The sequence below is a fragment of the Lotus japonicus genome, chromosome 4, assembly GCF_012489685.1.
Source record: "Lotus japonicus ecotype B-129 chromosome 4, LjGifu_v1.2".
Taxonomy (NCBI): Eukaryota; Viridiplantae; Streptophyta; class Magnoliopsida; order Fabales; family Fabaceae; genus Lotus; species Lotus japonicus.
Genome location: NC_080044.1, coordinates 63,645,211 through 63,717,299, shown reverse-complemented (window position 1 = coordinate 63,717,299; position 72,089 = coordinate 63,645,211). Strand labels below are relative to the sequence as shown.

Here is a 72,089-nt window from a genome sequence, read left to right as displayed (position 1 = left end):
GTGGGCTTCAATCAATTGCACTATTTTGTTTTAATAAAAACGGGCTAATCCATGATCTAGAGAAGTGCATATGTAAGCCAACTTAATCAGTTAAGTGATCTATTTATTTGGGCTTGGATATCTGTATTGATTAGTGTGGACTACAGTGTAGGCCTTAACCTATAGGCCCGTGATGGGAAGGGACTAGGGTTAAATATATGTTGGCTAGGTCCCCTCTGTAATCACTAATCTAATCTGGCTCCACAGCTTGCCCCATTGATGGCTGTGAAAGGGAGTGTGAGATACAGAGGAAGCTCTAGCCACTTTAGTCATTTGACTGTCACAAAATCCGGTGATGAAAACAAGAGCCCTTATTCCGTTCATAATTTGTCAGGTACGCAATCTGTCTCATTCTATTTTGGTGTTCTATAATCATATATTGATTTCTATTTATGCTTACATGCCCTAGTCCAAAATAAAGAAAACTGCGTGTTTTAATTGGGGATTTGAACAGAACTTGTAAATTACACTTAACTTACTCTAAGAACAAGGGCTCAAAAGTGTCTGATAATTAATTTTGTAGAAATATAATTGGAAATTGAATCTATTATAAAAATACATATATACAAAAAATATTTAAATAAATATTTATTTATATAAAAATAATTAGTTAAAAGTATTTACTGGACATGTACTTTAGAAGTTAAAGATGAAAGAAGAGCATAATTATTTGAAACTTGGTACTCTTTTTATGGCCAGTCTGAAACTTGGTACTTTAAGGTTTGGTACCGTCAATGTGTTGTATGTAATTAAAGTAAAGTCACATACAACTCAGTCCAGTACTCAAACTGTATGTAATTATGAGTGTGGTGGGGTTTAAATTTTAACACTCTGTTTAGTGTGAAGTGAATATAAGGGCATGAGAACCCTACCCATGTGGATATGGTCCTGGTGGCCGAGGGACTAAGTTAAATATCTTTGTGCCCCCCTAAATGGAAATCCGGATGGGTTGAAGTATATAGAAAAGGAAAATGCAACTTGAGATTTTTCTTAAAAAAATGATTGAGGACATTGACCTATTATAAAGGAGAAAGGAAGAGAAGAAAAATAAAAATGTAAAAAAAATGTAAAATTAGGAGAGATATAAAGAAAAGTGTTCTTAAGGTGTCTAAGCATTTGGATTATCACTATTTTTTTACATACCAAGAGTTGTTTAATTTGGATTCCAAAAAGAAAAGAGTTGTTTAATTTGGTTTTTTTTGTCAAAGTTGCAATATCATTAATCAAACGCCAAAGCCCAGGCCCCGGGCCCAACGAACACATCTCTGTACAAGGCTTTAAGATAGGCAGATACACACTAGCCTGCAAGATGAAACTAAAAGTGGAGCAACACGACAACCACAAACTAGACTAACCTAGTTACACAGTTCAAGAGCCCCCATATTAACGGTAGCAACTAAGCCAAAACAAAGGTGCCCACTAGGGTGGACCATTTATATTTTGGTCTACCGGTGCACCAGAGTTAAATACCATTGGATTTGGAATCTAGGAATATTCTTTAGGATGAGTGGCTAGGATTCATTTAGACATGAAAAGGTAAACAAGTAAACTTCATCCAAAGCCATTCTCAAAGTTCTGATCTCAAAATTTAACTTGCGCCTGCTTCTGTATCCAACATTCTCAAAGCATAAGCTACCGCACATTCAATTTGAGAGAAATGTTGCAGCTCAAGGACCTTAAGAGTTCTGATATGCTCCTGGTATTGAGACACTAGTGGCTTCAAATGCTGCAACACTTGGACCTTTTCCTCATAATTAGAATACTGTGAGCTTTGGTATTTAAAAGCATTTTTAAAGGAATTTTTATCCTAGATCAACACTTCAATTTGTTCCTTTAGCATCAAATTTTCCTTCTGAAGAACATCAGCTGCCTCAGCCCTTGCTCGTGCAGTGACTTAAAAACCCAGAAACAAAAATAAGAGAGAAGAAAGATTGAATCTTCAAGACCCAGATCTTAAGAAAAACCCAATCTTTATCTTGGGAGCTGCGATTCAGGCATGCAACAAAGCATATTTGAAGTGATCTTCATTGTAGGGCTCCACTTGTGAAGGAAAAATTGAAGCTTTCTTCCCCATCCCTGTGAAATTAAGATAAAATGATGGTGAAGCAAGTTGAGGATGATGGTTAGTCGAACGCAATGGTGGATGGCGGTGTTGTGTGCGGTTGCTTGATGCTGCCAAAAGAGGAGGGGGAAGATGGGTCCTTTTTCTTCGTCCTTGTGTGGTATGAACGAATTGAAATCCAAAGGAAGTTAGAAGCTCCAAGCTGCTGCTTATGCTTGTGTCTGTGTTATATTGGTTACATAATTCATTTCTGTTTTCCTCACAAATCAACAAATTTTGGGGATTATTCAGAGTGTTGAGGGATGTAGGACTAGGAAGGAAGGGGAGAGTGGGAGGGAGAAGGAGAGGAAGAGGTAAAGTCTAAAATAGCCTTAGTGCAATGTCTAAAATATCCCTGGTGCACCGGTGGACCAAAACAAAATATACTTGGCTGCTAGCTATAAACAAAAAGGGAGAAAAGCTCATAGTCCTATACTAAATTGTTATCAAGAGAACTTGTCTCTTTGTAATTGTCTCGCAAGCTCTGGCGGAGGGTGCCAAACCCAGTCCCTCTGCAGGTTTTTATGCTGAGCAAGTAGTGCTACTTGCAAAGTAGTACAATTCCCTCTTTTAAGGTTATCATTCATTGCAATTGCATTCTTGCAAAGTTTCCAGAGAAAAACTTGAATTTTGCGAGGGAGCTTGGATCCCCAAATTCTCTTCCAGAGATTGCTTGCTGGTGATGAAGAGGTAGTAGCTCTGAATTGGACAAGGTCTTCTAGCATCTTAGCTTGTGTATAACCTGACTTGACAGAGTAATCCCTATTTTTCACAAAAGGCCAAACCATCTCATCTTCCTTGTTTGTCCAACTAAGGGGAGTTTGGAGAATCTTCCCCAGGTTTGTAGAAGGGCCAATTTCCAAAATCTTCTGTGTGTTCCAATTCCTGCTCATCGGATCAATGATGCTCTTTACTTTCACTCCTGAGCTGTAACTTTCATCTCCTAACACCTCGCCCGAGCTTACCCATCTGTGCTTCCATAGATCATTTTTTTCTCGATTCCCCACATTCCAATTTGCATTGTTGAGGAGGAAATCTCTACCTGCCAACAAGCTTGACCAGACCCAAGAGGATTGCCTGGGGAAATTAGCCTGAGTAAAGTCTGAGCTTGGAAAGTAAATACTCTTTAAGATTCTACCCCAAAGAGTATCTCTGTCCTTCAGTAACCTCCAAGACTACTTTTCTAAAAGGGATTGGTTGGGGGCTTCGAAGTCCTTAAAACCCAAGCCGCCATCAATCTTCCTCTGAGTGATCACTTCCCATTTGCGCCAATGTATGCCCCTTTCTTTGTCACCCCTCCACCAGAAGTTAGCAATTCTTCTACTCAAATCTTTTGCAAAAACCTTTTGGAAATTTGATGATTGACATAGCATACATCGACAAGGCTTGCAAAACCGCTTTAATCAAAATTTCTTTCCCAGCTTGATTCAAGAGTCTCCCTTTCCAACTCTGAATTTTGTTCAGCAACTTGTATTTGATCCATCCTAGGGAGCTAATTTTTTATCGACCCCACTCGGCTGGTAAACCAAGATAAGAACCTGGAGAATCCCATACCTCAACATGGAGAATGTCCGCAAGTGTCTTCCGTTTTCTAGGATCCATAGCTTTGCCACTTAGCAATCCAGATTTGGGAGTATTGATTCTTTGTCCAGAAGCTTTTGAGAATTGGTCAAGAATCTTTTGCATTTGATACAATTCTCCTTCCTCCGCCTTTGCAAATAAGATTGCATCATCTGCAAAAAATAAGTGCGTTAGTGGTGGTGCTATTCTGGGATAGAACATCCACGACCAAAATGAAAAGGTAGGGTGACAGTGGGTCGCCCTGCCATAGCCCTCTCTAAGGTTGAAGCTCACTGCCAGTGGACCCATTTAGTTTGTATCTATAGGTGACACCTCGGACCAGAATCATCACTAAACCAACCCAAGCTTCATCAAACCCATAAGCAATTAAGGCCCGTTCAATGAAGTTCCACTCAAGCCTATCATAGGCCTTATGGTATATGTTTATCTACAAGACTTTTTTAAGATTACTTAAGCCCACAATTAAAGTTACCCTTAAAGTTTTAGTTTCTTTTTTCTATTTAAAAGTGAACCTTTAGAGTTAATCATTACCTAAGTTCAAAAAAAATTTTCATTACCCATTACTGTTGTTAAAAGTGATTATTTAAATCCTTAAATTAAGAGTTTAATTGTTATGAATTTTTTTTGAAGAAACATTTGATATTCACCACACCCAAATTGAGATTATGATAAAAATCAAGTTAAAAAATCATTGTAACTAATGATATCTGTACATTTTTTGTACATACACTTTAACTACACGTGTTATTACATTATCAGCTTAGGCTCTAAAAATATAAAACTTTATCATAATTCTTTTCTAGTTCTAGACTTCAATAAAATCTATTCTTTTATACATAGACTATGACAATTAGTAATTAGTAATATGAATGATTGCTTTATGAGAAAAAAATGATGTATCGATGTTGTAAAGTTTTTTTACACCGTCATTCAATCAGATTTCAAGAATGTGTCATGTTAATTAATGAAATTAAATAAAAAGAGAGATTTTCTCATATCCTTAAAATCTGATTGGTTGAAGGTGTAAAAAAAAACTTTACACCGTCAGTGCATAGAAATTAAACTCTTGCTTTATTATTGACGGCGGCATAAGCCGTCGATATTTACTTTTTTTTTAAATTACTCATGAGATCGATAACTTTCAATCTTGCTGACACACTATAAATATCCTGGACAAAATCACGGCCATCTTATCAACGACAATAGTATTAGTTAACCTATAAATAGACATTCGCAAAACCTCTTACTCACTCTTCCTTCTTCTTATTTTCTTCATATTCGTATAAATTATGAATAGTGAAAGTTTTAATGACTGTAAAATACTAATTTTATTACGAACACAAAATGTCACTTTATGAACAAAACTTTCATGAATATAACAGTTTAATTCACAACATAAAGAGACTTTTTGTACAAACGAAATTTATTAGTAACTACTGACAGAAATAGTCGAGTGTAAGTTATCGATGGTAAAAATAGTCTTAGTTATCGACGATCTTAACTGTCGGTAATTACTGGCGAAGCCAATACCTACCGTTTTTGAGCTTCGATAAATTAATATTACCGACAGATTTATCATATTTTTTCTTATGGCAGTCAATATTCAGCATTTTCTTATAGAGATATGAGAATGATTTTTTATAAAAATAATATAAATAAATCGTAATTGTTAAATCTGATAATGAATTGTTAACATTGAAAGGTAAATATTAAATCATGTTATAATATTTTTAAGTAGTATGTGAATATTTAATTTTTTATTTTAACCATTGGTGATTATATAGGGCCATGATGTATTAATTTACCATTTACATAAAAAAATTATTGTTATATGATACATCCTCTTAATCATACAACTTAATTAACCACCTTAATATAGGAGGGTTTTCCCCCTAGAGGGAAGGAGGTCACTTTTGTATAATTTTGTGGGTAGACTAGAGTGGTTCATAATTACTTAACTAAATCAGGTACCCTCTCATAAAGGAGTCTTGCACAATACTTACTAACATAATCACACATTTGAGATGTCAAAATTTATGTATCACTCAAATGACCCTATTGATTGGCAAAACATGGTCCTATTGTTTGCCCTGGTTGATGCTGGCAATGGCACCACCATTACCCAACCCATATATGAAGTTCAGTTCACCACTCATGGCCCCCAATAATATCAACATGTTCCCTCTTTCAAAATCTAGCTACAACAACTACTAATACACACATTTTCCTTCCCCCTCTCTCTCTAGCTAATTTCTACAACACTTAATCCAATTACTGCACTTAAATACCTTCATCAACCATTTTGAATTATGCGCTCCTCCATAACAAGCCATGATGATGATTCTCAATCGAGTAGTGAGTAGTGACTCCACCTAATAATGGCAGGTAATGCAATTCAATTGAACGTCACCTTCATCACCCTCTTCACTTCCATTTTTCTCGGATGTGAAATTTAACGAGTGCACTGATGATGTATACACACACTCTGCCACTAGCCAGAGGAATAAAAGACAAAGCCAAAAACAGAGGAATCAGTTCTCTTTCTCTCAGCTCCAACGACCATGCAACCAAGTCAAGCACAAACATTAATTGAAGAGTAATAACTATTTGAATGAACGGTTTTAGGTGAGTTTCTTTAATACACTTTGTACTATCACAACTTTCGCCGACACTCTGTGAGACTTCACTTTCTCCCTCTATATCTTGATCCTCTGTTCCTTCTGTACTTCTCCATCACTGTATTCTTCTCATGTCTTGCAAGCAACAACATTATCCTCCTCAAGTCCCAACAACCGTAACAGCATAATACCATGGTTCATTCAAAGAAGTTCAGAGGTGTCAGACAGCGCCATTGGGGTTCATGGGTATCAGAAATTCGACACCCCCTTTTGTATGTTTCTTCATCAGTGCACTATTTCTTACTATTATTACATTTCTCAATCAAATCACTCCAATTAACACAACATACACAGTTTCTAATTATTGTTAAGGTTTTGTCTTTTTCTCTATTAATTAGATTGTGAATGTTTGATTAATTAGCTTAATCGTGAAATAGGAAGAGAAGGGTGTGGCTAGGCACATTTGAAACAGCAGAGAAAGCAGCACGAGCATATGATCAAGCTGCAATTCTGATGAGTGGGCGAAATGCCAAAACCAATTTCCCAATTACTCAGACTCCAGAAGGTGATCCGAAGAGCATTACCAGTGAGGAAACCCCCTCATCCACTTCCAAAGATCTGGAAGAAATTTTACATGCCAAGCTTCGAAAATGCAGCAAGGCACCTTCCCCTTCCATGACATGTTTGAGGCTTGACACCGAGAACTCCCACATCGGAGTGTGGCAGAAGCGTGCAGGGCGGCGCTCTGATTCGAATTGGGTCATGACGGTTCAGCTCGGAAAAACCGTCACCAATAATGGTGACGGTCTTCCTCTACTTTCTCCTGATCAATCTCTGATCTCACCAGCCCTAACACGAAATGAGGAACTGTTGAGGCCAGAGATTGATGAGGAGGAGAGAATGGCACTGCAAATGATAGAGGAGCTTCTCAATAACAGGAACTGTCCTAGCCCATCATCATTCAACACCACACAACAACAACAAGGGGATCATGATCATGATGACAGCTTTTTTCTTTGAAGGGTCTTCTTTCCTTATATAACTATGGTATTCAGTATTCACGTGCTAATCTTCATCTACATCAAGGTCAGAAAAGGAAATTGCAGTTATATTTAGACTTACCTATAATAAGTACTGGGCTGCAATCATTGTTTGTATCTACCTTGAATGATTTCTAATTTACTATAAGTCATTATATTATAGGTGTAGATATATATAATTATATATATACGTAATGTATATTCATACATAGCCCAATGTAGGGCGGCTTTGAAAGGAAACGGATAAGGAAAATAAGATGTGTGTATACATATTATTATCAAAGTGATTTATAGTAAGTGCACTTACCTTCTGCTTGTTTTAGAATCATAATTTACCTGTTTTGTGTATTTCCAGTACTTGTTTGCCATTTCTTGTTATTTTCGGCGGCTCAATCTTGTTTGGTTCATTTTGGGTATCTACGTCTTATACGGTTATACCATATAATACAACTAATTTGATATATTTAGTTTCACACATTTTTCCTCTAAAATAATAATACTTAAATAGTATATATGTATATATATAGATATTCAACATATATTTCAGTTTTCTCTTTGTTATTTCTTTTAGGCTTAATCCTCATATTAGTCCCTGTCTTTGTGTCGCCGTCTGAACCAGGTCCCCTACCGGAAAAATTTGTGGATTAAATCCCTCTCTTTTAAAAACGTATGGAGTCAGTCCTCGCCGGAGCTCGAAGCTCCGGTGAGTGATGAAATGGCACGCTGACTGGGTTTATGAAGCTGACGTGGAATTAAAAAAAATTAAAAATTAAAATTACACATCATAAAATTAAAAAAATTAATTTAATTAAAAACCTAAATTACCTCAAATTAATCAATTAAACTTATTAATTAAAAATTATTGATTTTAAAAAATCCTAAATCCTAAAACTAACCCAGAATATGAAATCAACCCAAATTAGGGTTCCATCCACTCACCTTTCTTCTTCTTCTCTTTACCTTTCTTCCCCAATTTCCTTCATCCTCTCTTCTTCTTCACCACCCCAACCCGACAAACCCCAATAGCCACCACCAACAAGAAATTCCCTTCATCTGCTTTCGTTTCCTGCACTGGACAAGGGCTTTCCCTCTCAGTCTTGGCTCTACCTTCCTTGCCTCTGCTCGCGAGCTCCTTCTAGCCATGACCTTGGCCGCGAACGCTCGACGAGGTATACAGAGCTGATGTCGCAGGAAATGAGGAGGCGAGAGAATCGTAGTTCGGAGGGGACGATGCAGCGGCTGGGGGACTCCGACCGGATCTGGTGGATGGCGGGAGGTGATGTTGTTTTTCTTCTGGTGCGTTTGTTGGCTGTTTTGAATTTTCTGCACTGGTGCTGCTCTATCTGTCTGTTTCCTGATGTGCCATGTCTCTATTGTGGGATTTTGTCATTTGCTCTCCCTAGGTGTATAACAGATCTGGTTGTGAGGTGCATTTCGTTTTGGGTCTGCCTTAGTGTCGTTGTAGGGAACAGATCTGGGTTTTCCACTTCTGGGTTCTTTTCTTTTGTGTTATGGGATTTTTCTTCTCATCTTCATTTCCATCCATCTTAATCTTTTTTTTTTGAAATTAAAGATACATGGGAAGTATGATATGGCAATGCAATTGCATCAAAGGTAGAACTTGACAGTAAAGTAAATGAAATACTCCCATTCCAAATTAAGAGGCACCGTAATTTAGATAAACAAAAATGATAAATTGCAACTAATGTAATCAAAGCAATATATCTTAATCCTGGAATCACCGGTTGGTTAAAAAAATATGAATTGTAATTAGACATGAAGATGAAGATGAAAGATTCAGGTTCAGAAAACTTGAAGATCTTCATGAAGATGAAGATAATTGAAAAATAATGGATGATGAAGATGATTAAAAAAGGTTTTGTTCTGGGTTGATTGGAAATTTGGGGGGGGGGGGGGGGGGGAATTGCCGAATTGGGGCTAATTTTGGGGGATTTGTTTTTATTAATCAAATTAGGTTACTTGGTATTATTATTATTTTTAATTTAATTTAATTTTAGGTTGTGTAATTTTTTTTTTAATGCCACATCAGCTTCATTAACCCAATCAGCGTGCCATTTCATCACTCGTCGGAGCTCGGAGCTCCGGCGAGGACTGACTCCATACGTTTTTAAAAGAGAGGGATTTAATCCACAATTTTTTCCGGTCAGGGACCTGGTTTAGACGGCGACACAAAGACAGGGATTAATATGAGGATTAAGCCTTTCTTTTATCATATATATATATATATGTGTTGGACAGCAAGAGATCGAATATATAGAACATCGGAGATCATCACATTGGGCTAGTAGGAACACACCACTAGTGGATTGAACACCACATCTTTCACCCAAAATCCTAAGGTATTGGGTGTATGCGATCTCTCACTCATAAAATGTATGACACACCTTTAATCATTCAATGTGGAACTTCTTACTCACACATAACATCCCTACAATATAACATTAATTACTTCAATCTTTTCGTATTTTCTCCTCACATGTCTGCTAAATGTATGTACTATGCAAATGTTCAGGACGGATCTACATCGGCATGGGGCATTTGCCGGCACCATTACATATTCTCTTAGCAGTAGTAGTAGTATACTATATACTAGGGTTAATCGTCTACTTGGCCCCTGTCTTTGTCTCGCCGTCTGAAATTAGTCCCTCCCCGGAAAATTTGCAAATCTGGGTCCTCTCGTTTGCAATAAGTCTGGGGCAGGTCCTCGCCGGAGCCCGGAGCTCCGGCGAGTGATGATTTGGCTTGCTGACTGGGTTAAGTATGCTGACGTGTCAAGGAAAAAAATAAAAAAATAAAAAATAAATACAAATCAGTTTTAATTAATTAATATTTCCTAATTAACCCTAACAACTAACTAATCCCAATCAAGGTCCAAATACTAATCTCTATTAATAAATCTAACCTGATCTACTAAAAAATCAATTTTCCCCCCAAATAAAATAAAAAAACCTAAATCAATTTGGGATTTCTCCCTGAAAACTCATATCCCAGAAAATCAGAAACCCATAACCATGCTCTTCCTCCATCCCTATTTCTTCCTCCCTTTCTCAGATCTGCTAGTACCTTCCCAGTTCTGTTGCTGCATAATTTGGAGGAGGTGGAAGCTCTTGGGGTGGCGGCGCTGGTTGTCTTGGGTGCGCATGATGGCGGACATGAGCGATTTCTTTGAGGGTGAGGTTGCGGGGGGTGGGAGTGGAATTGAGGTTGCAGGGGGTCGGTGTTGGGGTTGGGGTTGCAGGTGGATGGGGGTGAGGTCGCAGGTTGGGGAGGGGTTGGGGTGTTGATGTCGCTGGGCTTAGGGTTGGTGTTTGTGTAGGTGGGGTTACAGGGTTAAGGGTGGTGGTGGGGAGTGGGTGGTTTGGGTTTCGATTGGGGTGAGGTTGGGGTTAAGGGTGGCGGTGGGGAGTGGGTGGGTATGGTGGCGGTGGGGTTGAGGTTAATGGTGGCGGTGACGTGTGGTGGAGCAGGGGAATACGTGCGGTGGGGTTGAGGTTCATTTGGGGTGTTTTCATCTTCTGGGTTTGGTGCAGAAGTGATTTCTGCAATTCTCCTTCGGTTGTAGATTCTTGTTCAGTGAGAGTGAGAGAGAGACATTTTGCCAGAAAGAAAAGGGGAGAAGGAGAGATTTGCAGAGAAGGTGTGTGGAGGAAGAAAGGAAGAGACAGAGGTTGAAGGATGAAGATGATGGGATGGAGATGATGAAGATGATGAACTGAGATGTGAATTTGGGTTTTTTTGGGTTTAACTTCAGCGCATGTTTTTCTTTTGATTTGTGTTTTTAATTTAATTTAATTTTTATTAATTAAACTAGGGTTAGTTTTGTTAATTGATTTTACTTTTTTAATTAAATTTAAATTTCTGACTTGTTATTTAATTTTATTATTTTATTATTTTTTTAATCCACGTCAGCATACTTAACCCAGTCAGCAAGCCAAATCATCACTCGCCGGAGCTCCGGGCTCCGGCGAGGACCTGCCCCAGACTTATTGCAAACGAGAGGACCCAGATTTGCAAATTTTCCGGGGAGGGACTAATTTCAGACGGTGAGACAAAGACAGGGGCCAAGTAGACGATTAACCCTATATACTATTATAATTCTGATGGTGAACAATGTTTGCGCCCACAATTTTCTTTGTTACTTGTAGTGTAATAAACTTTAAATGATTTAGTTTTCATAGATTACTATAGATATGATCAAATAAATCATATATATATATATATATATATATATATATATATATATATGAGTAAACAATTATCATCTTTGATTTAACTTTTGGGGTAGAGTTATAATTTACTTATTCTAAGATGATATTAAAGTCTATCCTAAATCTGTTTAGTGAAGACCACGTGTATATGAGTCATTTATAGATGTGTTTATTCATATGCATATTTCAAGCTCGAAATGAATATTTTTGGTGTGAGGGTTTGCATTGAGAAGCCTCACATCGACTAGAGATATAAGATAACCTTTATATATAAGAAGACAATCTTCAACTCTTAAACTAGTTTTTGCATTGAGTTAGACCTCCAAAATTCTATTTCTCTGTAAAAAAAATAATTATGATGTACATTTGAACTTTTGAAAGTAATGTGTTATACTTTAGAATTTAAAATTTATATGTATATTTTGCTCCCACAGCTCTACCGCCGAGTGAATGGCTGAGAGTTCTGCAAGGAAGACATTTTGATGGATAAAGCTCCCCAAATTCCTGCTAAAGCCCTGAAGCCACCGACCCTCTTAGTCACGCATGACTCCTCCTTTAGTACTTTTAATCTAAAATATAAGTCACTTTACAATATTTATGAAACATTTATTTAAAAAAATCTATAAACATTAATTATTTTTTTCATATTTACCTTTACACTACTTATTAAGTACTCAACATTCAAAGAACTTTTATGTGTTCTCTCGAATGATAGCTCATGTGGTAAAAACTAAGAGACATATGGGTTGGGTGAGGGGGTCCAGGATTAATTTTTGGAGGGTACAATTTATCTTTCCGATGTAAAAAAAAATAAAAGAACTTCTTTGTTTTCCAAAGTTTTGCTTGATTTCCAAAATAATTATCATTTCCACATAGTAAAACATATAATATGAAGAGAAAATTTTAAATATAGATACTTTGGAAAAATTATTTAAAAATCTGCAAATATATTACTACTATTAATGAAATTTAACTATTTTCTTAAAGTGACCCCTAATATGTTCAACTTTTAGAGCGGTGCAATTTACACCACTTGCTTTAACCTGTTATAATAAGTCCACTTAGGGCTGCACATGGGTTGGGTTGGATGGATTTTGTGAATTTTCACCTATGAACCCGAACCAACTCAATCCGACAATCTTCGGGTTGGTTTGGATGGATTGATTGGATCGCTATTTTAAAATAAAAATAAATCTAGAATATTAAAAATATTAGAAAACAAGTAATCCAAGTCTTTAACGTGCAATTACATTATAAGTTCATAACTACCGTCTATACACATCTATACAACAATACATAACTAAACAAATACTTTAAGTATTTTAATATGACACGTAATTACAAACAAATTAGTCTCCAAGTCTCTTAAAAATCACTCTAGTAGTAGAAATCCAAGTCTCTAAAAATTACATACCCTACTAGTAGGTTAGATAAAAACTAAAATTATTAAAAATATATATTAAATAATATATTATTATTATATGATTCGATTTTGGATTAGGTTGGATGGATTATTATGGAATCTGAAATCCGATCCAAAGATGATTGAATCGTAATAAAATTCATCCGATGGACCCGTTTCCCCAATACAACCCGCATTTTTATCATTGGATCGAACTGGATTGGATGGTATCATTGGGTTGACCCGGCTCATGTGCACCCCTAAGTCCACACATCTTTTTAAAAAAAGTTAACATATAATAAATTTTTAATGATATTGTTTTAAAATAAAAAGATACGTTGACCTCCTATAATTGATCAAAATAAGAGGTGTAAAATTGCACCCTCTAAAAGAGAACTTTTCTTAATTATAAAAATTAAATAAAAGTGACTACAATAAGAGAGGAATAATTAACATAATAATGATATACATAATGGCTCGCATAGCCATCTCCACCTGACCCTAAATTGACACTTGATCATTGTCCACCCTAGTGGCACCCAATTATTTCAAGTTGCAACCAACCACCGACTAATTTCAAACATCCGTACATTATTCAGTTTATTTTTACAGTTTGTTTGTCATTTTCTGTTTCCGCTGGACGTGATAGATGATGGTATTGGTAGGAATGAAGTCATTTTCCAGGAAACTGATCATCATATCATGCGCATTAGATTTTTGTAGTATTTCGATAAAAAAGGCAAGGACAGTTTATAATAATACTATAATTCGAAATGATAATGTAGAATTTGGATACTGATTAACTGGATGGAAATTGATTGTGAGACAAACTGCAAATTTGACTCATCTCTTAGATTGTCAACATATGAAGTTTCTAAATATTTATCAATGTATGAAGTTTTCAAATGTTATTTAGAAAGGGAAGAGGTGTCAAAGTGACATTTTTGGTCTTTGAGTGTGATAATTTCACTTTATCCCTCAACAAATTAAAATCACTTTTATGTGTACACATTTTTTTTAAAACAACCTCTACACATTTACTCCAATGAGAATTGTTTTGACTGGACTTCCATAGTTCAGTTCAGTCGATCTATTGTCAGGCCACCATTAGAACAACCCATAGCGTCTTTCGTTGACCTGGACGGATGGAATCAGCTCGACTTAATGACCATGGATGACTTGACTCATATCCGAGACTCAGAAAATACTCCGCAACAGATTACTACTTATGGATATTTGCAATGATGGATTTCTACATGAAAGGGTATGGGGTCAAATGTCCTCACAAACATTTTGATGTCTCCTTAATACAATGTGTGTGTTGTTTGTATTATTTGTTTTACAAAATTTTGTTTTCTTACTACTATATGTACTATTTGCCCCGGCTCCACTACTTATTTATATGTATGTGTGTATATATATTATTTCTACTACTCAAAATTTCTAGATCCATCACTGAATATTTATATGGAGGTTTCATATATCAATCTCCAACTTATTGAAGATATTTATAGGAGAAGGGTCTAAAAATTTCATACGCGACAAAGAATCTTAATTTTTACAATGACTATCCAATAAAGCAAAAGAATTGATTTCGACTCATATTTGATAAACTACTTGGTAGGAAGCAGCAAAGCTAAAGCTCTTCCCAAACAAATGGCTACAGGGTAAACTTGATCCTAAGATTCAAAACCATTTGAAAATGCTCTTCTCTAGACTCTAGTTGAACCTGCAAGTCTGAGTTCCATTATCTTAAGCCCATCAACATTATTTTTTGAAAATGCGAAGAATGGGAAGCAAAGGCAATGTGACTATGTGAGTGTGTGACTATGTGACCATCCATCCTTCGTGATTTGTCTATCCTCCTTAAGGCAATGTTTTGGTCCTGTTTACGGTGATTTTTGGTAAACAAATATCCTCTTAGTTCGACTAAAGGAAGTTTAGATTCAGGGTCCTTTTGAAAAAACGCTTTGCCAAAGTGTTGTGTGTGCGTGAGTGTTTTTCGACAACAACGAACGATTCAAATAGAACTGGATTTCATTAAGCGCAGGTCAATTACAAAGAAGTCACGTAAATCAAAATAACACGAAAGGTACAAGAAATGTAAATTTCGACAGGAAACTGCATAAAGAAACTGGAAATTGACAAGTTAATATAAGAAAACTAAGATGCTGGTTCTGCAACATACTCCTCCATCATCACGCCTTGCTCCTTGAGTCTCATTGATGCGGACATTTAAAGCTTTTTGGTGAATTTTCAGAGTTTGAGTTGGGAACCCTTTTTCTGATGCTGCTTCTTCTATTTATAGTGCTCTCCTTTTCTCCACGTACTTGGCGGTTTTTCTTCAATGTGTAAGGGCTTAGTGGGTTTGAATTTTGGCGCCTCACCCCACGTTCAGCCGGAGATTCTGAGCACGTGACTTAATTGCCACGTGGGTGGTCTTGAGTCGTGGGTAACCGTTGCAATTCGTGGCATCGTGGGTACACGCACGTGCTCGTAATTGCCCATCACTCGGTAACTGCCTCTTACGTTAAGATGATCGAAGTTCCTTCATCTGCTGGGTTTGTCGAGATATGGCTCTTACTAACTTGCCTTTGAGGGACACGACGTGCTGAGTCGCAAGTTTTGTCATAGTCCTTTCTGTCGAGCAACCACCTTTCCAACATGATGTCGAGAATCGTAGTGCTCATAATTTTAGCTTAACAGTTGCCCCCCAAAAATGTTGGTTGTCGACTGCTTTGGCTGGAAGACACCAAGCGTTTTTGATCGCGTCCGTTCAAACTCATCGATTCAAATGATTTGCATCCTTGACCGTTCGATTCTTAAGTCCAATCAGTGGCCATAACGTCTGATGACTCTCCACTAGCTGACAGTTATAGCCTTTTTAGGGCCATAATTTCGTCTATGTCAAAAAGCTGGGCAATGACATGATTTAATTAATAAAATATCACTTGGACTCCAAATTTCATAAATTGAGGCATAATGCAGCTTGGGTTCCGTTTGCATTTCTGCTTATAGATACCCCATTGACATTCTTTCTGAAGCTTTACGCTCTTCACAACCTAAAGCTTGCAGCTTTCCTCTTCCTGAGTTCTCCCTTCGTCTTCCTCAACTTTCTTCAGAACAACCATCATTTCCTTCAATGGCTTCCAATCCTGAGCAAACCACCCCTGAGCAGACCCTTCCGTTGGCCACCGAGCTCAAGCTGGATGAATCCAAGCGTGTGGCAATCCCAGAACCCCCCAATGAAGCAGAGAAGAGAGCTATCTGGAAATCCCAGGTACTCATTCCTTTCTCTGTTAATGGTACTTTACGCGCCATTTTGGGTCCTTTAAAAGTAGTAAAACATGATAGGCCCAATAGTCTTCCTGAGGATCATGAGTCATTTCACCCTAGTGTTAGGGGAGAGGAGCTTATTTTGGCTTTCCAACCTTCTTATCGCATGCCATTTCTGAGTGACCCAAAGAGGGCTTTTCGTTCAGCTCCCCCTAACCCTTCTGCCAATGACAAAGCATATCTCAAATGGTTAGATAGGGTTGAGGAACACAAGAGACAGCACTGGAAAAACGTTGGGATTCTCGATTTGATTCAGCTGTCGAGGTCCCAAATTTCGTACAACCCTGCAATGATATTGAGTGCGCTTTACTTTTGGGAGAGGTCCACTAATTGCCTTCACGTTCCCTTTGGCATGATTACCCCAACCCTCTTGGATGTTGCTGCCATCACCGGATTGTGGCCTATTGACGATGATTATCACTCCGTGCCTGCGGCCATCAAACCCATCGCGATCCCTACTGATAACATCTCGTTTGGCCGGTTTATCAAGGACCATTATGTCGAGAGTGGTGAGGTGTCTGATGCTGAACATGTCGCGTTCCTATTGTATTGGCTTTCAGCTTATGCTTTCTGTACCAAGTCTTTGCGCATACCTGCCAAACTTTTGCCTTTAGCCAACTTGCTCCACGAAGGTCAACAACTTGCCATGGCCAGGCTTGTTCTTGGTAACCTTTATCAAATGCTGAATGAAGCTGTCGAGGATATTCGGAATACCAAAACTGTTTCTCTAAATGCAGCTGGACCTCTCTGGTTATTTCAGCTTTGGTTGAACGCAGTTTTCGAATCTCTATTGCCAGCACGGGATGATCCTCCAGCTGTTTCTAACACCAGGATTGATGCCCACAGGCTCGAGATCCTGACCCCAGCTTATGATGCGTCGAGCTTTGAGGCCGATTTCAGAAAGTATTTTACTATGTTTCTTGAGTTGAAACATTATCGTTCCAGTTTTTCCCCTTATAGCAAGGCTGTTTGTGGCCCTTTCTGGCTGAGAAATTCTTATCCTAGCGTGAGTGACCCTACGTTTCCCAAGGAACATCATGTTATGCTCTGGAGGACCATCCTTTCGCCTAGGGTTTTAACTGTAGTCTTTGCTAGCAGTGACTATACCCTGTGTGGTTACAATCCTCAACTAGTTTCTCGACAGTTTGGGCTTAGCCAGGCTCTGCCCAACACCTTGTTCGACAAGAGCCTCGTTCTATACCCTGGGGCTATCAAGAAGGCTTCTGCTTTCGACACTACTGTCCATTTCTATAACAAGAAACTCCTCAACATGAGCCCCTTCAACTTTGCTCCTTCGTACTATGCTACTAATGCCTTCAAAGCCTGGTGGTCTAAGTATTGGGCCCAGATTTCGAAGCCGCTCGTAGATTGTCTTCAATGCATGACAGATGCTTTTCTTTTGCAGAAGCAAGATCTCAAGAAGACCAAAGGTATGCACCTGGCAGAAATTCGATCCTTTCAAGAGTTCTTTGGTGTGGTATATTATCCAACTCTTCGCCTTCGAGATACAGTTGCGAAAGCAGCTCAAGTATTAAGGCAAAAGTGGGAAGCTAAAGCCAAAAAATCCAAGTTAGTTATTCCTCCCGATGAGGAAGGTCTATCTTTTGTTATTCGAAAAACTGGCTTTAGGTTCCCATTTTTGCCTACGAGTAGGTTTGCATTGGCCTTTCCACCGGTCTTGCCCAAATGGGTTGACCATGTAAATATAAATGTGTTGGCCAATCAAGCTCTTCCTCCTCGAAAGCGAGTGACTTGGACCAAGTACCACTTATGGAACTTTCCGTATCATGTGCCCGTCGAAATCTTCAACCACATATCGTGAACATGCGTATTGGTCAAGGTACTATTTCGACTTGGCCTTGCCTTTGCCGTTTTACTTCTTAACTTTTCTTTCCATTTGCAGCTGAAGTCATTACCAAGCCGGCTCCTCGAATTACTTCCCCGGTGGCTCATTCTTCTAAAGACAAGCCAGTCGTGATTGTGGATGATGATGATGATGATGAGGATGATAATGTCAGTCTTGCTGACAAGCTCAAGGTACTTTCCTCATGGCTTTTCCTTTTCTTTTCAATTTCCTTGGAATATTGACTAATATATTCTTCGACAGGGTAGAAAGAGGAAACCTAAGCCTGCTGCTTCGGCTAGCCAAAAGAGAGCCAAGGGGGCTGGTATTTCCACAACCAGTGGGGCTTCTAAGTTGGCATCTGACGCTCAACCAGAAATCGACGGCAAAGAAGGTGGCGGCGACGCTGCTATTCAGGTGTGTTCCTTATTTTCAAGAGTACCTTGCGACATTCTAATCTGTGATCCCTCAGTTAAATCGAGGTTTACCCCCTTTTTTTTTAGGCTGATGTCCATGAGCATTCTACTTCCAATCCTCCGTCTCGTGAAAATTCTCCTGTTCCCAATCCTCCAAAGACCCAAGTTGAGGGCGTCGAGAAGCCTCCTAAGGCTGCGTCCTCTGTTAAAAGGACCTCGACATCTGAGGGAAAGAAGAAGGTTAGGAGCAAGTCTGGTCACAAATCCCCCCATCGTTCCAAGAGCTCCACCAACTCGAGCCCTTCCAAAGGGTCTTCTCACCAGGTAATCATCCATCTTTATAACTTCTTTGCGTTCTGGTGGTTCCTTGGATGTGCGTCTAGAGGCCTGGGCTGATTTTCCTAGTTTTCTCTTGTAGGAAACTCAAGGTGCAACTTCTCCCATCCGCGAAACAGAAACTCTTCCTGATAAAGATGCTAACCCCATGCCTCCTCCAAAGTCGACTGCCACTGTGCAACTCTCGCCTCAAGCCAAGGGTGACTCTTCATCTCACGTGTCTAGTGAGAAGCTTGATACTTTATTTGAGGAAGATCCACTGGCGGCTTTGGATGGCTTTCTCGATGGCACCTTGGAATGAGATTCTCCACCCCGTCAAGCTGATGTTACTGCTGAGACTGCTCAATCCAGTGGAATTGCCAATCTTCAGCAGATTGAGGAGAGCATGGGTCGGCTGAAGGCTATCGTTTTCGACAGTGGCTTCCTCGACCAGATTCGAGCTGACTCTCAAACGAGTCATGCTGCTAAGGAATTGCTTGTCTTCCTGCTGGGTCAAAAGCTTGATTCTCATCAGGCTGCTGCTCTGGCCAACCTTCAATCTTTCTTGATGGATGCTTTAGCCACTTTTCATCAAGCCAAGGACGTTGACCAAGCTGTTAGCCTTAAGGAAGCAAAAGTCTCTTCTGGTAAAGCTCAGGTTGCAGCGATGAAAGAGGACTTCAAGAAATTTACTGCTAGGAAGGTTTTGATTGCAGATGAAATTTCTGATGTCGACACTAAACTTGAGGAGCTGCATCGAGAGATTGCTAAGTTGGAGAAGAAACGAGCTGATTTGGTCGAAGAAGGCCCTACTGTGAGGACTCAGTTGGATGCGCTTACCAAGGAATCCAAAGCTCTGATCATCTCGACAAAAGAGGTTATCAAGGATTTGGAGGTTGACCAGGCTGTGAAGAAGGATCTCGACGCTAGGATTGCTACTTTTGCTGACCGCTTGAACTCTTTTAAATTTCTGCTTTAAGATTTCCTTTTGTCAATGTGTAATGATGGCACTATTCTAACCATGGCCTTCGATGCCAATTTGCATGTAATTTTCGACAATGTTTTTTGGCACGTAGGCCATATAATTTGACATTTAATTTGCCAAGTCTTTTCAGTTTCCACTATGCATTTATTCTGACGGCTATTTACTATTGTTGCGCCGTTTAAACTCCATCGCACCCTTTATGTAGTCGTCGTTTGGTTTTTAGGAAATGGGCCAATTTATTGCAGTCTTATACCACGTTTTCTTGATTCAATGGAAGTCTTTGTCCATTAAAGCCAAAGTTATTTACGATGGTAGTGGTAATTCACGTGGCCTGTAACCATAAGATGAAGGGTTGGCAACTGATTGCCATTAATTAATGCAATCCTTTGTTGTTACACTATAAATAGAGCATTCTTTGTTACCTTTCCTCAGTAACTTCTTCAAACTCCCTCTTATTCTCTCCTAGTAACTCCCCCAGAATTTCTTCTTGTTTCTACAAACTTCCTCAGCCATGGCTAGCCGTCATATCCTTAATCAAATCCGAAATTTAGCCTTTGATCAAGACTTGTTTAGGGAGTTACATTCTTCCCTCTCCTTGGCTGAAGAGCTTACTGGGCTCATCAACCAGCTTCTGCAGCGGAATATCATTGCCTCTGTGAGAACTCCTCTCCTGGAGTTCCTGGACCTTCTGCATGAAGCAGTGCCTCTGTATGAAGAACACCGGGAATTCACTGCTCGAGTGTTCTTTGCTGAACACCAAATTGATGAGAAGATGGAGGAATTTGACGAGTTGAGGGCTGCTTTGAATCAAGTGGACCCTGAGGGGAGTGTGGGAGCTCTGAAAGCCTTGGTTGACAAGCTTTCCATTACCGCTCGTGAGGAGCTGGATCTTCGACAGGAGAAATCGCGACTGGAATCTCAACAAGAAGATGTTCTGAGGCGCATGGAGCCTCTAAGGGCTAGATACAATAGTTATAGGGTTAACCCTCCCTTTTAGCGTTTTTGCCATATTTGTAATGCTTCATTTCGATTAATAAAACATTTGACTTTTGGCAATTTATTTCTTTTATTCCTTACTCGATGTTTATTTCATGCAACATTGGCTTATACGCTTTTAAGTATTTGCCATTTATTGTCATTTGTCGATTTCGACCCCCTAATTCCTTAATCCAGTAAGCGTTATTTAAAAACACTTTCTCGACTGTGAAAGGGCCTTCCCAGTTTGGAGCCCATTTTCCGTAACGTTTGTCTTTTTTATCGACTGGTAAAATAACCTTCCATACGTAATCACCAGGCATAAAAGATTTACCTCTAACCTTTTTATTGTAAGCTCTAGCAATGCGATCCTTTTGCCTGGTTAGGGTATCTAATGCCAATAATCTTTCTTCGTCGAGATTGATTAATTCATCAAGCATCATATTCCAATAGTCTTCACTTGGAATTTCTTCTTGCTTTTGGATTCTACATGACTGTAAATACACTTCTGCTGGCAGCACCGCTTCTTGGCCGTACGCTAGTCGAAATGGTGTTGTCCCGGTAGCTTCCTTAGGCGAATTCCTGTAAGCCCAAAGCACTTGGCCCAATGTTTGATGCCAGCTTTTAGGTTTTCGACCAACATGTTTCTTAATTAAAGAGATCAATGTTTTGTTGGCCGCTTCTACTTGGCCATTTGCCTGAGCATAATAAGGAGTCGAGGTTAGGAGCTTTATACCCCAAGATTCTGCGAATGACGCCACTTTTTTACCTACAAATACTGTGCCTTGGTCTGTAGTGAGTGACTCAGGTAACCCAAAACGGTACACTATGTGATTCTGAATGAAATCGATCACTGCGTCCTGAGTAACATTTTGTAAAGGAACTGCCTCTACCCACTTGGTAAAATAGTCTATGGCCACTATTATGTACTTATGTTGCCTAGAAGAAGATGGGTTAATCTCGCCACTTAGGTCTAAAGCCTATCCCCTGAATGGCCATGGTTTAATGATTGAGTGTAATTCACTTGCTGGCACATGTTGTATCCCTGCGTGTCTCTGGCAATCTTGGCATCCCTTGGCATACTCCATGCAATCCTTCATGATAGTAGGCCAATACATCCCTTGTTGAAATAGGATCCACTTCATCTTGATTCCTGCCTGGTGGGCACCATATAACCCATCGTGAACAGCCGAGATCGCTATGAACGCGTCGTCTTTACTTAAACACTTCAGTAGTGTTCCGTCGACATGCTTCTTGAATAGCTCATTTCCCATAACGACATAGTTCATCGCCCTATACTTTGTTTTCCTATCTGTGGTGCCCACAGGATTTTGCAAGTAATCGACAATTGACTTTCTCCAATCATTAGGTGCCATATTGTTAATGACCAGGATGTCGAGGTCGGAGGGGTTTAGTTTTTCTTTGACCTCGATAAGCTCTTTCAGCATAAGTTTATCGACCACGTATCCTGACGCGATTTGTGCCAATTCATTGGCCTCTTGATTATCTACCCTGGAAATATGGCCTATTCCAGCTTCGTCGAATTTGGCCAACAAATTATTCGCTTTCGTGTAGTATCTAGCTAGATTTTCACTAACGCATTTGTATTCCTTGGTAAGTTGCTTTATCACCAACTCAGAATCTCCTTTTATGACAACATTCTTTGCCCCAAGGGCTATCAAGATTTTGAGGCCTGATATTAACGCCTCATATTCAGCCTCATTGTTCGAGCAGTTACTCTTAATCCTAAACTTGAATTTCGTGGGGATGCCCCTTGGGGATACTATGAACATCCCGATTCCAGTTCCATTTTTATGGCTGGAACCGTCGAAAAATAGTTTCCAAGGTTGGATGCCCACATAAGTTACGATTTCTTTAGGCAAGGTGTGATCTGCCAAGAAATCGGCAATTGCCTGCCCCTTAATTGCTTTTAGTGGAGCATAAGTTAGTGAATATTCGGTTAGGGCCAAAGCCCATTTACCAATTCGACTGTGCAAGATAGGTTTGGATAACATGTGCTTTATTATATCATAATGAGAAAAAACCATTACATCGATTGGCTTTATATAATATTTCAGCTTTAGACAAGAGAAGTACAAGCATAAACACAATTTCTCGATCATAGTATATCGAGTTTCTGCGTCATTCAACACCCTACTTAAATAAAAATGGCTCTTTCTTTGCCACCTTCATCTTCTTGAGCCAACATGCTTCCAATGGTTTCATCTGTGGCGGAGATATACAGCTTCATTGGCCTCCCTCCTATGGGTGGTGCCATCACAGGTGGGTTGGACAAGTACTCTTTGAGCTCATCAAATGCTTTTTGATGTTCTGCTTCCCAGCGGAACACATCTTCTTTTTTAAGTCGAAGAAGGGAGGAAAATGATTTAGTCTTCTCGCTGAGGTTGGCAATGAATCTCCTCAGGAAGTTAATCTTTCCCAGTAACGATTGCAGTTGTTTCTTGCTGGTTGGTGGACTTGTGTCGAGAATGGCTTTGGCCTTGTTTTTGTTGATCTCGATGCCCTTTTTATGCACCACAAAACCCAAAAAATCACCTGCAATAACACCGAAGGCACATTTAAGGGGGTTCATCTTTAAGCCATATTTCCTCATCCTCTCAAAGAATTTCCTTAGATGGGATAAATGGTCATCCCTTGATGGGGATTTCACCACAATATCATCAATGTAAACCTGCATGAAAGTTTCAATAAAATCATGAAAAATGGTATTCATTACCCTTTGGTAGGTCGCGCCAGCGTTTTTCAGCCCAAATGGCATGACCACCCACTCATATGTCCCCAAGGCACCAGGACATCGAAAAGCTGTCTTCGACACATCTTCTTCTGCTATGAAGATTTGGTTGTAGCCTGAATAACCATCCAACAAGCTTAAGTATTCGTGGCCAGCAGCTGAATCCACCATCATCTCGGCAATGGGCATGTGGTACTCGTCTTTTGGAGTGGCAGCATTAAGATATCGAAAGTCAATGCAAACCCTCATCTTTCCATTCTTCTTGATTACTGGGACCACGTTGGCTAACCAATCCACATATCGAGCTGTCCTGATAAATTTGCACCTGAGGAGCCTTTCGATTTCATCTTTGATTTTTACCAACACATCTGGATGGAACCTCCTATGTAATTGCTTGACTGGTTTCTTATCTTCTTTGATGGGTAACTGCAATTCTACCAGTTCTCGACTCAGTCCTGGCATTTCATCATAATCCCAAGCGAAACAGTCTCTGAATTCTTTGAGTAATTTCACCATGCTATCCTTTAACTCTGGGTCAATAAGAGCACTGATGTATGTTGGCTTCTTTTCTGAGCCATCACCCAAGTTCACTTCTTCCAAAGGGTCCTGTGCTTCCATTTTCTTGGAAATGTCGATCGATGGCTTCTCGAAACCCAATGGGCTATCATCGTAGATGCAATCCAGCCTTAAATTACGGAGATCTTCAAATTCTTTGACACTCTGCTCGTCTTCTTCCAAGTGCGTGTTATCCTTATTCGTTGTTGCCTCCTCCTGAGATGTCATTTTGACAGGCAGAATTGAGACACTAGCTTCATCAATAGCCATTTCTTTGGCCATTCTTTCGGCCTCTAAGGCCGTTCTTATTTTGTTTTCGGCTGCGTAAGCCGAAATTCGAGCTATGCTCGAATTAATCATCTTTATCACTGGTTTGCCACTCAGTAGTGGCATCTTTTTCTTCATCGCTGTGTCATCCACTCATGGCATCAGGTTTGCATGCTTCATTGAGGTTTAGCCCGCGGATGGGATCTAATGTCACTGAGTACTCTGAGTATGGGTTGAAGTATTGATTAGCCACTGTGTCCAAAGGAGCTATGGTGGCTAGGCTCTTCTCAAAATTCTTCTTACCAACGTAACCTGTCTCTGCTAAGTAGTAGCTTTGATCTGCTTGTACATTTTCGACGACCCCATCAGCCTTCCAAATAGATATACGTTGGTGCAAAGTCGAGGGAACTGCCCCCACGCCATGAATCCATTCTCTTCCCAGCAGCAAATTGTAATTGGCCTTTGAAGGAACCACAATGAAGAAAGTGGAGCGGGCTACCGTTCCTACGGTTACATTCAGCATGATTGCCCCCAGAGAAGAACCTGTCTTTCCTTCATAATCAGAAAGTACCATATCATGTGGGATTAGGTCTGCTTTAGTTTTACCCAGCTTTTTGAGCATAAACCCAGGCATCAAGTTGATTGCAGCTCCTCCGTCGACAAGGACCTTATTAACTCCTTTCTCCTCGACTTTGGCCCAAACAAATAACGGTTTCAAATGGCCCTTCATCTGCTCGGTTGGCCTTTGGAAAATAGCTCTCTCATCCTCGACAGATCCTCTCTGCATCACATAATAACACAAGGGGTTGTCATCTGGTTCTTCCTCGACATAGTAATCCTCTTCACTTTCTGTAACCTCTGATATTCTGTCGAATTCAGCAGGCATGATAGACACTATGCAGATGATGTTGAGGTCTTCTCCATCGCTGTCATCGAAGTCTTCGAGCATATCTTCATCCTCATCTTCGACAGCATCTTTCCCCTTTTCCTTGGCCGGGTTTGGTGGTGCAGTTGTTCCTTGTTTAATGGCGTGGTCCAACTGATTGATAATCAACGCCACACTAGGTTCATTGCGAGGGTTGTCTTCTGGCCTTATGTCCCATAGTGAACGGAACTTACCACCTTTTTCCCTTCAGCTTTCCTTTTCCTCAGAAAACGTCTGAACTGAGTTCTGGTCATTTGCTCAGGAGCATAGTAGTTCCCAGAGCCATAGGAGTAGCTTCGCGACACACGGGAATTGTTGATGTAAGAGGATCCTTGGCCCAAGTCGATTTTCTGCCACTTTTGGTGTTGTTTTGGCCTTGGTGGCGCTGGCCTGAACCATTGATTTTTTGGCAACCCGGCATCAGGGACGTAAGTCTTGTCTTTACTCCTCGACTTCTGGCCTTTATTGCCATCGAGTTCCTGGCCTCTCTCAACCCACTCCTCATGGGGATATTTCAACCTCCTAGACACATGCATTTTGTTCTGGTAATGCCTCTTCATCTCAGAATCTTGGTAGGCTTTGGTTGCAGATTTGTCGAAAACGGCGCTGCATCGAGGGCACAGCATGACTTCTTTCTCTCCATCTTTGCTCCGGGACAGAAACTCAACAAGAGTTTCTCCGGCCTTGGGGTAAACCTCTTCTAAGCTCACCTCTTTCTCGACCTCTGGTTCTTCAATAGCAATGTTTTCCTCCTTTGCCTCTCCAAGTGTCAGGCCCAGATCTAACTTTTCAGAAATGTCGACCATGCCAATGTAGAAAGGTTCCACATAGTTGGCCTCGGCTACCTGCAACGGATCAGAGTCGATCTTCATTCGGCTTTTGGCTTTTTCATCATACTTGAGTCTTCCTGAATCCAATGCCCCCTGCACAAGATCCCTGAAACGAACACACTGTGAGGTCCAATGACCAAAAAAGTTGTGATATTTGCAATATTTCTTCCCTTTCCTTTGTTCAGGAGAAGGAAGTTTTTGGTCTTTAGGGACCACAAGCAAACCATCAGATACAAGTATATCATAAATTGCATCACATTTGGTCACATCAAAAGTATAAGTTTTTACTGCAGGAATGGTATTCTTGGGACTTTCTTCCCCAAGTTTGTTTTCATATGGTTTCAATGCTTTACACACATAAGGATCGCCTGGCTGGAGCTCAGCCAGATTAACATCATTTATGTCAACATCTGTAGGGACTTCTCGATAGACACATGGACTTTGACACACTGGGTCCGTATCTATGTACGCTACTTTTTCCTTCTTTGGCCACTTAGTGGTCTTAGCCCTTTCCTCAGACTTTTCAGCCTTTAATAATTTGATGTTCCTCACTCTGTCTGCGAGTAGGGACATATCTCGAATATATTGAGTATCGATTTTCTTCCTAATAGAATACTCTAGACCACCAGCAGCTAAGACAACTAGCTCGTGTTCAGGGACATGAGTGAAACATCGAGATTTAAGCATCCTAAACCTGTTTAGATAATCATCAAGGGACTTTGCTGGCTTTCTTTTGACACTAGCCAAATCTTTCAAACTCACTTTGCACTCTCCCCTAAAGAATTGTTCATGGAAAATTCTTTCCAACTGGGCCCATGTATGGACTGACCTAGGAGCGAGGGTGGTGAACCAGGTAAATGCATTCTTAGTTAAAGAACTCGGGAAGTACTTCATTTTCAAATTTTCATTGATGGCTAAATCCCCTGCTTCGATTTGGTACCTGGCTATGTGTTCTACAGTAGACTCCCCTGAATCCCCGGAGAACTTAGTGAATTTGGGGACCTTCCAGCCTCGAGGAAGCTCTGATTCGAGAACTTCCTCTGTAAAGGCCGACACAAAATGGGGTCTATTCGCGAAACCCACGTTGAAGCCATGTTGGTTCAACAATTGTTCCACTACAGCAGCAACATTTTGTTGCCCCCCAGCGTTCTGGTGTCGAATTCTTTCTAGCACACCATCAGCGTGTTCTTCCCTGTTTACCATATACACATTTTGCAATGGTGGCTGCACTGCCTCGTTTCCCCCAAACAAAGGGTTTGCCCCCATATCTTGGCGTTGTGGCACTTGATAGCGCACAGGGGCAGGGACATGGTTAGGCAATGGGATTTGGTTAATCCCTGGTGCTGGTTGAATTTCGACTGGTGCCCCCAGGGCTGTAGCCAAACGATCCATTTGACGTGCCAAATGTTGATTATTGGCATTATTGTTTTGGAGCACAGGGTTAATTATTTCGCCTATCTGACGAGATAGCATGTTAACCATTTCATGGTTACTATCATCGGCTTGCTGCCTAATGGCTTGAAGTGAACCGGTGTTCATACCTGTAGACAAATAAATTTGTGAACTAGACCCAGGGATAGGGCCAGGAGGACTAACTCGACTACTCCCTAAGTTCAACATTGTTCCATTTGCCCCAAAGGGGGGTATGCTGAATGGGGGAACATTCTCAGGGAACGTCGAATACGTGCCTTGTATGCCTTGCATCACAGATATAGGCATACCATAAGGCATGTCTCCTCTTGTAACCGTTGGAACAAGTTGTGCCTGCACTGATGTAGATACAGGCATTTCTGCCACTGCAGAAATTGCCACGTTCTAGGTTGGCATGGTGGTGCCAGGCCCCATCCCAGTAGACACTTCTTCATTACCGCTACTTCCCCCGGGACTGCCCTGATTTCCCACGTTAGACCCTTGGGGGGAAGTTCTTCCTCGATTGCTTGCCATACTCACAGTCTTACCACTTCTCAAGTGCATATAAAACGTAAATCACAAGTAAAGCAAGTAACAAATACCAGGTAACATGCAATACACCAAACACACAAAACGCTTCTGTAAAACTTAGTTTTCACAAAAACGGTCCCACTGGGCGTGCCAATTTGTTTACGGTGATTTTTGGTAAACAAATATCCTCTTAGTTCGACTAAAGGTTTGCCAAAGTGTTGTGTGTGCGTGAGTGTTTTTCAACAACAACGAACGATTCAAATAGAACTGGATTTCATTAAGCGCGGGTCAATTACAAAGAAGTCACGTAAATCAAAATAACACGAAAGCTACAAGAAATGTAAATTTCGACAGGAAACTGCATAAAGAAACTGGAAATTGACAAGCTTAATATAAGAAAACTAAGATGCTGGTTCTGCAACATACTCCTCCATCATCACGCCTTGCTCCTTGAGTCTCATTGATGCGGACATTTAGAGCTTTTTGGTGAATTTTCAGAGTTTGAGTTGGGAACCCTTTTTCTGATGCTGCTTCTTCTATTTATAGTGCTCTCCTTTTCTCCACGTACTTGGCGGTTTTTCTTCAATGTGTAAGGGCTTAGTGGGTTTGAATTTTGGCGCCTCACCCCACGTTCAGCCGGAGATTCTGAGCACGTGACTTAATTGCCACGTGGGTGGTCTTTAGTCGTGGGTAACCGTTGCCATTCGTGGCATCGTGGGTACACGCACGTGCTCGTAATTGCCCATCACTCGGTAGCTGCCTCTTACGTTAAGATGATCGAAATTCCTTCATCTGCTGGGTTTGTCGAGATATGGCTCTTACTAACTTGCCTTTGAGGGACACGACGTGCTGAGTCGCAAGTTTTGTCATAGTCACTTCTGTCGAGCAACCACCTTTCCAACATGATGTCGAGAATCGTAGTGCTCATAATTTTAGCTTAACAGGTCCTTTGGGCTTTTAATGAAATAGATACAACATTTTCATTCACAAAACTGATACGGGTATTCAAAGCCCCAGTTTCAAGTGATGATAGGCCTCAATGGGCCTCATTTTTTCTTTTTTTTTTTGGTGCAAAAAAAAAACTTCGGGTATTAATGTTTGGACACCCTAAAATTATTATTTACATCCTCGATATTCTTTATTTAAATTCCTGTAATAACCTTAAGTTAAAAAATTTAACCTTTTAAAAGGATGAAATTCGGGAAGTAAAAAAATAGCATCTGAAACTTAAACTTCCCAACTTGAACTTTTGAAAGAAAAAAAATTTATGTTTTCAGAAGTAAAAAAGCTAATTTTGGGAACTTAAACTTCCAAATGTATAAAAAAATTTATTTATTAATAGAATATTATCCACGCTAGGCAAAATCCTCATATTGCAAGAAGGGTGAAAGTGAGGAAGAAAAAAGAACTCATATTAATTTCTGTTTTAAACTAATTAATTAATGTTGAAGGAAATGACAAGATATATAAGATATACATGAAGTAGCAAAAGTTTGGGCCACCCACTTTAAATTAAAGGGCAGCTAGACTCCCAGCAGGAATAAAGAGAGTTGGAAGTGAATGTGCCAAAGTTATGCTAATTTTCTGCTTAGAGTTGAGGGATATGCCAAACCCATATGCGTATAAGTTTTGTTAGCACTTGGCATCAGATTTAACTCTTTCTCTAACTCCTATCTATTCCATTCAGTTCTTTCGTTTTTGAAGACAAACTATCAATTAATGATTCTAAGTTTATGATACGTGCCTATCATTGGGGGTTGATTTTGTAAATAGGTCGGAGCTAGCGAAATTTTATGTTCTGTTATATTTTTAAGATAAAGCGGAACATAATATAAATAATATAAATGGAGTTTAATTTCTATGCACTGACGATGTAAAGTTTTTCTACACTGTCAACTAATCAGATTTTAAGTTGTGAGAAAATCTGTTTTTTAATTTAATTTCATTGATTGACGTGACACATCCTTAAAATCTAATTAATTGACGGTGTAATAAAAACAAAAACACCGTCAATGCATCATCATTTTTTTCATATAAATTTAATTAAACAATACTTCATTTTGGTCATGTGAAAAGGTGTGAAACTAAGAAAACAAAATACTTATTGAAAAAATTACACAAATCAAAATACCTCTAATTTACATTTAAAACTTTGTTGTTGTATAATAATGGAAAAAATATATACTCATAAAAAATATCTTAATAAAATAACGTGTCTTTGTTCTAGAAAAATTATTAATTGTTGGTAGAGTTTATAGTATGTTAAAATGGTCAGCCCCTACCGCTTAGTGCGCTAACCGTGTGGCGAGGGATTAGTCTCATGGTTGTCGTCTGTGGGGATATCTTGGTCAAGACAAAAAAATATCAATATTTTAAATTTTAGTATGTTATAAGTGTCCCTATTTTATAATTAGGTAGAAAATGGAAATTACAATTAAGTTAGTCGATAAAAGTGTCTTGAATTTTTTGTTTTGGGACTTTAGGACACAACAAATAATTTTACACTCCACGAATATCCATAGTAAAGATGCGAACTTTATCACATCCACTGGCCATAAAACAGGTAGTCACTGCCTACATGAAATTTAGATACGTAGCTGTATTTATTTATTTAATGTCACGTCGTCATTTTCCACTCCACATTAATGGATCAAATATCTATTTTTTTTTCTGACACATTTTGTGGTTGTAAGTTGAAAATATGGATATTCCAAATGCTTCGGAATTATACCATGCGTCATAAATTAGCCAAACTCCCTTTGCTTCACTTCCTCTTTGGCTTTCACTTTTCTAGATCATGGTTTTTTTTTCATCTTTGTTTATTCTTAAATGGGTATGAAAATAAGAACTATTTGGCAAAATATAATCCTTAGTTAAATATAATTTACCAATGGGAAAAAATGAAACTAGTTATTCGTGGTGGAAAATTAATTAGTCATAAAATTCTTGGTTAAAAATGGAATTAAACAACAAAATTCATTAACAACTAAATTTACAAAATGTTAATTTCGTCTCTTGAAGTGACGAGTATTTTCTCAATCCAAACTCAGTCAATAAATCGTATACATTTTTAGTAGTGACAATTGTTACCGTGGTCATACTTACTTTAGAGAGGAAAAAAATTATCTCACTAATAGTAACATAATCACATGTTTGGCTCTTAGTCAGGGGCGGATCCAGACCGTATATATTACTGTGGCTAAACATAAAAGAAATTAAAGACTAAAATATATTGAAAATATTTTTTTTTCGAAAAAGAGAAATATTATAGATAAAACCATGAAAGAAAGTTTCTCATGAAAATAGAAGAATTTACAGTCCAAGGGTGATTAGATGGCAAACACCCGATGTCACAAAGTGATCTCCCCTGTATTTAGAGACATTCTTAAACAAAAAACATGGCAAACAAAATATTAAGTACTTAGATTCACTATAATCAATCGAATCATACAAATCAAACAAATTTAATAATCAATTATGAACTATGTAATATATTAACACAGTCCAAAATTATATACAAGGTATCCACAAATAACAATCCTTATTTACTCTCATTCTTGTCATCTCTATCTCTGACTTAATGATTATTACTATGTATTAAGAGTTACCACTAATAATATACAATTAAAAAAAAACTAGTGTGGCTAAAGCCACACCTAGCCTTAACATGAATCCGCCCATGCTCTTAGTAGTACATATGTTTCTCCTCACACATTTATATATATAAAATTCTTTATTCTAAAGTTTTACTCGCTTTCCACACATTTTACTCACTTTTTTCTCCTTATCCAAACATATCATTGACCGGTCAACCAACTCTAAATTTGAATAAGCATTGACTCCTTGAATTAACACCCATTTATATTTAGAACCGACCAAATATCCAACAAACACCTCATTCTTTTTCTTAACCTATATATGCTTTTATCACATTCATTACTTTCGTCTCCTCACCTCCACCTCCACCTCCACCTCCACCTCCTTCACTCATTTTCCCTTTTCACCATTTCATGTCAACACTTACAAATCTCAAGGGAGCAGTAAGTAATTGCATAATTGTCAACCACACACATCCAAGGAAGACAAGTCTCAACATTGAACTTTTATTCAATTAAAAAACTTCCAAACTCAACAAAACACAACCACCACTCCACCGTCACTAAACATAGATCATATAAGCACAGTAGCAGAGAGAGAAAGATAGAGAGGAATAAAACCTGAAATATACTCTTTTTACGGATATTCCAACAATACCCTCCGAATATTCCCTCTCTTTAACGGTTATATTACACACCACTCCCTCTCTCATCTTCCTCTATTCCATTCTTCTTCTTCTTCACAACCACACTCTCATACACAGAAAATTTTAATTTTAATTTTAATTTTAATTTTTGTTTTCTCTGGTTATTGAAAATCGATGAAATTCGGGAAGAGCTTGAGCAGCCAGATCGAGAAAACCCTACCGGAATGGCGGGACAAGTTCCTCTCCTACAAGGAACTCAAGAAGAAGCTCAAGAACTTCGAACCTGCCGCCGGCGGAGAGGACCGCCCCGCCAAGCGTCTCAGGCTCGACGTCGCCGGAGATATGTCTAAGGAGGAGACAGATTTCAGGAACTTGCTGGAGAATGAACTTGACAAATTCAACAATTTCTTCGTTGAGAAGGAGGAAGAGTACATTATAAGGCTCAAGGTAAATAAATCTCACTCATCAAATTCAATTTTTTTTCCTTCTTTTAAATCAGATCAGAATATTTGTTACTTTATATATTTTTATTAGGGTTGATTTAATTTAATTAGTTATACTGAATGTATTATTTGTGGAATTTTAGAAATAAAATGGTTGGCTAAGAACGAATTTTGATGTGATAAAATAAAATAAAATATGCTGTTTCCACTAGGCAATTTGGTAAAGTGAAGATTCTAATTGCAACTTGGCAATGTTAATTTGTCTTTGCTTCTCTACAAGATAGATATAGATATCACTGGTTCTTTTTTAGCCATTCGAATATTTATGGATAATATTAATATAATAACCTTACTTCAAGCATATCAAATTACAAATTTAATATTTATATTCTTTGTTATTGATATTTATGAAATAATTTGGTAGACACAATGTTTCGCTTGACATTGTCAAATTCACTTGAGAGAATCGTAATCGGTTTTTGGATGATAGGAAGTAAGAGAAGTTGGGTGTGTGACTGTTGATTAATGTGTGTTATGGTTGAAATATGCAGGAGTTGCAAGATAGAGTGGCCAAAGTAAAGGCTTCTAGTGAACAGATGATGAAAATTCGCAAGGAAATTGTGGATTTCCATGGAGAGATGGTGTTGCTGGAGAACTACAGTGCCCTTAATTACACAGGTACTTACAAGTTACAACTATCAGCATATTTTATGTTAAATATAACAAATTACAACCTTTACTTGTTAATAGAGGCGCAAAAGCGCTATAGCGTAGCGCCTGGGGTTCACCGCTACTCCACTATTCACCGTTATATGCCTCTATAGCGCTACGCTATGCTATCCACTATTAACAACCCTGGTTTAAACATGTCTCAAGTCCATTTTAGAATCATGACATTTCTCAATACAATTGGAAAGTATAGACTATAGAGTAAAGTAATATGATAGAATAGGATTCATTTCCAATACAATTCTTTGGGACAAGTTGGTAGGACCAAAGAATATGCTTCTTCTGGAAGAAAGAATCTACTTTGGACATATGCATGCTTCTGAAATTGAACATTCTGTCCTTTTGATAGCTCTTTAATGGCTTCTTGTGCTTTCTATGTTCTTCGTAAGCCAATTCAACAATAGTACGGTCCTTAATGTTCGAATTATATATGATACTTATCTTCATAAATATTCCTCTTCGAAGTATACAAACGTCCACATCATGTAAAGATTGAACAATCAAACATAACTCTTTTTACCAGTTACTCCAAAGTGATTCTGATTTGAAAATGTTACAAAAGCACGTGGAATATGAACAAGAGCCTTGCTAATTACTTTCTTTTGAATTTTTAATGTAATAAATCGTTATCTTTTCATAATGTTGTGGAAAATCTCCACATGGTGGATTGAGAATGAGATGAGAACACAACCAAAAGCAGAGAAAAACATGGGATAACAGTAATGTTCAACGTGGTTCGGCATTTCTTGCCTATATATATGAAATACCTTAACAAATATTCACTACCTCATAAAGGATTGCAAGTTTTTTAGACAAACTTGAAAAATTCACCCTATATTGTGTATTCCCCCTGCCCTACAAATGAAGATTGGTTTATTTGGTTAATATGAGGATAAAAGAAGATTGTGTTATGATGTTTTCTTCATTTTTAAGATCAACAGGCTCATAATAATTACCTCAATTTTCTTTCCACAGGGCTAGTGAAAATTCTGAAGAAGTATGACAAGAGAACTGGTGCTCTCATTCGATTGCCTTTCATTCAGAAGGTCCTGCAACAACCTTTCTTCACAACAGACCTGCTCTACAAGCTTGTGAAGGAGTGTGAAACAATGCTGGATTACCTTTTCCCTGCGATTGATCTCGCAGCTTCTGGCGAGACAACTCCACAAGCTGAAGTGTTTGATCCCTCAACTTCAACCACTACCAAGAGTGATGGCTTGCTGATACCTAAGGAATTAGCAGAGATTGAGTACATGGAGAGCCTTTACATGAAGAGCACTGTATCGGCTTTGAATGTTTTGCAGGAAATTAGAAGTGGAAGCTCAACAGTTAGCATGTTCTCATTGCCACCATTGCAGTTAAGTGGTGTGGAAGAAACATGGAAGAAAATACCGGTGCTGGAACAAACAGCCAAGTAAGTAACCTGCTGGGTTACTTCCATGAGGGTGATGTAGTGGATTGATATTTTACACTTTCTTTTTTCTTTTAAATCAGAAGCCTCTGTTATGCAACAAGCCTTAGATACTAACACAGATGTAAGATGCTGAATGTAAAGATGGAATTAATTTTACAGAATTGTAGGTTCCATACAATAAAACCTCTAGAATTAGAAGAAGCTATGTTTTGACATTTTGCTTATTCAATATGTAATGTATTTATATGTTATGTATCTGCTTGATACTATAAACTTACCGGATGTATTTGGAAATCATTCTTACAGTTTTTACATTTGATGATAATAGATCATCACATACTAAGCTGCAACAATGTATATAGAAACATCAAATTCTCACTCATACAAAGTTTGCTTTAGCTGCTCTCAATGGGGAGGCTGTGAAAGCAACTTAATTAGGCTACTCTTCCACACACAGAAACATTAACAATTTAACATACACTGAAAAATAAACCTCAATACAGCGTAGCAGTAATGTGATTTATACCCCTGCCTCAGGCACTACTGACCAAGGTTTTACTTGAAGCGTGAAGTTTATTTCTATGGCTTCAATACTAACATGATTTATGTTGAGAAACTTTTTCCTATCTTGATTAATCTCATTCTGCGTCTTCAGTCAAGACTCAAGACAGGGAGCGGAATGCTCTTGTTGGAATAGGAGTATTAGACTATTAGGTGTGTTTATGTGTTCTGTCGATCCGGTGATCCAAACCAATGTATCTGTTTGGCTAATTGGTTCACTTGACGTTAAACTATACCAAATGAACTGCAATTGTATTTCTTTTTTAGGAAAACTAACTAACTAACTTCATCCAAAAACAATGACGCATAAACAAACGAGGGTGGGTTCCTCCACATTTGAAAAATTGCAATTGGTTTGAAGACTAATAAGTTGAGCAAAGTTATAACTAAAAAATAAATATCAATTAAAAATTATATATATTTTGAAATAAATTAAAAATGATATTAACATTCAGAAATGATTTAACAATTGCATAAAATTATTAAGATGTCTCTAAAATTTAAATATACGCGAAAGAAAATTTAAAATTTAATGATTTAATTTTTACAATTTTTTTATTACAATGAAGGGCAAAACACCCCGAAAGAAAAATGAAACTAAGGCACCAGGGGCCCTACCACTGTAGCATCTAAGCTAATATCCTTGGCTAACAGGTCGTGTCATTCACCAAAGGATGAATCAAAATAGTGACTACCAAGAGGGAGATTGAAAGCAGCCATAGCGAGATAATCTGCAAGAGAATTAGACTCTACTGGAGAACTGAAAGCTAAGAGATCCATGCTCATCCTGGAGGCTTATAATCTCCTGAGCAAACTGTTGGTACTGATGCGAGCTAGTGTCCCGACTGCACAGAAGATCAATCACTTCCCTGGAATCACTTTCAATAATCACTCGACGCAGGTCTAAGCTCATAACAAGCTTCACAGCAGTGCGCACGACCAACAACTAAGTTGAGTCCCGAATAACTCCGCCGCTGCTAGACATTCGGTTTTACTCTAATTCATTGACCCGCACGAAAAAATACCTGAACCAAAATATCCGATTTAAATTAGATCAGTTTGGTTTAGATTTGTTGAATATATTTTACAAAATCAAACCAATTGATTTTTTTTACTGCATCGAAAAAATCATCAATTTTATATTTTTGAAATAACCAAACCAATTAAATTTAATTGATACAAAATTTGATTTATCCAATCCACCCAACCTGTGAAGTGAATTCCCAAAAGGACTATTAAATATGTACAACAGCAAGGGAAGTTTAAGGTGTAGAAAATACTTGCAAGCAACGGTAACTCTTGATGGGAATGACTTTTTATACACCCAATATTTAAAAAAAAAATCTTAAAACCTTATGTACCCTTTAGTAGAGAAAACAAAACTACACACCCTGTTTGCACATCAAACTAATTTGCACACCCTTATCGATGAAGAGGCCTTATTAGTTTCTAAATTTGCCCTTATTAAAATATAGCCTGATGGTCGAGCTTAAATTTACGTAACATTTTGAGCATTGTGAACACTGACAGGATGGTGGAATGTATTAGAACTTGAGAAACCTAACTCAATCCGATCTTTACTTAGAGGATTTATGATATATTCTAATATCATATTAGAATTTGAAAGACTTAACTCGACCTAAAAGAGCTCAAGAGTCTAAAGTTTCCTTCTCATACCTAAGGGTTATCTTAGTCATGTCTCTAATTAATGTGAGACTTTTGTGGAGAATTGATGATACATATTGTGATAAACTAGAAGAGGCTTTAACGCATATTTAGAGTTTGGTCTGCTGGAGAAATTGAACCGAACAATAACCCCTGTGAATAGAAACCGCAACAACACGAACATAACCTGCAACAAAACAAGTTGAGTCGCGAAAATTGATTCGCTGTCCTTGAAGGTTTTATCATGGTACACTTGGTGTCGGGTGTCTGAATTGGTGAGAAATAAAATAATGAAGTGACAAGTAAGGCAGAGAAGGGGATGATCTTGCTGTGTGAATTTCGGGCTCTGTCCGTTAAAATCTGCAAGGCCCATATATCATGCGCGTAGGGGGGGTGAATCCACCGATTTCCACTACGTTGAGCCCATGAGGCCCAATCTCATGCGCACGAGCCCAAGCCCTATGCTATGCTCTTTACCATCACAATGTGAAGCTAGATATATAAACACTTGAAAGGTTGATGAGCTAGGCAATGTGGGACTTGAAGCTTTTGAAATATCATGAATTTTTCCAACAATCCCCCACATATTTCAAAAGTTTTAAGAAGGGTTTTTGAAGTTTTCCTGGGCAGTCACCGAGAGTGCAATTCTTTCGAATCTAGTGCCTTGGAGCTATGAACCAGACCTAGATGAACAAGACTTAATACATAAGTGAATTGGTGGAGCAGACTATATGAAGCAAGACCCTTTAGTGTGTGCTAGAGGCCTTGCTAATCATTATACCCCCATAATTTCTCACTGTTATCGTTGTGGTGCGCCAAACAACCATGCGCGTGTCTGGTATTCTTTGAGTTCTCTAGAGATCATCCAAATCTCAAGCAAGCGGCTCCACTTGACACTCATATAGGTGATTCCATCAAAGTATATGCCGCACTTCATATACCATCCATAAGGGCTTTGGAAATCATTAAAAGCTTTAGAGCTCATTCTCTCTAAATGCAGCACAACACTTACACCCTAGGAATGGACTATACAATAAAATTTATTTAGTGCTGTCAAATCAATATGAATAACTTGTTATTCACATATGAACATTCTTAATGGGATCTCTAATCACAAAGGTTGGGTTACCATTATTTATTGATTTCAATTTGCTCAAGTCCCATTCCCCTTGATGTATCAATGATTAACTTTCTACCCAAGGGCTTAGTCAGAGGGTCGGCCAAATTTACCTATGATTTTACATAATCTATGGAGATAACTCCATCTCTCAGTAGCTGTTTTACCACATTGTGTCTTAATCGAACATGTCGACTCTTTCCATTATAAGTTTTGTTTTTAGCAATAGCAAATGCAAATTGGTTATCACAATGCATCGACACAGATGGTGTGGGTTTCATTCCTAAAGGAATATTAGCTAGTAAAATTTTCAACCACTCGGCTTCACTACCAGCCAACTCTAGAGCTACAAACTTTGATTCCGTAGTGTATCTAGCAATAATAGATTGCTTTGCTGATTTCCAAGCAATCACACTATCACTAGTGGATTTTGTTTCGTCGGAATCTGAGATCCAATTAGCAACACTGAATCCTTCGAGTACGGCGGGAAATCCACTATATTTGATACCATAATTCATGGTACCACTCAAGTATTTCATTACTTTGGCAAGTGCTTCCCAATGATCCTTATTGGGGGCTATGAGTATATCTGCTCAATTTGCTAACAACATATGTTATATCTGGCCGAGAAAAGTTCATCAGGTGTAGCAAGCTTCCAATAATTTGAGCATATTTTGATTGAGAAACAATGTCTCCTTTATTTTTCGTCTGTTGAGTATTAGAATCATAAGGGGTACTCCGGGTTTAACATCATAATAACCAAACTTCCTAAGAAGTTTTTTCACATAGTGTTCTTGGGATAGTATGATACTATCTCCCTTCCTTATGATTTTAACACCCAATATAACACTTGCTTCACCCATGTCCTTCGTGTCAAATTTTGACGAGAGGAAATTTTTGGTCTTAACTACAATTTCAATGCAAGTACCAAAAATAAGCATATCATCTACATACAAAGAAATAATGACACATTCACCATTTAAGAATTTGGCGTATACACATTTATCAACATCAAAGGAATAAAAACCATTGCGTAAAGTCTGGTCAAATTTTTCATGTCATTGTTTAGGTGTTTGTTTTAAACCATACAAAAATTAGAGAAGTTTGCAAACTTTATTTTCTTGTCCCTTAAGAAAATTCACCGTTTTCCACTACGTTGAGCCCATGAGGCCCAATCTCATGCGCGCGAGCCCAAGTCCTTTGCTATACTCTTTACCATTACAATGCAAGCTAGATATATAAACATTTGAAAGGTTGGTGAGCTAGGAAATGTGAGACTTGAAGCTTTTGAATTATCATGATTTTTTCCAACATGGTCGTTGTTAGTTCATCCTTCACCGCACTGTTATTTCATTTTCCATGGTGTGACCCTTGCCCCCCTCCCCTACTTCCTCTCCTTATTCTAGGAATCCCATCTATTTTACCTACAAATTTTACTTCTGAAAGATGAAAACAGGAAGGTTTCAAAGAAAGTGGAAGAAATGGTCAAAAGTAGTGTGCATTGACTTAAGGGTATTTTTGTAAGAATATTTTTTAGGATGTAGAGATAGTAAGTTGGGGACGTGCAAAGAAGTAATCCGCATAATTGATTGCATGTTTCAATATTAGGAATGGGCTGTTTTGCTTAAAAAATAATAGCTCAACATCACTACTTTTTTCATTCCAAATTATAATTTATTTGAGTTTCATGTTTTGCACATCCATTTCAAGAAAAAACATTTGTTTTGCACATCACTGTTTTACTGGGCTAAAGGCCCAAAATGGGTTTGGCTAGACAAAACAAGGAGCCGGATTGCAATCTATAGATAGGACTGGGGAAAAACATGTTATTATAATATAACATAAAATCGTTATTGTGACCCTTATTTAACAACTTAATTTTTTGGAATAATTAATTACTTGACAACAACAACAAAAAAACCCCAACAAATTGGCATAATTAGAGGTGTAATCGGATCGGATTTGTTCAAATTTAGGGTGTTTAAATATCTGAACCAATCAAACATGTTCGGTTTGGATTGGTTCGGATTTCATGATTTTTACTTTTAAATCCGAACCAAACCAACCCGATCTCAATCGGATTGGTTCGGTTCGATGGTTGGATTTGAAATAAAAAAATATTATTTAAAAATATGCACGAAAATTATTCTAAAAACGTAAAAAATTGTAAAAAAAATATAGAAAAATTCAACACTTTTCAAGAACATAACATTTAATAATGACATAATTCATATAATCAAATAAAACTAACATACCTAATACAAATATAAATATGTAATGAGCTGAAAGTGTTTGAGCTTAATGCAAAACAATTCTCAATTGATTGGATTGGTTCGGATTGATCGATTTTTCAATCCCCCAATCTGATACCTGAACCGATCGTGATCAAATTCAGTAAAAAAAAAATCCGAATCAAACCACTGATCAAATCCAACCCACCATAATGTGTTCGGTTCGGATGGGTTTGATCCGATTCGCGAATCGGACCATACCCTCGGATCATACCCGCTTACATCCCTACGCACAATGCATCTTAAATAAGCAAAATAATTTATTTTAGTAATATATAGGCCCTGTTTGGAAACACAGCTTAATTAAGAACTTATGGACATAAGCGCTTATGTCATAAGCGCTTATTCATAAGCTATTTTAAAATATTTATTGAAATAAATTGAAAATAAGCTATATATAAGCATAAGCTCTTTTTCATAAGCTGTTCTCAATAGCTTATGAAAATAAGCTCAAAACAGCTTATGGTAGGTCATAAGCTATTTGCATAAGCTCTCCCAAACAATGACATAAGAGCTTATACTATCAGATAAGCTTAAATAAATTCTTCCAAACGGGGCCATAGTCTCATTTGTGTCCTAAAATTAGAAATTTGTCGCAAGTCATGACTCGGACTCTCGGAGATTAGTCCTAAGTTAATATAACAACTAAAATATCACATGTAAACAAGGCAATGCATGATGACAAGTTTTGCAACGCAACGTTTATGAATTGATGTATACAGTATAAAACTTTTACGATCTTAATATATACTATGGTACATTATCAAAATATTTGATAAATTCTTCTCAAGAGAGTTAGCTTTTTATGATTAAAGATTAGATTAGGTTATAGAGTAGTATATTTAGACTTAGTGCATGTAATATAGATGCATATAAATATGAATACAAAGTTTATGAATATATAACCCAATCATTTCCATGATTGTGCGCATAGATGATAGACTTAACATTGAATTGAATGTATATCAATTTTATCGGTGGTAAATTACTTTTTGGGTATTCCAAGTCGGTAACTGACATTAATCTCTCGAAACTCGGAGATCACATTAAATAAATAGACATCTTCTAACATATGTTTCTCTATATGCACCGCTCAGGAGTGAAGATCAACACTGTGAGCTGAAGTAAAAAAAAGTTCAATTTTTCTTGCAAATTAGAAAGAAACAAAGAAACCCATCAACATTTTCTTCTCTTATAGAGTGGGTTTCTCGTGCAGGTTTGGTTCTTAGATATTGTGTTTTTGCGAATTCTGGTCGGCGGCCGGAGTCGAAGGAAGGCACTGGGAGAAGAGGGTGGCAGTCTGGCAGAGGTGCTGGAAGAGAGGAGGGAGACGACCTCCCAGTAACACAGTAGAGGGGCTTTGTAGTCAAATACAAATAAAATTGTAAAAAATTAAAAATACCAATTAATTGATACACCCGGTTTCCAATTGCCCACCTTGACAACTGGCGTGATCTCATTAATTGGCTTTAACATGTATTGCATGAGTGCAACTGTGCAAGACCTACCCACTGCGGCACCTTAGACCATATGCAATGGTGAGTTGAGAGAGATGTTGAGAGTTGTTGAGGGTTTGTAGTGGTTGTTGAGGGTTTGTTGATGATGAGGTGGAGGAGTGAGATGTTGAGAGTGTTCAACAAAGTTGAGAGGGGTGCTAGGTGCCACGTGGCGACTTCTGATTCGTCCATCGGATTTTTTGTTTTTAAAAATTTTAAATTGAATTATCTTGTTGAAAAAAAAATTGAAATTTTTTTTAACCAAAATTCATAACTTTTTTTCTTCTATAAATAGAGACTTGGTTTGTTTGATTTGGACACAGAAAAAAAAAAACAAATTTTTCACCATCTTATTATCTCTCTCATCATCTTATTATCTTTCCTCTATAAATTATTGTGTGCTTAGTTTTGTTGTCTTCCATTTTTAAGTTAAGGAAATAAAATAAATTATTGTTTATATTTAAAAAAAAATTAAATTGTTAAGTGTTTATTGTTTTAATTTAATTTAAAACAATAATTGTAATTTTATGTAAATAATAAAAACAAAAATATAAAATTAAATAAAAATATGAAATAAAAAAGTGGTGGGGTAGGGTGAGTGGTGAAATAGGGTGTTGAATGAAAACCATTGAAGTGAGTAATTGTTGAGAGAGTATTGAATTGGAGAGAGAAGATGATGTGGAGTGTTAGGAAGAGAAAAAATGATGTTAAGAGTGTGTAATTTAAACAAACCATCGTAAATTGTCTTAGACAACACCGGAATGGACAAATTAAATAACATGTGCCTGTCTGATGTTAAAGGAATCCACGAGTACGTAAATTTTACAAATTTATTGACTATAGATATACTCTCCGATCACTATTATAAGCAAAAGTTAGTTTTTTAAATTCATTCAATAAACGATGTATGTTGTCATTAAAATGACCACATATACCATTTATTGAATGAATCTAATAGCAAACTTTTACTTATAATAATGATCGGAGGGTGTATATCTTAAGGCCTAGTATGTATAACACAGTCCAACCAATCCTGCAGTACCACACGGTTGATCTGCAGAAGAAAATCTACTTGATTTTTGTTTTTGCACATTAACCAATCAACACGACATGCATGTGGACTCCTTGTTATGGAATCATCGTGGAAATTCAGAAACTAGGGAGACTTGACTTGAGGCAATGCATCCATGATGCCGGTCAATGTAGAATTATTGAGCAGTCCTCGCAATGAAATGAGAATGAGAAATATTAAATGATGCATCATTTTCTTTGTGACAGTAGTTTCCAAATCCCACGATAACTTTCACTCAAATTAGGTTCTTAATGTTTTTCACGCTAAGAAATGAGAATGAGAAATATTAAATGTGATGTAATAAGAATGGAAAATGAGATGAAATGAAAATTGAGATGTGTATGAATTAAAATCAACTCGAATTTCTACCCATCCCTGCACTGCACTACACGGTTTATGCGGAGGAAAACCTACTTGATTTTTGTTTTTCTATGCTGGACATTAACCAATCAAGACGGCATGTGGACCACTTGTTATGGCATCATCTGTGGAAATTCAGAATGTACGAAGACTTGAAGCAATTAATGTATGCATGAGAGTCACTCAAATGTAGAATAATTGAGCAGTCCCCACTCCCCACAATAAAGTTTGGCCCCTAGCTGTGTTTCTGCTTAGCTTTGGCTAGTTTTTTTTATAAGCTAAATGAAATATATTGAAATGAAGTATAAGATGTATTTTAACCTAATATAAGAGTGAAAAGAGTACAAAAAATTGTCATATTTTCTTGGTGACACTATAAAATGGATCGGACAGATAGTAACTCTCGGACGCCCACACGTCAATCACACGAACAAGCGGCTATATAGAGTTAATGCATTGGAGTTTTATCTGTCCTTTTTGTCATTTAATATAAAATTTCCCTTTTGTTGATCAACTTCTAGCTTTATTTTAGTGCTTTCGCTTTCTTTTATGCAATTTTATCTTAAGTTTTCCTCTTATTTTCTCTACAATTCAGTTTTAGCACTCTCTTTCGAAAAACAAGTCTTGATTCATCGAAGCCTTGATAACCTTAGTTATCACCTGATAAATTGGCCTTTGTTTACTATAACCCTTAACGAAACTTGAATCTAGGTATATCAAAATCTTGATTCTCCAAATTACTACCGGATAATTTGAGAGTTTTGGAGTCTAAATGTTTTTGAAAACTAGGGTTCAAGGTTCACCAGAGCATATGAACTCATTAGGTTATCATCGGATATCTCGACAACTTTTCTAATTTGTTTTCGACCTTACCGTTACATTTCGAACTAAAATCTAACCTCGACGCAGCAAAATAACTAATATGCCATCAAATAAAAAGAGGCCATGCCCTAGGACCTGATCAAGTTCAAGATTGTTCTTTAAATCCATTTGTTTGTCGAGGTGAAATTTCCCGCATAAACGAGTGGTAAATTACTTTGTTCAATGAAAACATCCTTTAGGTAGCGTTTGGTAGACATGTGGGAAAGTATTAAAATTTGGGGGTCTAACTCCACCAAAATGTTAGCTAAAAATTGAAGGTTGCTCTACCTTTACAAACACTTGTTTGATCATATCTCTAGCCAAGTGAGACTTCTAACACACCCCCTCACACTCAAACTAGACATCTGAAGCGTGGAATTAAAATCAATGGGTGACCCACAAATATGGATCTAGGATATGCTTGGATACCATATTAGAATTTGAGAGCTTAACTCAACTCAAAAGTTAGCTCAAGAGTTGAGGGTTGTTACGTTCTACCTTTATAAATACTTGTTTAATTTGGTCATATCTCTAGCTAATGTGAGACTTTTAATAGAAAAAAGCGAAACGAGACATACGGGTTATATTATGTTTGGCAGAGACTATTTGGACCATCCCTCTTTACTATCCACACCATCCCCTTTTTTTATAATTCCAAAAATACCCCCCACATAGAAATCAAACAAAGCAGTAAAAAAAAATACTCTCACAATCTCACCTTCTTCTTCCTTCTTCCTCTTCCACTCTCACCTTCCCCCATCCCTATTTCATCTTCTAAATCAATATATCACACACCTTGAAGCTCCAAATCAGTGTAGAAGATAAGTGGGTGAGATCAAGAGAAGATTAGAAGCTCAAAATATGTGAGATTTTGGGATTTTTACGGGTTTTTCGCGTAAATCTGGGTTGAATATGTGGGTTCTGGTTCGTTCCGCCACTTAAAATGCGGACGTTTAATTGCTACCGCTATTTTAGTAGCGGTAACTTCCGCTATCTTAGTAGCGGTAACTACCGCTATCTTAGTAGCGGTAACTACCGCAATTAAAATAGCTGTAACGTCCGCTATCAAGGTAGCTGTAACTTCCGCTATTAAGATAGCAGTTACAGCTATCTTGATAGCGGAAGTTACAGCTATCTTGATAGCGGAAGTTACTGCTATCTTGACTGCGGTAGTTACCGCTATCTTGATTGCGGAAGGTTTTGAATTTAACAGACGTCGATTTCCCTTATGTTTTGTCTAATGCTCACGTTTGTTGTGTCCGCTATCTTGATAGCGGAAGTTACAGCTATCTTGATAGCGGAAGTTACCGCTATCTTGACTGCGGTAGTTACCGCTATCTTGATTGCGGAAGGTTTTGAATTTAACAGACGTCGATTTCCCTTATGTTGGGATTAGGGTTTTTTTTTAATTGGAGCAGTTATTTTTTAAAATATTTGGGGGTATAAATGTATTTTTGCACTTAAGGGGATAGTGTGTATAATAAAGAGGGATGGTCCAAATAGTCTCTACCATTATGTTTTTGTCATGTTTTTAAAATGAAACAAAACAATATATAATATTCCCGTAACAAAATACTTTAATTTTGTAGAAAATGACAACGGAAGAAAACATAACAAAACAAAACACTCTCTTAAAATACAAAACTACCCGTACGTCTTCTCCCAATTCACTCTACTTTTCTTAATAAGAGTTGTCTCTCCCATCATACACACGAGTCCAATTAACATCAATTCATATCACTTCTTTCTCGCGGTATAGCTATCGCCTATCTGCACAATGCAACATACCTGAAGAACGGAAATTGCATATCTGGTTGTTTCTCGAAACGAAAACATGAAAGTTACAAAATTCATGTTTGAACTAAATGGGTTGTCTTAATGACCCTAGGTAAAAATTGGGTTAAATAACCCTTGATGAGATGTCCCAATAATACTATAACATGTGTTTTTAAAAATTTCAACTCATTTCATTATTATTTTTATTTTACATTTTCATAATATTCATTTTATTAAATAATTTATTTGCACAATAAACCAATCAATTAAGATAATAACACAAAACTCCTTTCCCCCCCAAAAAAAATTAAAAAACCCTAATTCCCAATTTCTTCCATGCTTTCTGGGTCTGCCGGTCGAGTCTGGTGTGTTTGCACTTCTCTTTTATGGATTCAAAACGTGCACAGCAAGTCCCATATGTAGAAAACAAGCAAACTCTCATTGTCAATTGTGTTTTCATTCAAATTACAGTAAAAAAAATCGTCTTTGCACCGTATTTCATTATCTTTGCGTGAATATTTTCAAATAGTATAGGCTTTTGATGTTATACCAATAAATCCCTAATCACCCCCTTAAGAAATGTGTGCTAGATTTTCTATACCAAGAGTAAAAACGACTACACAAGAAATGGCAAGACCAAAATATCATCACCAGAGAAAGATATATGTGCAGTTGGGGATTTTCCGATCCATTTGAAAATGGCATTACGAATGGGGATTAGGTTTGTCACTTTTGTTTTTTTAAAAGGAGTAATGTATTATTTTCTTAATTAATTGGTTTATTGTGCAAATAGATTATTTAATATAATGAATATTATGAAAATATAAAATAAAAATAATAATGAAATGAGTTGGAATTTATTAAAACACATGTTACAATATTATTGGAACACCTCATTATGGGTGCTTTAACCCAACTTTTAGCTTGGGTCATTTAGACAACCCGAACTTCATAATTAATTATCATAATTTTTTTTAAAATGATAAGTTTATTTATAAAGTTATTTTTTTGGTACATCGAAAAGATAAATTGCACCCGTCATGGATCAATCCCTGAACCTCCCCTTACCCAACCCATATGTCCTCCCAGCTCTTACCACTTGAGCTATCCTACGAGCACTCTTTATAAAGTTATTGATAATATTTTATTATAACTTAATAATAACATAAAAAATTTAAATGTTTATAAGATAATATATATGAAAAATTATAATATTCAATATATATATATTTTTTTGATAAATATTATTCAATATATTTTTAATGATTAATTAAACATTTACCATGATAAGTGTATATATCATATATGTGATTATTATTATGGTCATGTTTTGTCTATTTACTAAATATAATTTACATAACATTTTTGTCTCGTTCAATCCTATGTCCTATTTTGTCATGTCTTGTTCCGCTATGTTCGGTTTTCAAACGCTACTAGCCATTTGATGCATGACATGATGCATCACAATTCACAAGTACATAATTTTTGAAGGCACTGCATGATTCATTTATTGAGTAAGTAGCGAATACAGGTATGTGTTCACTATAGAGATCTAAGCTTAAGGCACACTATTCACTGATGTTATCACTTATCTGTGTGTTAATACCAAAATTTATATTTATATATATCATGTGCCACCTAGTCGAAATATGGTACTGGCCATGTCGAAATATGGTACTAGTCATGTTGTCGAGATTATATGTTAAGAGTTCAAATGACTTATATTTGTTAAATATTGTGTTAAATGGCCAAGAACTTTACTTTACTTTTATATTATCCAAATGGCAACCAGAAACATCAATGTTTCAAGGCAATTACCATATCCAAAGACATGTGCCATGTACAGGGAAGTTAGATGGGAACTTCACCATTTCAAGCAAGTTGGCGGTTATCAAGTAATGGGGCGTGGCACTACTTTGAGTTGGAAGAATGGAAGCTGCTGTGAGTTATATATTATTTTGTAATCATGCCAAATAAATGGCTGTAGATTATGCAGTTATTTTCTAGTTCATTAGTAACCGTAGGATTAAAATGGTAGTTCCATTTTAAGCTCTATAAATACTAGTTTGTAACTAGGATAAGGGGTTGGATTCCTAAATGACTGCAAAGCTCTAAAAAAGCCTTCAAGCCCACGGTTATGACAAACGGCTTCAACGAGTGTGCAGTAGACGGATTCCTTCCACCATTTACCATTCCAGTAATGAATTTGCTTTGTTCTTATTTGTTTTCTCTTTGATTACCTTTTGATTCCTTGCAATCTTTTTTATCTTCTTTTAAATTTCTACTTGTTTCTACATCTATTGCAATACTCACCGGAGTGTTGTTTCTTTCAAATTGTCACCGGACAATTTCTTCACTTTTTCACTCTTGAAAACGCACATAAATTGCCTGTAAGCCGTCGGATTTGGAAAGCCCATAAAATAGGATCTGATCCTTGAAATAATTAATTTACATGTGATTTTACAAAAATCAGTGTAAACACTGTGAGTGTGTATAATATTACCCAACCAATCCTGCCCCCACCAGTCAACATAGCATATGGTCATGGACCACTTGTTAAGTTGTTATGTACACATCTGTGGAAATTCAGAATCTAGGGAGACTTGAGGCAATGCATGCATAAGAGTCAAGTCAATTGGAGAATAATTGAGTGGTCTCCACAATGAAGTTTGGTCGTCCCTAGCTATCTTTCTGCTTTGCTTTGGCTTGTGATCGATCAAGTTGATATGTTAGAATTGTCATTTTTTTCTTGGTGACACCAGAAAAGTAATTAATTTCTAAATCCCATGGCTTCGACCCCTGTTCTGTTCTTACTGTTGTTAACGCTCTTCACAACAGAAGCCACAGCTGAAAGAAGAACCTCTACCAATAGCACAATCCATCTTATCAATAGAACCATCCCTCTGTGGTCTTCGCTCTCTCCTGAAGGAAAACAAAATTCATGGGCATCAAGTTCCGGCCGGTTTGCTTTTGGCTTTTACCCCAAAGGTAATGGTTTTGCAGTTGGAATATGGCTGTTTAGTTCACCTAACATCACTGTTGTCTGGACTGCTTTTCGCGATACTCCACCCTTCTCCTCTAACTCCTCACTGAGTTTGACTGATAGTGGCCTGGTTCTTCGAACTGGGGAGCAACAGCAGCTTCAAATTGCAAGTCCAGATCCGAATAATCCATATTACAGAGGGAATCAATTTCAACTTACAGTTGCAGTAGCTTCTGCTTCAATGCTTGATTCTGGCAACTTTGTGCTCTATGATAAGAACTTACATGTTATCTGGGAAAGCTTTGCTTACCTAACTGACACCATGTTAGGAGGTCAGAACTTCAGTTCTGGTCTCCTGGTCTCTAGTCTGTCCAAATCAGATCGTTCAAGAGGACGTTTCTATCTCAGAGTGCAATCCGATTTAAGTATTGTTGCTATTGTTGCTTACCCTTTTAACAGCCCAGGACAACTGATAGATTCTTACTGGGCCTATAGGGAAGCCAAACAGCTCATTCTTAATGTTGAAGGTGTTCTTTGCTCACATGACAACCTTGTTGGTTCGTGTTTGTACGATAAGCCTACAAACAAGTCACGGAACACAACTTCAATCTACCGCGCAACACTGGATGTAGATGGGAACTTGAGATTGTATGAGCACCGATTTGAAGGCAATAGTACAAGCTCACATGAGGAAAGTACGCTGTGGCAAGCATTGAATGATACATGTGAAGTCAAGGGGGTTTGTGGGGCGAACAGTTATTGCTCGAGCATGAACGGTAATGCTGTGTGTCACTGCTATCCGGGTTTTGTCCCTTCCAATAGCAGTGATAACATGCCTCTGGACTGCAAACAGACCTATATCAAAGATGATTGTGAAAGCAGTAAAAACCCAATGGTGTTGTATCGTGTTATTCAATGGGAGAATATCTCTTGGGGTGATACAGAGTATTCGATTATACCAATGAAGAAGAAAGCTTGTGAGAAGTCTTGCCAGGAAGACTGTGCTTGCGGGGGAGCAATGTATTATTCGAATGGCAACTGCAAGAAATATAACCTTCCCCTTATATATGGCAAAAGGTTTCAGGATACGTCAAGAGTGGCACTTTTAAAGGTGCCTTCAGGAAATGTCACTAGGCCAACTCCAACTTCAACTTCAAACATCACCTACGTGCCTAATGGCGTTGTTGATAACAAGAGAAGTCTGATATTGACTCTAGCCCTTACTCTCGGATGCATTTCGTTGTTCAGTTTGGTCTTTACAGTCTCCATTTTCTACACTTACAGGCGTCGAGTATATAGGCATACAATATTGTCTGCAAATGAAGATCTGGGATTTACTGAAGAGTGTTCTTTGCGTTCATTTTCTTATAATGAACTTGTGAAATCAACTGGTGGGTTCGCAGAGGAGATAGGCAGAGGATCATTTGGAGCTGTTTATAAAGGCATGATGGGTGGCAGTAGTAATAGAAGGATTGCGGTCAAAAGACTGGAGAGAGTTGCTGATGAAGGGGAGAGGGAATTCCGAGCTGAAATTACTGCTATAGCTCGAACACATCATAGGAATTTGGTTAAGCTTGTTGGTTTTTGTATAGAAGGATCTAAGAAGCTGCTTGTTTACGAATATGTCAGCAACGGGTCTCTTGCAAATCTGCTCTTCAATGATAAGATGCAGGGGATGTCATGGAAAGAGAGGATGAAAATCGCATTGGATGTGGCTAGAGGAGTCCTGTATCTACATGAAGAATGTGAAGTCCGCATTATCCATTGCAATATAAGCCCTCAGAATATACTCATGGATGAAGCATGGACTGCAAAGATCTCTGATTTTGGATTGGCAAGGCTATTAAAGCTGGACTATTCAACAACCAAAAAAAGGGATGAAGGGACAAGCAGGTACTTGGCACCTGAATGGCACAAGGACGCATCAGTATCAATAAAAGTTGACATTTACAGTTTTGGCATGGTACTATTGGAGATTATCTGCCGCAGAAGCGGTATAGAAATGAATGCTTCCTCAGCTGAGGAGATACTTCTTTCCAGGTGGGTATATCAATGCTTTGCAGCTGGGAAATTGAATTTGCTCCTTACACATGATGAAGATGTAGATTGGAAGATAATGGAAAGAATGGTGAAGGTGGGGTTGTGGTGTGTGCAAGACAACCCATCTCTTCGTCCTTCAGTGAAGAATGTCATATTGATGTTGGAAGGATTGAAAGATATTCCAATTCCACCTTCTCCGATCCGCTTGGTTGAGTAGTCACCTTACTTTTCTCTAATCAATTCTGAAATCAGAAGCCACCCACATAAGTTTCTTCTTAAAATTGATTCTAGCTCCATAATCAATTGTATAAGAATTTCCAAATAAATACTAGGACTTGGGACATTGTGTTACTGGTATGATTTGTCTTTACATATATAGTTAGTAAATCTGTAAATGTACTGCTGTGCTGTGGTTTCATTTTTATCTATGAATTGTTGTTCAGGTTGTTCTTGTGGGCTTCTGGTCAATTATATCAAAAGCTACCTTCCTTGCTTGCCGTTCATGGAATGCAAAATTTGTAATAATAAACTCAATATTCTAGTGAAAAAAAAAACTCAATATTCTCTTGGTATGTGAGTATTTCTTTCCGGCTGCGATATAGGAAAAAGTCACGACCATTCCTCTAACATCCCAATGAGAAAGATATGAATAAAAGAAAAGAAAAAATTGAGATATGATGTGTAATTAATAGGAAAAATAAAATAGAAAGAACTGAGTAAAAATAGAATGGAAGAAAAAAGTGAATAAATCAAAACCCGGTGATACAAATCTACTCAAACTATTTCTCTTGGAAATATAATCAACCAAGATTAAAAGAGAATCAATTTTACTACTTTTTCTTTATGGGTAAAGGAAAAAGGGAGAGATGGGTACGGGACCCATATTATAAGTCCACAAACAAAACCATTTTTAAGATACACAAATAAAACAAGTTTAAGTTTGATAGATTCACATTTACTTTCTTTTACCGACCCGTAATTGATTTAAGTGATACATGCTTGATTTTATACTTTACTGGAAGAGTTAGCCCTACCATGATGTGAATGTTATCGGCTCGAATACGATTGTCTCTCATGGAGAATATATGTAAGCACCAAAGAAACATTTACATTCTCTTTTATTTATTTCCACTAACTTTATCTTATCAACTCTCTTTCATTTTCATATCACATAACTTACTCTATATCTCACTTCTCTTCATATCTTTTATTTTTATATCACATCACATATTAAATTTCCCACTTTCCATTTTCACCTCTCACTATAATGGAGATGAAATGAGATGTGAGTGGATTATTTCCTCGTATAAAAGAGAGGTTATCTAAATGACCCATGAGAAAGTTTGGATTAAATAACTCATCATTCAATCACATTGAAGATAAGTGAGTTGAAATTTCTATATTTTATTTATTAATTTATGTCCAACTCAATTATCTCCAATGTGATTGGATGATGAGTTATTTAACCCAAACTTTCTCATGGGTCATTTAGATAACTCCCAAACAAAAAGTCTTTAATACAATCAATTTTCTTCTATCTCTTTTCTATCGCATCATATCATTTATCAACATTCATCACATTTCTCTATTTTTTTTTTCTTTTTTACGGATGACATTGATTCTTGTCTTCCCCAAAATAATCCATCATAAAAGTAAAACCTATTCAATGAGTATGAGGTTATACACCAACAAATACCAGAAAAAAATGTGATAGAGTAACGTGAGAAAGAAGTTGTATGACCAAGACTCACCGTCAAAGTCTTGCATTGCTAAAATCCGAAAGTGCCAGTCTATTTGATACATTGACCAAGAAAAGCAAGTCGCCCCCTCCCTCTACATTCACAACTACTAGTATTTTTTTTTCCATTTCATTTCCATTCAATTATATCTTTAAATTTGCTCTCTTCTATTTCTATATCTCTTTAGGGTGGAAGTATAATTGAGTGGTGAAGTTTATTTTCTTTTTCCTTTCCATTAATTTAAAAACCATGCGAGGCAACTGACAGAGTTAGCAAACACCAACTCTGTTTCTCTTTCTATTTTGGTTCATCAAGGCCAAACAGTTCAGTTTTATGGACGCTATTGCTGTAACTATTGCCTTCCTGCTGTTGATGTCCTTATCACCAGCAGGGACAAGAGCTGATACACAACCACCAAAGCAGAAAGTAGCACTCAACACCTCACTTTTCCCCAATGGTTTGCCGTGGCTTTCCCCTTCCGGCCACTTTGCATTTGGCTTTTATCAGCAAGGCAGTGTCTTTTTCGTTGGAATTTGGTTAGTAGGTGTGACGAGCAAGACGGTGGTATGGACTGCAAATCAAAATGATCCTCCAGTCACCTCAAATGCAAATCTAACTCTTACAGTTGGTGGTAAGCTAATACTAACAGAGAAAGGACAAGTTAAGCTTATTGCTAAATATAATGGAACAGCTTCCTTTGCCTCCATGCTTGATACTGGGAACTTTGTACTATACAACAATAACTCCGACATCATATGGCAGAGTTTTGATCACCCAACTGATACTATGCTGGGGGGTCAATCTCTGTCTTTTGGAGGACATCTGTTCTCTAGTTCATCAGGGACTAACCCCTCAACTGGAAGATTTTGTCTCGATATGCAGGGTGATGGAAATCTTGTTCTGTATCCAACAAACGCACCAATGGATGTTTACTGGGCCTCTGGTACTAATACTGGTACGCATCATTTTTACATTAACAGCACAGGTTTACTGCAGATCAGGAATAACATTGGTTCGTACTCTAAAGATCTTTCCAAGCCTGATGGTTCGGCTAATGGGAGCAAGACCATTTATCGTGCAACCCTCGATTTTGATGGGGTTTTACGGCTGTATGCTCATGTTAACAATGACCATGGCAAAGCAATAGCATGGAAGCCAGATGGAGGTACATGTGAAGTAAGTGATTTTTGTGGCTTCAACAGCTACTGCACATTCAATGGCCGCGACCAACCAGTTTGCAATTGTCTTGAGGGTTTTGAATTCAAAGATGCAAATGAAGAGACTCTTGGCTGCAAAAGGAACTCATCAAAAGCTGAGTGTACAAGTGACAAAGACAGTTCATCCCATTATAACATGGCCTTGATGAACAATATTGAATGGGCGGATCGTCCTTATTTCGAGTCTGATATGTCACATGAAGAAGAATGCTCCTCTGCTTGTTTGGCTGATTGCAACTGTTGGGCTGCACTGTATCAGAAAAATAGATGCAAGAAACATGGGCTGCCTTTGAGATATGTCAAAAGGAGAGGGCTAGCTGAATCTGACCCACCCACGGTATTCTTAAAAGTGGGACACAACAGCCTCAAAATCCAAAAACCTATACCACCACCACCACCTCCAATCAAGAGTACAAGTAACAAAGCAGTGGTTCATATTATTATTGTTATATCTGTATTTACTTTGTTTTTATGTTCAATGATTGCAATCTCCAGCCATTACATGTACAAGATTCGAGTATTAACCTACAAAAGGCTCTCAGAGACTTGGAACTTGGGTCTGAATGAAGAGGTGGCTCTGAGAAGGTTTTCATACAATGAGCTTAAAAGAGCAACAAATCATTTCAGGAAAGAGTTGGGTAAGGGCGCTTTTGGAGCAGTTTACAAGGGGGCCTTGTCCAAAGGTAGGAGACTGATTGCGGTGAAGAGGCTAGAGAAGTTAGTGGAAGAAGGAGAAAGGGAGTTTCAAGCAGAGGTGCGGGCCATCGGAAAAACCCACCACAGGAACCTGGTTCGGTTGCTGGGATTTTGTGCTGAAGGTTCCAAAAGGCTTCTGGTTTATGAATACATGAGCAAAGGTTCCCTTGGGCAGCTTATCTTTGGTGATCTACGGCGTCCAGATTGGGAGGAGAGAGTAAGAATAGCACTGAACATTGCAAGAGGGATCCTCTATCTCCATGAAGGATGTGAGGCACCAATCATTCATTGTGACCTCAAGCCTGAAAACATTTTGATGGATGAGTTTTGGACTGCCAAGATATCTGATTTTGGGCTTGCAAAACTTCTAATGCCAGATCAAACCAGAACCTTCACAGGGGCTAGAGGGACAAGAGGGTACATGGCCCCAGAATGGAACAAGAACACCCCAATATCAGTTAAGGCAGATGTTTATAGCTATGGAATTGTGCTGTTGGAAACTTTATGCTGCAGAAGAAACATCAAAGTTAATGTCTCCGAACCTGAGGCGACTCTTCTCTCTGCTTGGGCCTATAAGTGCTTCGTGGCCAAGGAGTTAAATAAGCTTGTTCCTTCAGAAGTCATAGATGAAAATGTCCTGGAAAATATGATTAAGGTGGCACTTTGGTGTATCCAAGATGAACCTGTTCTCCGGCCAGCAATGAAGAGTGTGGTGTTGATGTTAGAAGGGGTTACCGACATAGCAATTCCTCCTTGTCCAAATTCAAATCGGTGAAGAAAATACTGCAGCGTTCATGTGGTTCTCAGTTTTTGTTATTTTCTGTCACGTATTTTTATTTCCGTTCAGTTCCTGAGCTTGTCTCTTAGACCTTAGTTGAGATGAGACACATTAAGGTAGCAAGCCAAAAGCTAATGTAGTTTTTTCCTATGTTAATTCATGTTTTAGCAGCCGGTAGTATTCTCTTAAAGTTATCAATTTGAATGAATAATCCACAAATATGCACCGATTAAAAGGAAGGGTGAATAATAGTTTTTGTTCTCTAAACCTATCAATACTATATTATAATTATAGGTCATTCTTCACCTCAAGTTCCTCAAAACAGCATGTGAATCATAAAAGCGACGATAAGACAAGGATAAAACATGTGACTTGGTGCAGTAGACATAATTGAAAATCCTATTGATTGGCAACTTGAAATGTTAATCTAAATACAGCAACAAGTTACTTAAAGAAGGTTCACATCCAAAGCTCATGGATGGAAATCTCCTCTAGAACAAATGCAAAGAAAGAAATAAAACCAATAGTAGCTCAGGTTCAAAAATAATTCCAGTTCACTATATAAAGGCTGAAAATTTATCCATAAAGATGTATAAGTCATAATAGATAAGCAATCTTGCATACCTTAATCATGTACAACTGGACAAGTCAATATGCAACTTGAATGCTGTCAAAAGTGAGAATGCAGAAGTTATAGCCCAAACAACATCCTCAATAGCCTGAGCTGATTTCTTGCCCACATCCGCATTATAGAAACAATCTCTTCTCTTAGCATCAAGAATTGATTAAAGTGGATGCATTCCCTGCTATCCAAAGGCAATATCTGCATACAATAGTCAATAATAACCAGAGTTTCGAATCAACTTGGAATAAACTTGACAAACTTACCATCAGATAAGTAGTCTACCTATGGATTATGAATTACGGTGTTTTAGATGTAGACTTATTTTCTGCAAGATATAAATTATTGCTATAAGCCACAATGAACTATGTGCAGAAGGGCATTGAAGGCCTCCAGAAGATTCCAAGCTCATGGAATTTGTAGCTCTTTATTGGCCTCCGAACTGGAACCTGATAACTGAAAAGTCAGAATGCAGATTAGGTGTGAAAACTAGATTTCTGGCAAAGCATGTATCAGAATCATTACTATTATCAAATGAATGACAACATCCATAGAACTTAAATAAAAAATAAAACAATGCCACAACGCCCCAAACAGAAATATGAATTCTCTCATTCATTGATTTCAATCCATCATTTCATTGAAAAAAAATTAACAATATCTTCCTATATAATATGAATCTGAAAAAAAATTAAAATAAATATATGAGTACTCACAAATACAAACAATCACAGACAAATGTATGCTACTCAGACGGATCCTCTCACAATTAGGCTTTGAATCTAAATCAATCGAAAAAAAAGGAAAATATTCAGTCACTGTACTCAGAATGTGGAGATGAAACCCTGGAAATTGAAGAAGAAATTATCCAAAACCTGGCTAGCGACTGTGAAGAGCTTCTGAAGAGAGACCGAAAACGTGAAGCAGAAGCTTCGGCGCGCGAATGAGAACTTTTGACTTTGAGGGAAACTGTGAAGGTGAGGCTGTGCGAGAGAGAATTAAGTTAGGGCGCCAAATGGGATTTTGGACTTCTATTAATATTTTTGAGTTTAAATACTTTCGAGCTCCCTGAAATTGTTTCCCGTACGAAAATAAGTCTCTGAAAAAATAATTCTGATTCTAAATCCCTGAAAAATTTTTTAATCAAAATAAGTCCCTACTCGTGAACACTGACAGATGGTGGAATGTATAAAATTTGGGAAACCTAACTCAATCCGGTTTCCACTTAGAGAATTTAGGATAGATTCTGATAATTCAACTTAAAAAAGCTTAGGAGTCGAAGATTTCATTTTCATACCTAAGGGTTATCTTAGTCATATCTCTAATTAATGTGAGACTTCTGAAGAGAATTGATAAAACTTATTGTGATAAACTAGAAGAGGGTAAACCGCATATTTAGAGTTTGGTCGATGTAAATTCATCCTTCACCGCACCGTTATTTCATTTTCGATGGTGTGACCCTTGCACCCCCTCTCCTTATTTAAGGAATCCCATCTATTTTACTCACAAATTTTACTTTGAAAGATGAAAACAGAGAGTGGAAGAAATTGTCAAAAGGGGTGTGCATTGACTTGAAGGTATTTTTGTAAGAAACTTTTTTAAGATGTGGAGAAAGTAAGTTGGGGATGTGCAAGAAGTAATCTCCATAACTGATTGCATGTTTTAATATTAGGATTGGGCCGTTTTGCTTTTTAAAATAATAGCCCAAAATCACAACTTTTTTCTAGCAAATTGAGTTCCATGTTATGCACATGAGCAGTTCTACTGGGCCCAAGGCCCAAAATTAGAGTTTGGCTAGACAAAACAAGGGCCTGGATTACACTCTACAGATCGGACAGAGAAAAAACCGAACAAACATGCAAAATGCATCTTAAATAAGCAAAATAAAAATATTGTATTTCCTCTTGAAATGGCTCTTAATCTTTCTCTCGTAAGGTTGCTGCACTGGGGTCCTATATTGTATATTGTTACTTAAATAATATACAAGTAGCGTTGGTGTTTATTGGCAGAGCTATCCTGGATGTTGGTGTTGTGGACTGGCACAAAATTAGTGTTTCTTGCTGGGACTCCTTTTAAAGCCTTACTTCCTTGGAGTTTTTCATTTTCTGTAATATTTAGCTGTAATTTTTGGTACTTGTTTTTCATCTCCTTTTGTATGAGTTAAAGTACCCCTTACACTTCATATCAATATATTGCTTAGCTTATAAAAAAAAATTAGTTTATACTAACGTGTTAGTCTAATATGTGTCGTAATATTATAAATTTGTCGCAAGTGACTCGGAGATTAGTCCGAAGTTAATATTTAAGAACTAAAATATCAAATCTAAACAAGGAAATGCATGATGACAAAGGTTTAATTTCAAACTTAACGTTTGTGAATTGTTGTAGAGTATAAAACTTTTACAATATTATCTTTTGTAGTATTAATATATACTATGGTACATTATCAAAATTCTAATCAAGAGAATTAGTTTTTTTTATGATTAAAGATTAGATTATAGAGTAGTATATTTAGACTTGGTGCATGTAATATAGATGCTTATAAATATTAATACAAAGTTTATGAATATACCACCATTCATTTCCATGATTGTGTATAGATGATAGACTGAACACTGAATGTAAATCAATTTTATCAGTGACAAATTACATTTTGGGTATTCTAACTGAGATTAATCTCCCGAGTCCCGAAGCTCTAAATCTACATTAAGTTAATAGACATTTTAACATAATTTTTTTCATATGCACCGCTCAGTATGTATAAATGCTTAAATTAAAAAACCCAACTATCCATCTATCATTTGTGTGGTGGAGGTAAATTACTTTGTTCAATGAACACATCCTTTAAGGTGCCCTACCCGTTTGATGCATGACAATTCACAATTCTACGTAAATTTTACTGAGTAGTATTAACTATAGATTTTAAGGCACATGCAGTATGTATAATATAGTCCAACCAATCCTGCAGTACCAGTGTACCACACGGTTTATATGCAGAAGAAAATCTACTTGATTTTTGTTTTTGCACATTAATGAGACTTGAGGACCACTTGGAAATTCAGAATCTAAGGAGAGGCAATGCATCTATGAGAGCCGGTCAATGTAGGATTATTGAGCAGTCCTCACATGAATTAGTTCTGTCCTGGGACAATGCATCCCATGACTTCCACTAAAATTAGCTTCTTAATGTCTTTCGCACTAAGAAATGAGAATGAGAAATATTAGTGATGATGTAATTGGAAAAGAAAAAAGAGATAGAAATAAAAATTGAATAAAATGAGATAAAATGAAAAATGAAACGTGAATGAATCAAAACTTAACTCACATTTCTACATATCTCTGCAATACACGGTTTATATGCCGAGGAAAATCTTTTTCTATGCTGGACATCAACATTGAACACGGCCAGGGACAGCTGCACTTGCATTATTAGGGGGCAAATGCTCCCACAAATTGTATGCATATATAATATTAAAATATAGAGTATTATATTGCTTCAAAGCGATAATGATTCTCTTACGCCAACCTTTGACTTAGAAGAGATCAAAGAAGCGGTTTGGGATTGTGATGAGATAAAAGTCCGGGCCCCGATGGGTTGGATTTCAAGTTTATTAAGTCCTTTTGGCATCTTATGAATGTGGACCTCAAGAAGGTATTGGGTGATTTTTTCTTAAGAGGAGCTTGGTCGAAGAAAAGTAATGCATCATTCATTGCATTACTTCCAAAAGTTGATTCCCCTCAAGGTCTTAACGACTTTAGACCGATCTCTTTAGTGGGTTGTGTCTATATAATTGTATCCAAAATCCTTTCAATGAGGTTGAAGCTTGTGCTCTCAAAGTTGATTGATTTCAATCAATTTGCTTTCCTTGGGGGTCGGAATATGCTTGATAGTGTCCTAATTGTCAATGAAGTTGTTGATGAGGCGAAGAAGAAGAAGAAGAAGCCCATACTTGTATTCAAGGTGGACTATGAAAAGGCCTATGATTCAATTAGATGAGATTTCTTATTCTATATGCTTCAGATGATGAATTTATGTAGCAAATAGATCCAATGGATAAGAGAGTGTTAGGAGTCGAATTCATTTTCAGTCCTCGTCAACGATGGTAGCCTTGGCCTAGAGTTCAAAATGTGGAAAGGATTACGCCAGGGGGACTTTCTGGCACCATTTATTTTCCTAGTGGTAGCGGACGGATTGAATGGACTCATGAAGAAGGCAATAATACAAGACAAGTTCAGAGGATTCAAGTTAGGGAGGGAATCACAAGTGGAGATCTCAATGGTACAATTTGCTGACGATACTCTTTTCATAGGAGAAGCAACATCTCAAAATGTGTGGACCCTCAAGTGCTTATTAAGGTGCTATGAATTAGCGTCTGGGTGGAAAGTCAACTTCTTCAAGAGCAAAATGATTAGCATAGAGGTTGAGGATCACTTGATGAGGAACTTTGCACTTACTCTCCATTGTACCACTGCTTTCGCCCCCTTTACTTACCTTGGCCTTCCGGTTGGGGGGAATCCGAGGAGGATTTCCTTTTGGGAACATGTCATAGCTAGAGTCAAGAAGAGGCTTGCTTCGTGGAAAAACAAAGTGATTTCATTCGATGGCCGCATATACCTAATCAAGAGTGTGCTCTCCTCAGTTCCCCTTTATTTTCTATCTTTCTTCAAAGCTCCTATTGGTGTATTAATAATTGCCATCAAATTGTGAAGAAGGTTCTTGGGGGGGGGGGGGGGGGGGGCACGGATCAGAATGCTAAAATGGCATGGATTGGTTGGGAAAAGTTGTGCCGACCAAAGGAAGAGGGGGGTTTGGGACTAAAGGATTGGGGAAGATTCAACATAGCACTCTTAGATAAATAGCGATGGAGATTTCTCAATGACAAAGACAGTTTATGGTACAAGGTGCTCTTGGCGTACTTGGCTTGTTTGGATAGCAATCACTTGGTCTATCTGGAACATGAGGAACGCTTGTGTCATTAGGAGTGAATCTGTTAATGTCGACAAGGTGATTGATTCAATCCAATTCAAGTCATGGAGATTGAGCTGGATGGTAGGATTAAGGGATTTAATTACTCAATGTATGAGTGGCAAATTCAACTATTTCATTTTATGGGAAACCTGTAACTGTGCTGACTCACCTAAAACGTTGCAGGCATCGAGAGTTGATGGTGATAGAGTGTGTTGGCTGGAGCTGCGTTAATTGTGGGGGTTAAGCAGGTTGTTTTTCCCCCTGTTTTTCTGGATTAGTTTTCGTGGGTGTTTCATTAGTTCCTTGATTGTACATAACTGTAGGCTTTTTATTGCACCTGCTGGTTCCTTTGTATTGGTTGGAGTACCCATTAGTACTCCCTATTATATTATTATTTGGCTTACCTAAAAAAATGTGTGGATGTTTGGAACTAAGTTTTCTATACCACATCCGACTGAAGTTTCTCTTTCAATGTCATGGGAATTGAAGTTGGTTAAGAATTTTGAATTTTGAATTTTTTAAGCATATTTGAAACATACTTCTTTTGAGTGATATAAATCTCTCATTTTGTTTGCTTCACTTGGATTCTAAATAAATACTTCATCAATCCAAGATCTCTCATTCCATATTCCTTCGTCTTTGCCTCCTTAAAATAGTTCTTAACCATGCCACCATTGGTCACTACATAAATTAAATAATTAACATAAAAATAAACCATTAAGAAATCTTCTCAATTTCTATTCACATAGAGGTGGTTCAGATGGACTTCTTATGAACCCACTTCACAAGAAATAAGGATCAATCTTGCCATTTCATGCTCTTGGCGCTTACTTGAGGCCATAAATTGCTTTCTTCAGTTGTAAGCTTTTCCTTTTTTCCCATTACTTCAAAACCTTGAGGTTGTTGAACATAGACTTCTTCTTCCAATTTTCCATTAAGGAAGGTTGATTTAACATTAAGCTGAAAGACTTGCAACTCTAATTGGGTTGCCATGGTAACTACAATTCTCATTGTCTCCATATGCGCCATAGGAGCAAACGTCTCATTAAAATCAATACCGAGCAATTGAGAATACCCCTTGCTATTAATTTTGCTTTATATTTTTGCACACTTGCATCTTCGTCATATTTGGTCTTATAGACCCACTTGAGGTAATGCATCCATGAGAGCCGGTCAATGTAGAATTGTTGAGCAGTCCTCACAATGAAGTTCTGTAATACATCATTTTTTGTGTGACAGCAGTTTCCAAATCCCATGCCATGACGACTTCATTGGCGGACCCACTCAATGGCTGGGTGTGGCTATAGCCACACTAGTTGTTTTTTTTTTTTATATGCTTGAGATAATGGGGGCTGCTAGTGTGGGGTGACATGCTAGGTTAGTATTACATTAACATAGTAAAACATTAACTTATGGCTAGTAAAACATTAACTTATTTGAATGAACCATGGTAATGGAACGCTCAAAGGAAAAAAAAAAAAGAGCAAAAATGAAATAGTAGAGTTGTCAACAAGCTTCAAAGTCATCTCTTTCTATTGACACCATACCTCCTGCAGGGAATCAAGTAATTAATAAACCAAGTATTTAAGCATGATTGTTTATTTAGTGTTTTAGATTTGCAGTTGCATGAGCTCAATGTCAGGTTTGATGAAGAGAATACTAAACTTTTACAATGTATTTCATGTTTGAGTCCCTCATCATTATTTGAAGCTTTTGATGCGAAAAAATTGTTGAGGATGGTTGAACTTTATCCAAATAATTTTGTAGATGTGCCGGAAGTGCGACATCAGCTTCAGAATTATGTTGGAAATGTTCGATGTGATCCAAAATTTGTAAAATAAAAGGACTTTCAGGCCTTTGGGCAAAACTTGTGAAAACAAAAAAGTACAACACATTTGATATAGGCCCCGTTTGGATAAACAGCTTAATTAAGCGCTTATGGTCATAAGCGCTTATGACATAAGCGCTTATTCATAAGCTATTTTCAAAAATTTATTGAAATAAATTAAAAATAAGCTGTGTATAAGCATAAGCTGTTTTTCATAAGCTATCCTGAGTAGCTTATGAAAATAAGCTGAAAATAGCTTATGGCAGACCATAAGCTGTTTGCATAAGCTCTCCCAAACACTGGCATAAGAGCTTATGCTGTCAGATAAGCTCAAATAAGCTCTTCCAAACTGGGCCATAGTTTATAAGCTTCTAAAGTTGGCTTTAGTCTTACCGGTAGCAACTGCAAGCGTGGAACGTGTTTTTTCGGCTATTAAGTAACAAAATGGGTGGTCAATGGTTAAATGATCGTCTTGTAACTTATAGAAAAATATGTTCTTGGAGCAAATAACAATGATGTTATTTTAGCTCAATTTCAAAAACTTGATAGTAGATGATTTTCATTGTAAATACACTTTATTATATTTTCAATATATTTTAGTTTATAATTTCTTTTATGTTTAGTTACACTGATATATAAGGTTTGAATCCGCCCTTGGATGACTTCTAATCAAATTATGTTCTTAATGTTTTTCACCTAATTAGAATGAGAAATATTATCGGTGATGGAATAGGAAAAGAATCTAAGAGACATAAATGAAAATTGAATGAAAATGACATGAAATAAAAAGTGAGATGTAAATAAATTAAAACTCAACTCAAATTTCTACCCTGCCCTGCACTACACGGTTTGTTCAGAGGAAAATCTATGTGATTTTTGCATTTTTTCCTATGCTGGACATTAACCAATCAACACGGCAAGTGAACCACTTGTTATGGAATCATCTGTGGAAATTCAGAATCTAGGAAGACTTGAAGGAATGCATGCATGAGAGCCGGTCAAATGTAGGATAATTGAGCAGTCCCTCTAGTGATCGATCAAGTTGATATGTAAGAAAGAATTGTCATATTTTCTTGGTGACACAAGAAAAGGGGTTGGACAATAAATGCTACGTAGTATAACACTCTTGAATGCTCACACATCCATCACATGGTTAATTAATAGAGTTCTATCAAAAAAATTCTTTTTCTTTTCGTTATTTAATATGAATTTTCTCTTTTGTTATAAACTTTAAGCTTTAATTTACTGCTTTCGCGTTCTGTTTATGCAATTTTATCTTAAGTTTTCTTATATTCACTTTTCAATTCAGTTTTGGCATTCTCTTTTAAAAAACAGGTCTTAGTTTACACCGGATATGTTGACTTTTGTGTAAGTTTATTTATCTATTTAAGTTTAAATTAAAGATTAAATAAAAGATTTTATATTTATCTAATTAAGATAAAAAGTAATTTGTATGCAAATGTGGTGCATTAAATGGCTATATTCAACCCTAATTTAGTGAGGGAGTCATGATACCCACTAAGTCAATTGAAGGAATTCAGGTAACCACTCCCTTATAGTTCAATCACGTGTAAGTTTTGTGATGGATAAAAACTCGATAAAGAAAAAACTTCTACTCTCTGGTTAACGGTTCACTAAGTTTGCCCTCTTCAGAAAACAACATCATCTAATTTGAGTGAGGGTTCGGAAATCAAAGCAGACAACGGCTCCTTAATTTCAATTTCTCGCAATGGTTGAAGGTATGTAACATGATCTTATTTTAATTCCCACCGATAAATGATCAGAATATGTTGTTTTGTAAATTGACACGTTTAGATCAATTTAGTCTTAGATTTTGTTAACTATAACCATTTACGAGACTTGAATCTAGATTCATCACACTCTTGATTCTCCAAGTTATCATTGGATAATTTAAGAGTTTTGGAGTCGAAACGTTTTTTAAAACTGAGGTTCAAGGTTTATTGGAGTCTGAACCCATTAAGTTATCACAGGATAGCTCGACAACTTTTCTAAATAGTTTTTGATCCTACCATCACATTCAGAACTAAAATTTAACCTCAACGAGGAAGGATAACTAATAGGTAAAAACGTGCATCAAATTCCTTATATCCATTCCATGAAATTCTTCAATATGTCGTGTCATGTGTCTAATTTAATTATTAAAATTTAACAATTAAGTCTTAATAAATATCATTTATTTTAAGAAATAAAGTCTATTTGTATTGTTTCAATAGAGAACTTGACAAAATAGAGCTCACATCCCAGGATATGCTCTAAGTTCTAAATTGCTCTTTAAATTCATTTGCACATCGTTTTCGGTGAAATTTCCCACGTAAATGGGGTGGTAAACTACTTTGTTCAATGAAAACATCCTTAAGTTACCCGTTTGATGCATGATACACGTTTGATGCATGATATGATGATGTATATTCAGTTATTCACTAATGTTATCTGATGTTATCAGTGAGTAACGTATACTCCCCATATTCCTATATAACTGACAATTTATGTTATTGTTTTATTAAAATTACAATCTAATTTTTTATTATACCCTTTAATTTATCTTTCTTATTAATTCTAACATTTCAATTTTCCTACCGCCAATAAATGAAGAGTATAATTAGTAAAATATAATTAATGCTCTCTTAAACTTTGTAAAATGGTAGATAATTAGGAATAAAATTGAGCTAGAAATAGTATTAGTTATATAGGAACGAGTGAGTAATTAATATAACCCAACCAATCCTGCCCCACACGATTTATATCATTCACTGATTTTTATTTTGTGCATTAACCGGTCAACACGGTATGCATATGGACCGAATAATTATATCTTTACACCTTAAAAATGAGGTGTGGAGAGGTGGAAGAAGAGAGAGATGAGAAGATAAGAGAGAGAAAGTAAAGAAGTGATAAGTGATTTGATTGATAGAGAAAAGAGAAATAGATAAAAATAAAATAAATGTGGAAAATAAGTGAAGAGATATGTATATATTGTAATCCTAAATTGGAACTCATACATGATTATAGAACACCAAATAGAATGAGATAGATTGCGTACCTGATAAATCATGAACCGAATAAGGATTATGGATTTCATTACAGGATCTTGTGACAGTCACTGAAAGTGACTAGGGCTTTCTCTGTATCTCACACTATCTTTCACAGCTATCAATGGGGCAAGCTGTGGAGCCAGATTAGATCAGTGATTACAGAGGGGACCTAGCCAACATATATTTAACCCTAGTCCCTTCTCATCACGAGCCTATAGGTTAAGGCCTACACTGTAGCCCACACTAATCAATACAGATATCCAAGCCCAAATAAATATATCACTTAACTGATTAAGTTGGCTTACATATGCACTTCTCTGGATCATGAATTAGCCCGTTTTTATTAAAACAAAAATTGCGATTGATTGAAGCCCACAAGAATTAATAAATAATTCTTACATTCTCCCACTTGGGCAAAATCAATTGCATAATTTATATTTTGAAAAACATTTTAAAAACGACTCTCGAGCTAATGTCTAATTTTGTTATGTGGCCACATTTTGGAAACACATGATCCAGTATGCGATATCTGAGACTCTGTCCAACTAAAGTAAAGTAATATCGAATCATGGCGGTCATCATAACATTTATTGGTATATGACCATCCATAGTTACAAACACCACTGACTCCGTCGACTAGTCATTAGTGTGGTGTGTAGCAAGAAAATAGCATGCCAATGTGATCCAACAGCCAAACTACTATTTTCTTTGTCGGTCCTACCGATTTCTCTCAAATGCCTTAAAGCCAAAGAAATCGTATGGTTCTTAGAACCATCATGCCTCAGCTCCAAACTGATGTCGACCACCTGCACAGAGATCTCATTGACGTCGAGCTAAAATACCAATTTCTCTCAAATGCATTAGAGCCAAAGAAATTGTATGGTTCTTAAAACCATTATGCCTCAGCTCCAATCTAGTGTCGACCACCGGCATAGTCATCCCAACGACACCGAGCTCAAAATTATAATTATGCCTCGAACTCTATGTCGACCATAGGCATGATGGTCCAACAACATAGAGTTCCAATATGCCTAAGACTCCCAACTGGTGTCAACCACGGGCATGGTGGTCCAAAAACACCGAGCCTCGATATGCTTCAGCTCCAAACTGGCGTCGACCACCGGCACAGAGGTCCCAAATGACGCCGACCGAGCTCCTAATAATTGGTATGCCCCAAACTCCATTCTGGTGTCAACCATGGGCACGATGGTTCTGACAACACCGAGTTCCAAGATTTTGCAATTGATACACATAAACAGAAGCATCAACACTGATATATAAAACAAACAAAAGTGTATTATCAATTGCTTAGAACACATGTCAATCCAACACTATAAGTGTCCAAGGATAAAGGTTTAACAAGACAATATTAATACAATGCTCCCACTAACCAAGCATATCAAAAGAACTTACCATACCCATTTTCTCAATATACATGGCTCATAAACACCTTGGGGCTAAGTCCTTTAGTTATGGGACTAAACATGGTATCAATTTGTTCAACTAATGTGTCTTTATTTCTCAAAATATATTTGACATCAAATGCCTCACATCAAAAGGTTTAAAACCACTATAAAATATCACTTTCGCATAATATTTGTCAATAGAATAACTACAAAATTCTTAACATGAAGTCATGTCTCAAGTTCCTTAACAAATCAACTTACTAGCATATTGTAATATAGTATGCATCATTACACTTACATTACTAACATACTCTAAGAGATATTATAACAAACTAGTGCAATAACCCGTGCGTTGCACAGAATTTTATGTTAGATTTTTTAATAAAGAAATTAGTTTTCATATATATAATTTAAATTATAAATAAGTCAATCGTGTATAAGTCAACCGTATAATAATAGATAAAGAGAAAAATGAAATAAATAAATGAAATTGTGTTGTATATATCAAACAATTTAAAAAAACATACTTAAACACTACATCTACAGTATCGGTCTGTTGTTTGCCCGACTCATCCAGTTGGGGATGATAATTTCCACCTGCATGTGGGGATCCTGTGGGATTGCCCCATTTGGGGACCCAATCTTGGAGAATTTTTTTCCTGTGAGGGTGAGGGTGGGGACGAAATCCCCCCATAGACAAATTTGGGGATGGGGGTGGGGATCACCCTCCCCGCCCCATGTGCATAGGTAAAAATTCAATAATACCTCTAATAATAAAGTCAAGTAGGTAATAAAAAAATATAAAGGATCATAAACGTAGCTGATTAGGTACTTCAAAATTTCAGTTTGAACAACAGATTTTTAATGAAGATAAAAATGTTATTGTTGTAAAAAAATATGTGGTCCAGGTATAAATTTATGTATTTTTTATTTTTTTTAATGATATATTGGTGATCCCTATGGGGATCCGTGGGACCTGTGGGGAGGTGGGGTTCACCCCGCCACGGGGATAGAGACTGGGGATGGGGACAAAGAAGGGATGCGGGGATGGGGAGTGGAGAGGCACTCCATGTCCCCACCCCGCGCGGGTGTCATATTTGCATCCATTATACAAAGTTTAAGACCCTTTCTTGAGCGTATTGTAAAGAGAGGTACATATAACTGATCATTAGTGAAGACGGGCCTCAGAAGGAAGAGTCCAACCTGAGATAGTGTTTGTCCTTGCTTTTGTTTATGGTCATCGCGAAGCATATTGCAATTGGAAACTGTCATCTTCTGAATTTAATTGAAAATTTGGAATTAGAATGGACTTGATTCCTTCTTGAAATGTGTACTTTGTCATTAACATTTGTTCCCGTGATAACAGTTGCACCAATAGCACGTTCACCAAGTTCATCCACAATTAACCTGGTTTCATTGGGTAAACCTACTGCTCGTTCTATATTTCTCAAAAGCATGACTGGAGTACCTACTTTCAATAATAGTTTGTGGTTAGAGATTTCTGAACTTTTTGTGTCGTTCAAAAATTCTATGGTAACCGACTCACCCCGGATTTCAGAATCCTCATCAGATCGCAAGGTAGAGTCGGAGCTCAGATATTCATGTTATGGTGCAGCTACCATGTCAAGCATGTAAGTGTTTATCATTTCAACTGCCTCCAGTTTAGCGGCCAATATTGCTCTATCTTGAAAGAATTGCGGGTCTTTCATTTTGTGTGAAAGGTCAGAATATGTATATTTAATCAATTCCATTAATGGGTCGGGACTAATTGAGATGAACAGATCTGGCGAGATTTGAACATCATACTTTCATGCTCTGGAATCAGGATGATCGTCATTTCCAATTTTAAGAATCCAATCTACAAACTCCTTGATTTATTTTGCTTCATCAGCCGTCTCAGTTGCGGTTAGACGCATGTTCTTAGACAATTTCATAACTTTAAAATGCTTCCACAATGATGAAGAGTTTACAGTAGCTTCCACAACTTCCTATTTGCTTCCTCTAGTTATTACGGGTAATATTTGTCTAAAATCACCTCCAAGTATTACTATTTTTCCTCCAAAAGGTTTATGTACGTTGTCTTCATTTTTCAACCTCATTAAATCTCGAAGTGTAACGTCAAAGAGCTTCGAAACAAAACTTTTTCAACATTGAGCTTCATCCCATATAATAAGGCTTATTTCAAGCAGAAGCTTTGCTCGTAGACTTCTCTGTTTTATATTACATATTGAGGTCTATGTAACATCTAATAGAATGTCAAATTTAGAATGAATTGTTCTGCCTCCTGGCAAGAGTAATGATGTTATGTCGCTGGAAGCAACATTAAAAATAAATAGTCCTCTAGATCTAAGTGACGCAGATAAAGTGTTCCAAACAAAAGTCTTTTCGGTTCTACCATAACCATATAAAAAGTAGAAGTCTCATGAGTTTGAAAACACTGATGTAAGCATACTAAGCAACTCTTCATATTGTACCTTTAATGCATCTTTGTCATAGTTTAGTTCATCGACAATAAATCTGTTATCAAATTGCAGGACTTCATCATATTCTGGAGATGACAGAGATGGGTAATCATTTAATGACCTACCATTTCTTTGGAGCGACTTCTCAATTTCAATGATACATAAATTTTTCAAATCAGCATGTGCGATTCGTAGTCCAACAGTCGAGAAAGAAGATTAACTAATGTATTTTAATTGTTTCGAATATAACTAATAATGTTCACACATTTTGCATAATTATCATGCGCAACGTGATTTTCTAAATTTTTGAATTTCATTTAAATTAAATCTCAAGAAATAATCATATTATTATAGCAACATTTCAAATCTTAATAATATAACTTGAAAACCTACATACCTGGATCATGAAATATTTCTCTTTTATGGTGTAGAATGCCTTCTAATAAGAGAAGTCAACATGCATCCCAAACATCATTAGGTTTTGAGATTAAATTCATCATTAATATTCTTACAACTGTAGTAAATAACATACCCGTTATCAATTTCAATTATAAATGGTAAAAAATTTAGTTAGGGTTTGAGTCTAAAATAAAAATATTTTTTTAATTTGTATAAATTTCGAAGAATCCAAATTAAAAAAATCAATGATGCACAATAATTTTTTTTATCTATTTAGTAAATAATTTTTTTAATCTCGATATTGGTTTAAAATTCACATCTAATTACAAAACTATTGATTTTCAAAATAAATATGAATTTTCTCAAACAAACCTTAACATTCATGAGGAGAATTTCGATGAAGTCAGGTTGATCAGACTGCTTTGCGTTAGAGACCGTCCATAGTCGTAGTAATCTAATAACTATCTTCCAACCTTTTGATTCTGGAGATAGATTCGAATATTGAATTCATAGTGTGTTATCTCTGAAGTCACTAATGTGAATGAAAAAGATAATGTTTTTCTCTAAATAAACACGATATCAATGGTTATGTTTATATTTAACCGTGATTGACATGTATAGTTACTAACAATTTTCGTTAAATTTAAAAAAGAATGTTAATATACCCATCAGACTTTTACTTCACCAATTGGAAAAAAATGGTATCAATTATGAGCGTCTAATCAATGAGAATATTACTTGCATCAAGTGATTCAATAATTGGAATAAAACACGATATCTTATTTAACATTTTATATGTGTCATTTATGTAGCAATCAGAAATTGTGAGCATTTAAGCAAAATTTTCAATTTTTGGTATTTATCACAATTTTGGACTTAATTCAAAGAAAAATGAATTTTTATTTTCGTCAATAATGGTTTGGGTCTAAATTAGGAAATAATTTTTTATTTGTTTAAATTCGGAAAATTTAAAATTAAATAATTAATGATGCACAAAAATTGATAACACACACATATATATATATATTAATTTCATTTGAAAATATTAAAATTCAAAATAAATATTGAATTTTGATTTTTAATTTTGTATTTGAATTTGAAAATTGTAATTAAGTCTATTCATTAATTTTGGATGTCTAAAATAGGAAATTTTTATTTGTTTTGAATATCGTTGAAAAATTCAAAATTCAAAAATATTGGTGCTGATTTGAAACAATAATTCTTTTTTTGACTTCAATTTTTTTTTGGTTACAGGAGGAAAAGAAACAAAACGACAAAACTAACTAAGAGAATCTAAAAACAAAGAATCATAAACGAAGGAAGGTGGATGCTTCCAAACTTGAACCGGTGAGCCTTGACGGCAAGCCTCTCGGGTTAGTTTGTTTGAATCTTAAAAAAATGCCTATGTTTTCAAAAAATGTATGTTAACTAAACTTTCAAAAAAAATGTACGTTAAATATAAACTTAAAATTACTAATTTTTTTTGAATAAAAAGTATTTAAGAAATATCAAATGTATTTAATTTTTTATTCAAAATTGAGAGTAGGTAACCTTCATTCCAATGTAATTTATTCAAAATTATAACAAATTTTATTTATTAAAACTTAATATATTAATAATTAAAATAAAAGGACTCCAATTATATATAATATTTTAGAATATTTGATTTTTTTATGTATCATATATTTTCGGTTTTATGATTTTCAGAATATGTGTTTG

General features: G+C 37.0%; 4 protein-coding genes and 1 long non-coding RNA gene across 6 annotated transcripts; 4 read left to right on the top strand and 1 right to left on the bottom strand.

Moving 5' to 3' along the window:
• The first annotated feature begins 5,904 nt into the window (after positions 1-5,904).
• LOC130713392 (ethylene-responsive transcription factor WIN1-like) lies at positions 5,905-7,496 on the top strand. Of its 2 annotated transcripts, XM_057563164.1 has the most exons (3): positions 5,905-6,346; positions 6,483-6,611; positions 6,777-7,496. In XM_057563164.1, the coding sequence occupies exons 2-3, from the start codon at positions 6,532-6,534 to the stop codon at positions 7,357-7,359; spliced, it is 663 nt and encodes a 220-aa protein (XP_057419147.1). In that variant the 5' UTR covers positions 5,905-6,346; positions 6,483-6,531; the 3' UTR covers positions 7,360-7,496. The 2 variants fall into 2 exon arrangements, with proteins under 2 accessions (XP_057419147.1, XP_057419146.1); XM_057563163.1 differs by lacking the exon at positions 5,905-6,346 and having other exon boundaries at positions 6,359-6,611.
• Positions 7,497-32,351: 24,855 nt separating this feature from the next.
• Positions 32,352-35,276, top strand: LOC130714506 (SPX domain-containing protein 1-like). Its single transcript, XM_057564404.1, has 3 exons — positions 32,352-32,840; positions 33,388-33,514; positions 34,541-35,276. The coding sequence occupies exons 1-3, from the start codon at positions 32,568-32,570 to the stop codon at positions 34,981-34,983; spliced, it is 843 nt and encodes a 280-aa protein (XP_057420387.1). The 5' UTR covers positions 32,352-32,567; the 3' UTR covers positions 34,984-35,276.
• Positions 35,277-48,769: 13,493 nt separating this feature from the next.
• On the top strand, positions 48,770-51,652 carry LOC130714568 (G-type lectin S-receptor-like serine/threonine-protein kinase LECRK2). The gene has a single exon (XM_057564475.1). The coding sequence runs from the start codon at positions 48,965-48,967 to the stop codon at positions 51,416-51,418; it is 2,454 nt and encodes an 817-aa protein (XP_057420458.1). The 5' UTR covers positions 48,770-48,964; the 3' UTR covers positions 51,419-51,652.
• A 1,413-nt stretch (positions 51,653-53,065) lies between these two features.
• LOC130715333 (G-type lectin S-receptor-like serine/threonine-protein kinase LECRK3) lies at positions 53,066-55,892 on the top strand. The gene has a single exon (XM_057565421.1). It carries the CDS (start codon positions 53,274-53,276, stop codon positions 55,626-55,628), a length of 2,355 nt encoding a protein of 784 aa, XP_057421404.1. The 5' UTR covers positions 53,066-53,273; the 3' UTR covers positions 55,629-55,892.
• A 203-nt stretch (positions 55,893-56,095) lies between these two features.
• LOC130715874 (uncharacterized) lies at positions 56,096-57,248 on the bottom strand. Its single transcript, XR_009011802.1, has 4 exons — positions 57,129-57,248; positions 56,970-57,035; positions 56,539-56,709; positions 56,096-56,454 (listed from the first exon to the last, which is right to left on the bottom strand). It is a non-coding gene; the product is annotated as an uncharacterized LOC130715874 (long non-coding RNA).
• Between the last annotated feature and the right edge of the window lie 14,841 nt (positions 57,249-72,089).

Bases quoted from the DNA above. Each gene is read 5' to 3' on its own strand.
- LOC130713392 (XM_057563164.1), top strand. From the start codon at position 6,532: ATGGTTCATTCAAAGAAGTTCAGAGGTGTCAGACAGCGCCATTGGGGT. The intron at 6,612-6,776 runs GTATGTTTCTTC...ATCGTGAAATAG, and splicing joins GAAATTCGACACCCCCTTTT to GAAGAGAAGGGTGTGGCTAG.
- LOC130714506 (XM_057564404.1), top strand. From the start codon at position 32,568: ATGAAATTCGGGAAGAGCTTGAGCAGCCAGATCGAGAAAACCCTACCG. The intron at 32,841-33,387 runs GTAAATAAATCT...TGAAATATGCAG, and splicing joins AGTACATTATAAGGCTCAAG to GAGTTGCAAGATAGAGTGGC. The intron at 33,515-34,540 runs GTACTTACAAGT...TTCTTTCCACAG, and splicing joins CAGTGCCCTTAATTACACAG to GGCTAGTGAAAATTCTGAAG.
- LOC130714568 (XM_057564475.1), top strand. From the start codon at position 48,965: ATGGCTTCGACCCCTGTTCTGTTCTTACTGTTGTTAACGCTCTTCACA.
- LOC130715333 (XM_057565421.1), top strand. From the start codon at position 53,274: ATGGACGCTATTGCTGTAACTATTGCCTTCCTGCTGTTGATGTCCTTA.